Source organism: Delphinapterus leucas, chromosome 3 (assembly GCF_059928025.1).
Source record: "Delphinapterus leucas isolate spDelLeu-1000000601 "Yukka" chromosome 3, BTC_Dleu_Yukka2, whole genome shotgun sequence".
In the NCBI taxonomy this organism is placed as follows: Eukaryota; Metazoa; Chordata; class Mammalia; order Artiodactyla; family Monodontidae; genus Delphinapterus; species Delphinapterus leucas.
This window is the reverse complement of record NC_143131.1, coordinates 161,933,812-162,005,900: the sequence shown is the minus strand read 5'-3', so window position 1 is coordinate 162,005,900 and position 72,089 is coordinate 161,933,812. Positions and strand designations below refer to the sequence as shown.

Genomic DNA, 72,089 nt, shown 5'->3' with positions numbered 1-72,089 from the left:
ACAACATAAATATCTCCAGCTCTTAGAAACTCAATAACACATTTCTAAATAACCCATGGGTCAAAAAACAAGTCTAAAGAGAAATTTTTAAAAAATTGAAATAAAAAAATACAACACATTAAAATTCATGGGACACAGTGAAAGCAGTGGTGAAAATAAAATTTATGGTGCTAAGTTCATTCATTAAAAAAAAGGAAAAGTCTTTAAATAATAATCTAATCTAGCACATCAAGAATCTAGAATAAGAATAGCAAACTAAACACAAAGGAAGCAGAAGGAAGGGAATAATAATAGGAGCAGAAATAAAATTGTAAACAGAATAGAGAAAAGTCAATGAAACAAATAACTGATTCTTTGAAATGATCAAGTAGACAAACCTTGAGCAAGACTAAGAAAAAAGGGACAAGACAAATTATCAATAGCAGGAATGAAAGAAGGGACATGACTACAGGTCCTGTAGATAGCAAAAAGGAAACAATGGAATACTGTGAATGATTGTATACACATAAAACTTGACAACTTAGAGGAAATAGACCAATTCCTAAAAAACACACAGACTACCACAAATCACCTAATATGAAATAGATAATGTAAATACCCCTATACTATTAAAGAAACTGAAAAAACTATTTTAAAATTTCAAAAGATGAAAGAAATCAATCAATCAATCCCCAGGCTCAGATGGTTTCATTGGAGAGTTCTATCAAGCATTTAAAGACTTAACATCAGTTCTACACAATATTTTCTAGAAAATAAAACAGGAGGGAACACTTGCCAATTCATTTTATATAACTAGTATACCTTGATCCCCAAATCAGACAAAGACAGTACAACAAAAGAAAACTCCAAAACAGCATCCCTCTTGAATATTAATGCAGAAATCATAACAAAATATTGTTAAATTAAAATCAGTGATATGTAAAAAGAATTGTATGATGAATAAGTGGTGTATTTCAGGGATGTAAGACTGGTTCAATATTTGAAAATCAAAGATTAAAGTGGAAAGCATCAATTTACAGGATTTCATAACTCATTATACAGCTAAGTAATCAAGACTGTGTGGTATTGACAGAGTGATAGACATGTATATCATTGGAAGAATGTAGAGAACCCTTTAATAGACTCACATAAATATGCCCACCTAATTTTTGACAAAAGTGAAAGAGAAATGACAATCTCTTCAAAAATGGTGCTGGAGGAACTGACATCTATAGCAACACACACAAAAATGAACTTGACCTAACCTCACACCTTAATGAAAATTTAACTCAAATGTATCATAGACTTAAATATAAAACTGTAAAACTTTTTGAAAAATATAGGAGAAAATCCTTGGTCTAGGAAAAGTGTTCTTATGTTTGACACCAAAAGCATCACTCATTAGAAAACTGATAAATTTGACCTAATCAAAATTTAAAACTTTTCATCCTCTCCATATGAGCTTTCACAGAGAAAAAAAAAAAAGTCACAAAGGAGAAAATATTTGCACAAGGCACATCTCATAGTAGACTAGAATAAATAACTCTCAATTCATAGGAGTGAAAACAATCCAATTAGAAAATGGACCAAAAACATGAAGAGACCTATCACTGAAGAGGATATACAGATGACAAATAAGCACATGAAATGATGTTCAATGTCGTTAGTCAATAGGGACTGCAAATTGAGACCACAATGAGATATCACCACTTTGGGATGACATGCAGGGAAACCTATGAGCAGAGGCCAAACCCTTCATTCTAAGCTCTGCTCAGAGTACACTATGATGGGCTGGGTCTGCTGATGCCACTCACTAAAGGACTGTCAGAACTGCTAAAATATAAATTGTGACACCACATAATGGTGAGGAAACAAACAAAATCATTCATACATTGCTGGTGGGAGCATAAAATGATATGGTTATCTGAAAACTGGATGGTCAGTTCCTTTAAAAAATTAAGCACGTGATTATCATACATATCGATGTTGCACCCCATTTATCCCACACAGACTTGTGGTTACAAAGTCTGTACCTGCATGTTTAAAACAGCTTTACTTAAAATAGCTCCAAACTAGAAACAATCCAGATGACCTTCAATGGGTGAACGGTTAAATGGTGGTACAATATCCATCCATCTAGTGGAATACTACACAGCAGTAGAAATCTCCATGAATCCTGAGATTATCATGAGTGAAAAAAGCCAATCCCCAAAGGTTACATACTCTATGATTCCACTTATATAAATTCTTGAAATGTTATATAGATGATAGATAGATAGATAGATAGATAGATAGATAGAAATGGAGCACATCTTTGTGTTTGCCAGGAGTTAATTAAGGAGTGAGTGTGGGAGGGTCATGTGTGTGACCATAAAAGGGCAAAATGAGGACTCTTGTGGTGATTCAGTATTTTGGCTGAATCTGGTCAATATACCAGTTATGTTATTATACTTTAGTTTTCTGAGATGTTACCATGAGGGAAACCTGAGTAAAGGACACAAGGGATCTCTCTGAGACCTCTCTGTATTATCTGTCACAACATGTGAAATTACAGTGATCTCAAAATAAAAAGTTTCCTTTATTAAAAAAAAAAGGAACATCAAGTGATTTTGTCATGTGTGTGTTTATATACTAAAACTATCTTCTGACATAAGAAACACCAGGTTCCATTCTAATGGGAAGAATTTTAGGCTCAGAAACATTAAACAAGTTCTGTTATCACACAGTTAAGAAATGATGAAGGCAGGATTGAGCACAATTATCTCTGAATGTCTAAGTTGTCTCTGATGTTAAAGGATCCTCCATGCAGGAAGCATGATGGAGAGAGTAGAGAGAAAGGTTAACAGGTCCCAAGTCACCTGGAAAGTGAGCACCTCCCTGCCCCTTGGACTCTCTATAATGCTGGGTCCCATCCAAGCATCCAGCACAAGGCAGAAAGGGATGAGGGTCACAGTCATTTATTTTCACATTTTTTTCCCTCATTACATTGGGCTAGGAAAAAAGAAGTCATGAGTGTATAGAATTGTGCTAGTCCATTGTCTGTCCTTCGAATCAAACTGGGATTCAGGGTCCAGCTGTAAGTTCTCACTCTGACTCATTGTCAGAGAGAGTTGACCACTGTTGCTGGGGGCCAGGGTGTAGGGAGAGAAATGCAGGAAATAGGCATGGACTTGACTGTGGAAGGTTCATGTTCCAGGGCTCCCATCTGGGTACCTGAGGATCCTCTATGTAGATCATATGTGGGGGAGCCCACAGCAGCTCCTCAAAGCAATCAGGGATGGCACACGCAGGGGGCTGGTACTCAGGTGGTGGGACATCAGCCACTTCTGCACAGGGAGGACATGAGAGAGAGAGATGACATCACCTACCCTCCTCCTGAATCTATGCCTATTACTTAGTCTGGCCCAGGGGGCCATGTCGACTCTAAACCAGGCCATGAGTAAAGTCCCTCATTGTTTTGGTGACAAAGAGGAGAAATAGAGAGGAGCAGGTAAATGCTGAGAACATCAAGTTCTTTGTGCTGTGTGAAGGCGGTAGCCTGTGGGCAGGGACCAGTCCCATCATGCTGCCCTTCTCAGGAGACAGTGCAATGTCTGGGCCAGCTGATGCCACTTACTAAATAACCATGAATATGAATATAAGAGACAAACCTGAGAAGTCCTTGTTCTCCCCTCTGTGTTCTAGGATCCTGTGAAGGGCCTCTCCATAAGGACATGGCAAGGGTTCACTCCTTGGTCTCTGGTTGGCTTCATGAATAGTCCAATATAAGTCCTGCATGTTTATTAGCATCTGGAGACATTTTCTCCTGCTCTTATTTATGCCCCTCTGCTTGAGATGCCTGGCAATTATTCTTGATGCTACGTGATAATTCTTCTTTAACTCTTCACCTTCAAGGATTTCCCATTCTTGTAGGAAACTCCTAATCTCATGGTTGCTCCAAGGTTTAACACACTGGTCTGGAAAGGAGAGAGGGATGTAGATATGCTCTGGCATATCTCACATGCACACTTGAGGGTTTCTCAGAGACCCTCCCTCTACACTGATAGGTCCAAACGTGACTCTATCCAGTTAGTGGGAGGTGACAAAATTTAACATGAGATGTTGAGGGATTCATCATCAACCTGAGTCCTAATGCCAAGCCATAGTCACTGGAACAGGTCAGGAAAGCATCTGAGAGCCTGATGTTATTCCAGTTGCATAAGCTAATTTCAGAGAATATTGACAGGGCTTTGATGGTTCATTTACTTCCTGGGAGGGCCTCCTGAAGAGGGGTTCACTTCCCACCCCCCAATGGGGCCTTTCACTGCCTCTGGTCACCGGGGCTGGGGGCGGGGACAGAGAGGTCCCAGGACTCTGAGGAAGCCCTGTCCTCCCTGGGGCCTGAGATGAGCAGTTCATACTGGGAAGCTGAAGGAGGTGAGATAGAAAGTTTTCTCTAATTAAACATGACTGAGAACATCTTACCTGAGGGCAGTTCTTCTCCCTGGGTTTCTTTTACCTTCTCTACTTCCTGGAGGTGTCTAGTAATTTCAGGCTGAAATATCACTTTCTAATGAAAAATAAAATAAAAGATGACTATTGACACAGTAGGTAATCTCTTAACAACCTACTTGTGATTGCTTAAATAATTATCCAATCACAGCAATGAAAATAAAAATCAATCTTAAGAACAGATCTAGAAAACATTCTGCAATAACAGAGAATATTAGTTGCAAACTATTAACAAATGAGTTATTTCAAAACAAAGCAGATTTCTTTATTTATGCACCCTGGCACTGAACCAGGAGAAAGCCAGAGGAACTATTGAACCAAAGGTTTTCAGACACAGGACCAACAGGAACACAGGACAGTGGTTTGAAAGAAAAAAAACAAGTGAAGGGGATCCACAAGGGCCACACAGAGTGCCTCAGGGTGTCCAGACCTTAGAGCAAGGAGAGGGATCCAAACAGGGCCTGGGAGTCCAGGCTGAGATCTTGGAGGAGTGAATGCTGCTGGATATCCTGTATCACAATGGCAAGTACAGGACAAGGAAGCTGCACAGGAGACAGACAGACAGACAGGGACAGAGAGATGAAGGGAACTCTGAAGATTACTGGGAGGTCCCCTGTCTAAGGACATATGAGCCCTGTGTGGGCAGGAACTGCCTGGACTGAGTAAGAGCCACTGGAAAAGAGCAGGTTGGGAAATTGCTGGGGTCACTCAGACCAAGAAGAATCTTTGCTCCCAGCAGCCAGAGTGAAACCAAAAACCCTAATCCAAGGTTTTCAGACAGACTGCTCAGAAAGGGTATTGCCTCAGTAGTGCGGCCAAACTATCCAGACAGAAGCCTGTCCTGGTCCCAACTAACGAAGATTCAAAGCAATCCTCAAAAGGCTCAAACTGTTTTGAAGTACCTTCTCTGCACCAGAACAAAGTCCAACATTAGTTCAAGGAACACAGAATATCTAGCACTCCAAAATGCACAATGTGGATCTCCCACTTAGAATTACCTGGAATGCAACAAAACAGGAATACAATTCGTCACTAGCAGAAACTTGATCCATAGACTCAGAAGTGACACCGGTGGCAGAATTAGTAGAGAAAGGCTTTAAAGCAGCCATTAGAAACGGACTCCCTGTGATTAAGTGTGGAGAAGCAGTAGCATAAGGAGATAATAGGAAGATATAAGCAGCCTATATGGAACTTCTAGAGATAAGAAATACTCTACCTAAATGAAATATCAAAGTAGACACATAATCCCATTAAAACCATAAATTTGTGAGAAACATCCATCAAGCACGAGAGTGGCAGCTCAGAACATCTGTGAAGGTCATGAACCCAAGAACCACAGTGCCGGCTTCTCATTCCTAGCTTTGAAGTTACAACTGTGGGTCCCTGTTCAGGGTAGTTGCCATGCAGTGCCTTGGTGCCTTCTCTGTGAGATGAGTATAGTCATAACACCTTCCATCAGGCTTTCTATGAGGATTAAATGAGTGAATATATGCAAAGAACAGAGAAGGTTGTGGGTGTACTTTTAATGACTGCAAAAGTACTTATGAAATAAAATGAAAGACAAATAACCCAACCATATTCCCACAAACACACAGGAATCAGGTTTCCTCCAATTTACCTCCATTTTTATTCTGAGTTTTCTCTGCAGCCTCAGGGCCTAATCCAGGAGCTGAAGAGAGCAGGCACTTACTCTGCTTTGCTGGAATTCAGGAGATTAGGTGATCTCCTGAAATGTGTCTGGTCCTCTCTGCTTCTGGTAGTCTCTGAAGCTCTTGGGAGGTCTAGCAGCTATTAAATACCTTGGGTGTGATTGAATCAGACACACCCAGTATACTCTCTTTGGATTAACCGAGGATAAACCAATTTAGTACTTTTATTACAACTGCAAAATCCCTTTAATGCAGCACCTACAATACAGTTTGATTGGATAACTGGGATAGGATTAACTAGAGATTAATACTGGGTTAACTCCATTATTGATTCCAAGGATCTCTAGGCTCCAGTGTCCTCAAAGGCAAAGTGAGAGTTTGTGACATTCCTACAAATGAACCACCCTCCCCTCCCGTGGGTTAGAGCTAAGGGTCAGGGAAGCCCTTTGGGTTTGGCTCAAGGACTATGTGTGTCATGTAGAGGGTGGTTTCAGTGGAGGGTTAGGGGAAGAGCCCAGGCCTCGGCTGGTGAGGGTGGTCACAAATTCTAGAGATGCATGTGGGACACTTTATGAAGGACTTAATTTGAAAGAAGGGTTTAGGGAGGGGAGGAGAGGGGGAGAACAGAGCTTTTCTTTTTATAAGAGAACATTTTTCAAAGAGAATTGTTTATGCTAAAGGAGGGACACAGAGGGAGAATGTGAGGGGGATTTATAGATGGGACAACTGATGCTGGGAGAGAAGGAAGGTGCTTAGATTGTCACCAAGAAGGTTGGCAACACAGTGCTTAGAATTTTTTGCCCTCAGAATCTCAGATGTAGTCTAGGCTACTATGGACCTTACTCAGAATTAATTTTGAATCTTCAAAACTATCTAAGAATCATCCACAAATCTACCCAATGATTCAGATTTACGGAGTTTATATTATGACAAGACAGGGGAGGGGCATATACAGTGAGTGGTATCATCTTAAATCAGCTCAAACTTAATGTGTAGTGGCTCCAGAGTCATCCTTGATTCTTTTCATGTCACCTAAATATATATATATATTGCAGGTAACTTCTTCCACCTGGTGCGGGTTTCAGCACCTGCAGAACAGCTTAAAGAACATGACTTAGAAATTATCTATAGCCCTTGAGCTGGAACTAAAAGTCCTCGACTTTGTTTAATGGCTGAACCATTATTTTGGCTTATTGACTGTTTTCCTTTCTGCATTCTCTCACTTCTGATTAAATTTATTCTTTGGAACTTGACGAAGGTCTAGGAGGATAAAGTTTTTCTATAGATAATAAGAGGCAGGTGGAGAACATGGGGGCGTTTCTGTCCTGGGAAGGACCCATAGGGCCCTGCTCAGTTACAGTCTCAGGACCTGGAGCTCCTAAGGGCAGAAACTGGTCCCAATGCCCAGGAACTGACCACCACCCACAGTGGGCACTGGGTATGAAGGCTCTGGTTCTCAATGAAAGTACTGAGCCTCAGAACTCCAACTTGCTCTGTGATTTTGTATACATCCTATGTTTTCTTTGAGTCCTTGTATCTTCCCCTGAAAGGAGGGGGTAGGGAGGGGACTTACGTCTTACAAGTGATTGAGTCAGGTTAATCCAGTACATTATCCTTTTGACTCACTGACTACATCTGCCAAATCCCTTCAGCTGTACCTAAACTAGTGTAAGATTGGATAATTTGGAGATGATGTGTTTGATCTCAACTAGAGCAGTGATTCTAAAGGATTCTAGGCCCTGTATCCCACCTGCAAAATAAGCTGTCTCATCTCTACAAATGCACACCCCTGATTCTTGAATTCTTTAACTTCACAAAGAGCTCCAGTCAAAAAGAAAGTGCTGAACCCCAGCCTCTATAAAACTGTGGAATTAGCTAGGTTTTCTTTACTCTGGAATTAAAATAATTCTGGCTTTAAGGGTCTTTCCCATGGACAACAGCAGTAGAATCCTCAGGGGCAACCTTGCTCATACAGTCCTTGATGTTCACACCAAATCTCCTTATAGGGTCTTACTGGACAGAAGAGATTGCCCTGGGGAAGGGCCCCTGGTGAAGGGATGGTGGTGCTACAGTCCCAGGAAGATGTGCCTATGTCCACACCTGTTGGTGACTGATGTGTTGGTGGATTGCCCATGTCAACAGGTCCTGGCTGTGTCCCTCTGCTTGTGAGTTGATATACAAGTAGTGATTCTGAACCAATCCCACCCTCAGCCACAAATGTTCTACTCTACCCAGGGGCAAGATAATGGAGCTCCTCTAGTGATCCATCAGCCAACTGAGCTCTCAGCAAGCCTATCGTCTCCATGGGAAAGCAATATTGTGAAGGACCTGCAGTACTAGTTATTGTGCCTTATTTTAGTCATTGTTAAAAAAAGTGAATTAATAAGGTTACATGTGTGTAAATGACAATAAAAGTTGTTCAAGGGAAAGATTTGTGAAATTTGGACTTACACAAAAGTAAAATAATGTTTATAAATTTGACCCAGGAAATGTGGAGACACAGGTTTTAAAAAAAATTTTTATTAGAGTATAGTTGATTTACAATGTTGTGTTAGTTTCAGGTGTACGGCAAAGTGCATCAGATAATATGTGTATATATATATATATCTCCATCCTTTTTTAGATTCTTTTCCCATATAGGTCATTACAGAGTATTGAGTAGAGTTCCCTGTGCTATACAGGAGGTCCTTGTTATCTATTTTATATATAGAAGAATGTATATGTCAAACCCAATCTCCCAATTTATCCTTCAACCCCCTTTACGCCCTGGTAACCATAAGTTTGTTTTCTACATCTGTAACTCTCTGTTTTGTAGATAAATTCATTCATACCCTTTTTTAAGATCTGTGGAGACACAGGTTTAAGAGACCCAATATAAATCGTATATTCAGATTATCCAAAAAGTGAGTGATAAAGTAAGAAGCATTAGCTGCGACCTCACAAGGAGGCAACTGAGGTCCAGAAACATTAAATAACAGGATTCTGCTCACCCAGCCAGAGAATGCTGATGGAAGGATTCCACCCCATTGATTCTTTATCTACAAGTTTTCCCTGACGCTTAATGACCCTCAAGCAGCAAGAATGTTGGGGAGAGGAGAGTGAGAGGGATGACAGGTCCCAAGTCTCCAGGAAGCTGAGCTCTCTCCGTGCTCCTTTGTCTCTCTACCATTTTGGGGTCCCATCCAAGCCCTGACCACACGGCAGAACTAGGGGATCCTCCAGTTCATTTCACATTTTATTTTCATTCCACTGGGTTTGAGGAAGAGAAAGTCATGTGAAATCCCTTGTCTCTCAAGTGGATTTGAGAATCAGATTCAAATGTTAAGTTCAAGATCTGTATCCAAGTCAGAGGAGGTGACTGCGTGTGTGGGGTCTGCTTGGAGAAGGCAGAAAATGGGCATGGAGATAACATGGAGGGGTGGTATCAGGGATACCAGGGTTCAGGGCTCCCATCCAGGTCCTGAGGATACTCCATACAGATCATATTTGGGGGACAACTGCAGCTCCTCATAAAGACCAATTCATGAATCCTTTTCCTCCCTTACCCACGGCATCCACTTCACTAGAATATCTCATTCCTAGCATCTAAACATATATGAAATGAATTGGTTTTTTCAAATTGGATCTAAAATAGTGAGGCATTAAGGGTTACTCCCACGGACAATGGCCACAGCATTTTAATAGTGTCCCTGCCCTCACTGTACTTGGTATGCAGACCAAACCTCTTTTTATGACTTTTCAGGGCAGACATTTTTCACACCCTGTCAACTGATGGCTTCAAATCAAGACGATTTTTCTCTCGATATCCAGGCTCCAGCCATGCTTACCTTCTCATTCCCTGAATACAGTGGGTGCAATTTTGTTTTGGCGTCTTTGCTCCTTCTGTGTTAGATGCTTCCCTACTGTGATCTCCCAAAGCCATTCATCAAGCTGGTTTGCACTACTTGAGGATGTGTGTTAGTCACCCTGTGCACAGAGGCCTTCTCAGATGGTGCCACCCCGCATAGGTGCCACCCCTTTGCAGTCCTCAAACTCAAGTCACACTCGGTATGGTTCATGCAACTCCTGGGTCAGGTCAAGTCTAGCTCTCCCACTGGTCTCTAAGCTCAGTGAAATCATGGATCCACAGCTTCCCACTCCTGATTCTACAGTCGATCAGCTGGAAGGCATTTCAAAGGCCAACCCCAGTGATTCAGACTTCATTATTCAAGGCTGGGACCCAGGGCTCTGTGTTTGTGACAAGCTCCCTGGGTGATTCTCACAAGCAACCTGGGCCGAGCTCTGCCTTGAGGAAGAGCATAAGCTTTGCCATGAGCTGCACCTGACTTCAGGGGTCTCCTTTGTCCTCCCCCACCTCATGCTGTGCCATGGGGGTGGGGACTCTGGTAACTGTGAGTCACACCCAGGCTGCAGATTAGAACTTCCTGGAGACAGTTTAATATTCTGATGAGGGTCCTTTGCAGAGATTAGTATATAATCCAAGATGGGGCTGAGCATCAGTAATTCTAAAGGTCCCAGATGGTTCTAATGAAAAATAAGCACTGAAAATGTCAGGCTTTAAGAGTGTCCAAATGGCTAGGGTTTTCTTTTTTTTGTTTTGTTTTTGTTTTCCTTGAGAAACTGAAGAGAGTGTTGAGAATCCCTGCAGATTGGGAAGAGGACTAGGGAATAAACCACTCTGGAAGGGTAAGTGGATTTGATAATGCTTTTAAGGTATTGAGGGCTGTGTCTTAGATATATATGTGGAAACACTGTGTTCAGCTTTAGAGCTTAGGGGAAAAATCAATACCAGAGAAACTGTTTCTATATTTCAGTGTAAAAACATTTTCAGTGAAAATATAACAATTCTTTGAATGAAAAACACTTTCTGTGTAAAAATATTGAAGTTTTTCAGCTGAAAATTAGAAATAGGAGGTGTACTGTCAGTATATTACAAGGAAAACTCCTTGAACTTATTGAACTTATTAGGTTTTCCAGTGGAGAAAATTCTGTGCAAGTAAGAACTATGGGTCACTGTGTGAGCCAGTGAATGTTTTTGATGTGCCATGGAAATAACTTGGACGTATTTTATTTGCAGAAAGAAGTTCATTACAGATTCTTGAGTTACATGAGAAAAACTATATTTTAAAGGAGACTAACAGGGAAAAAGAGAGAGAGAGAGAAAGAAGCTGTTTGGGGGAATTGGCAGCTATTTTATTCTAACTATGTGTGATGAGGCTGAGTGTAAGTAACACTCAGCTATGGAGAGAGGGCTCAGAACCACACACAGTGATCACCTGCGTGCTCAGGGAAAGCCCAACCCTGACCTCGCACCTGAGGGAGCCGTGCCTCCTTATAGACACTCCAGCCCTTTGGTCTCACTGGTGCCCCCTTGTGGCATCTGGCACCTTCTGCAGGTCTCTGGGGAAAGAGTGAGGAAGAGGTGCCCCTGACTTATGGATCATCCAGGTCTAAGCCTGGGGCAAAGCAGCATCACTTCAGTCCTGACTCCTCAGATGCTTCATGAAATCTGAAGGCAGCAAGTTGTCGCTGGAGACCTCTGGGTGAATGGGTGCAATGGAAGTGGGTATCCAGCCTCTAGCTTCAGTATGACTTCCCCATCAGCCAAGAGAGGGGAACAAGGACCCTGGTCCCCCTGGAGTTGATTCCTTTCTGTGTCCTGAAGGAGAGTCTTTGAACGGCCAGGCAGGGGTAGGAACCCGTAGCCCAGGCCAAGTCAGCTTCTGACACCAGTGTCTCCACCTGTAGCCAAAAAGAAAAAAAAAAAAAAGCTCCCAGAGGAAGGGCCCTGTGAGCTGGGGTAGCTGTACTGAAGTCTCAGCAATCATGACAGTGCCCACGACTGTCCTGGCTAATCTATTAGTGGATTGCCACTCCATCAGGTTCTAGTGGAGTCCCTCTGCCTGGGCTTGACACTCAAGACAGAGGGTCCAGATCCTCACATATGTTCATTTTTGGATCTGTGGCCATTTCAAGGTGACCTCTAGTGACCAGTAAGCCAACACAGTCCTCACAAAGCTTACATTCTCCATGGAAAAGCAATATTTATCAAAGGACTGCAATCCTTATTTTGACTGATCTATTAAGTATTGGTTAGAGTGATAAATATGGTCAGATGTGTATAATAATGAGAAATTTTTAAAGAGAAAGACTAGGGTAAGTTGGCATCTACGTAGGGGAGAAATATATTCATTTTCATAAACTTCTCCCAGGAAATGTAGAGAAAGAGATGTAAGAGATAATGAGTCTGCCATGTAAAAGATACAAATATATATATGTGTGTGTATAAGGCAAATATTCTTCCAAAATTGACTATTCAAGTCAGAAACCTCATTTCAAATTTAAAACGAGGGTAAAACGTAGTAAAGTTAAATTAAAGGGTGATGATGCCCTGCTAGAAAATGTTGAAGGCAGGACGGAAAACCTATCATCTCTGGATATACAAGTTGCCCCAGGATGGTCAATGACCCTGAGCACTAAGAATGAGTGGGGAGAGATGGATGGCAGAACTCAAGGCACCCAGGAAGCTGAGCCCCTTCTTGGCCCTTGGCCTCTATCATTCTCTCTATACATAATCCTAGGTCCCATCTAAGCTACTGCCACTAGGATGAAAGAGATGAGGGTTGTCTCCTTCAATTTTACATTGTATTTTCATGACATTGGGTTTGGGGAAGGAGAAAAATCTTGAGTGTATGTAATTGTGATGTTCCACGGGGTCTCAAGTGCAAAAGGGATCACATTCAAATTGTCTTTAAGTTCAGGACCTGGTTCAGGCTTGGCAGAGGTTCATCTCTGCTGCTGGGGGTGATGGGGTGATGTCTGCCAGCAGAAGTACAGGAGATAGGCATGGAGATGACCGTGCAGGACCCAAGGTTCATTATACCTGTCCTCAATATACTTCACTTTTGAGGGGGGCACCCAGAGCTCTGACCCTCAGGAACGTGGATGGACCAAGCCTTGAGCTAGTCCTGGGAAGTAGGAGGTGGCCATCATAAGGACCTACACTAGGTAAGATAATGGTCCAACATGGCTGACTGTTGAATAAGAGGTCAAAAATCAGAGAGCAGAGGACACATTGGTAGCAGTGTATTATGCATGCCCAGCTGACCATGACACACAGGATAGCCCAGAGTGTTACGGAAAGAACTCTGGAGAAGAGCAAGATCATCGAGACCTTCATAGGTGGCTGCCAAAATCAAAGTTCAAAGGTACTGCTTTGTAATGAGAGCTACATGTATAAGTGGGGATGAAAGGGTTCAGGAATTACCTGAACCATATGGTGCCGCAAACACTTCAGAGGCAATGTGAACATAATTTTCAAAATGGTCATTGACCCTGGCAATCTTAAGGTGAGATACACGTGCAGCCACCAGGGTATTGCTTTACTCATAGAACCAACAAAGATAAAGACTTGGGGAGTGAAAAACTGATGCCAAGCACGATCAGAAAAACAAACAAGACAACACACAGTCAATCACCTTGTCTCTTGTTTTGAGTTAATTTTCACTCCCAGATTGCATCCAATAAAAAAAATACCAGGTCGGGCTTCCCTGGTGGCGCAGTGGTTGAGAGTCTGGGTTCGTGCCCCGGTCCGGGAGAATCCCACATGCCGCGGAGTGGCTGGGCCCGTGAGCCATGGCCGCTGAGCCTGCACGGAGCCTGTGCTCCGCAACGGGAGAGGCCACAACAGTGAGAGGCCCGCGTACCGCAAAAAAAACCAAAAAAAAACCCAGGTCATCCGGAGAAAGAGCTTTCAATACCACAATGATAACAAGTGGTCACTATATGCCAATCCTTCTCAAAGAAGCTTGCAGATATATACCAGAGTACATTTGTTAGCTTGTACTTTCATATGAAAACCCCGTAGACAGGGTGGATTAAACTACATACATACATATATATACTTTTTTTTTTCCTCACAGTTCTGGATGTTGAGATGTCTAAGATCTATGTGCTGACTAACTTGGTTCCTAGTGAGACTTGTCTTCCCAGTTTACAAAATACTGCCCTTATTTCTATGTCCTTACATGGCCTTTCCTCAGTGCCTGTGAAAAGAGAGAGGGTTTGCTCTGGTCTCTCTTTCTCTTCTTATAAGCACACTAATCCTATAGATCAAGGACCTATCGGCATGATCTAATTTAGCATTAATGAGATCTCTAAAAGACATGTCTCTAAACACCTTCATATTTGGGGTTAGGGTACCCAACAGAAGAATTTGGGTAATGAAATTCAGGCCAGAGCACAGAGCAAGGACACACTAGGGAAAGCAAAATCTTTAGATCTTTTGACAGCTGCTGGTTACAGAGTCTGAATTGACAGTAAAGGGTGCTCTGTTAAAATGATGTGCCCTCTCCTTGCTACTCCCACTCACCCATATGTAAAGTTGGTGCTTTCTAATGTGATTAAGCTATTTGTAGGATAGAGTTCCAGGTTCCAGTTCAGGACTGATGCTTTATCAGAGATATATTAACAGTTCCTCTAAACCAAAAGCGAGGCCTGTCAGAAAATGTTTTGAGCTCCCCATTCCAGCATGATCCTTATGGGCAAATTCCAAACTGCTCTGTAACTTTATACCTTAAGGAAACCATATTTTTATTGAACTAATTATTCTTGCTTGGTATGTTCTTTGTGTTCCATCACGTGAATCACATGGTTTGTGCTACAGAAAGCAAATCTGGGTGAGTGGCAATCAAGGGCCCCCTTCACTTAGACTTCTTATTGCGTATGGCTTATGAAGTGTTCCATACATTATTCTGTGCTCCTATATTACCCTTCCCCTTTCAGGGCTGAAGTACTTGTTCTTCCAGCTACTAGGAGTGCTAGTATCAGACATTCTCAGCTAGTTTCTCTCAGGGCACTTTTCTTACTTGAAAAAAACTGCTTTGCTCAGAGTTATGCTCCCTTCCTGTGGGTAGGCCACGTTCAAGCAGTGCTCCTCCTGTAGGGGCACAAAGGGTGACTTGCCCTATGACATGAAACTCGGTAGGAACATATCTGAACTCCTCCTGGGTTAGCTGAGACCTTGTGACTCTATCAGGGTTCAACACCTCCCTTTGCCCAGTTCTGCTTCCTTCATTGCAAAGGAGTTGATTCTAAACTCATTCCACAATAAACTTCCTGCATGCCTATCTCTTTCTCAGAATCTATGTCCCAAGAATTACCAAGTGTGTTCCCTAACCCCAGTAGTGGAGAGGGCAACAGCAGAGTGATATTTATTTCCTTTACTTCCTGTGTGCTCATGTACGACCTCCTGACTCTGCATTCTAGCCCAGTCTGAGCACCTATTATAGATGGCTTTTTCCAACAGTCTGTCTCTGTGAAGTCTGCAAGGTCTTCCATTTCCACATGTTTCCTGAGAGTAGCATTGACATATATACACTACCAAATGTAAAATAGCTAGCTAGTGGGAAGCAGCTGCATAGCACAGGGAGATCAGCTTTGTGCTTTGCGATGACCTAGAGGGGTGGGATAGGGAGGATGGGAGGGAGGCTCAAGAGGTAGGGGATATGGGGACACATGTATGCATATGGCTGATTCACTGTGGTGTATAACAGAAACTAACACAGTACTGTGAAGCAATTATACTCCAATAAAGATCTATTAAAAAAGTAAAATATAAAATAAAGTAATCAAATAAATGTGAAAAAAATAATAAAATGAGGGTCTGGTACAACCTTTCTTTGGTTTCCTTATATTATGCCCACATATTTATAAATAGTCCTAAAATAATCTCAATTTAGACACCCAGGTTAACTGTAATTTCAGTGTCCTGATGAAATTCTGGTATGTCTATCTTTCACTCTGCTATGGATCTTGTCTTGATGATCATTCTCATGTCCCCTGGGAACTCACAGAACATTTGATCTACATTGCTCAGTGTCTATTTCCCCCACCTAACAGGGGCAACCCTGTGTTACCAGAACATTGTTTGACAGATCTGTGACTGAGACAAAGCAGCATTCAGAACAAGAAAGTTGCAAATTTATTGAAAATGATTGTTATACTCTTGAAACCTGATATACTACCTGTCCATGTTGTACTACTTGTACTTAGCTAGGAGTCAGAGGTTTTGCACAGGAAATAATGCAGCTTGACTTTAAATGTAGATATCACTCAGGTGGTCAATTATGTTCTAAATCAGAGTAAGATGTGACACTTTGAGAAGACTCAACATACAAAGGCAGAAGTATAACTAAAATCTAGGCTGAATTAGTTTAGCTCACCTGGTTTAAGCAACTACAGTATCTCATGTTTTACAGTGGCAGCATTTCCAACCAACTATTCCATGAGATATATATATATGATGTAAATATATATTTATACATGTAAAATTACATTTATATAATTTAAAAAATTTACAGTTGTGGAAGTTGATGCTTATATTTACTCTTAGAAAAGACAAGGTCACAGGAGTAGTAAAAATGGATCCAAGAATCATGCTTTTCCTGGGAACTGAAAATATAAAGTAATATAATAATAAAATCATGAAAATTAGCCCAAGTAGAATCAAATTGCAAAACTCTTGACACCAAAAATATAATCTTCTGTAACTGTCCTTGTTATTATCATGGATTTTATTACTTAGACACAAACAAACATGTAAAATATAAAATAAAATAAAATTGTATCACATAGATACAAACTAATACCATATAGTAATTCTATCAAATGGGGTTCAAAAATGAAAAAAGAAGCTGAATTCTATCATGATCACATTTGAAAAAAATGAGTTTTATCTATTCCTTCAACATGTAAACCTCTCATTTTTCTTTCTTTAAGTCATTTGCCTGGAACTTCATACAGTGTTAAACAGTCCCAATGTTAGTAGGGAACTTTACCTTGTTCTTGATTTTAAAGTTTCCCCATCAAGTATATAGCATTCATTGTATAAGTTTTTACTGAGTTAAGGAAGTTCTCATTTATTCCAAGATTGTGAAGATTTTGTAATCATAAATAGATGCTAAACCTTATCGAATATTTTTCTGCACAATTAAAATATTATATTTTTCTCCTATTTTATATTAGTGTCATGAATTACATTTATAGAGTTTTTCTGTTGTCAAACTATCCTTACATTCCTTGGCAAAACAAAGGTGATCATGATTTATCAGGTTTAATGGACTGTTGCATTCAGTTAGCTACTATTTGTTTGAGGACTTCTGCAGCTATGCATAAGTGAAATGAGCCTATAATTTCCTTTCCTTTCTGCCTTACCTGATTTTGGGATCAGAATTACGATAGCCTTATCAATTTGGTGGACAGGTTTTGTTCTTTTTCTCTTTTCTGAAACAACTTGAATACGATTAAAATTAACTCTTCTTTGGAAATTTGCTCGGATTCACCCATAAAGCCCTCTGGGGTTGGAATTTTTGAAGTGAAAGTCTGTGGTTAGTTACCATTTTGATTTTTAAATCTTTTCTTGAACCAATTTTGGCATTTTATAGTTTCCTTAGGAATTTATCCACTTCATGTAAGATATGAAATTTATTAACATATTGTTACTCATAATACCCTCATATTTTAATCTCTGGTTTACCTTTCTATAGTTATTTCCCATTTTACATTCTGTGTATTGCTTATTTGCATCACCTCTTTTATTCCTTGATCAGTCTTGCTAATCAAAATTTTAAAGTGTTAACCTTTTCAAAGAACAAGACCGTAGTTTTACTTATTTAGTATATTTTTTGTTCTCTATCTGCTTTCTGCCTTTATAGGTTTTATTTCCTTCCTTTTTTTTTAGTGTTTATCAATCTCTCTCAAACTTTTTGAGTTGGTAGCAGAGCTTATTTAATTTTTTTCGTGATTTCCTTACATGGATTTAGTAATATGTTATCTATTTCCATACATGGGAATTTTTAAAATCTAGCTTTGTTAACTTTTAATTTTAGTGGGAAATATAGCCTGAATAATATAGATCACCCTCTGTTTGTTGATTATATATTTCTGTTGATGCCTGATAGTTCATGATTATTAACTGTTCATGTTTTGGGTATGTCTGCTTATTTTTTCCTGCTTGACCCAGCTGTTTCTAAGATTAAAATCTTCAACAAGAGTTGTCAGTGTATTCTGGGAATTCCCTGGTGGTCCAGTGGTTAGGGCTCCTGGGTTTGATCCCCAGTTGGGGAACTAAGATCCCACATGCCGTGTGGTGCAGCCAAAAAAAAAAAAAAAAGACTTGTCAGTGTATTCATTTCCTCCTGCAGTTCCATCTATTGTTGCTTGATATACTGTGATACTGAATTAATAGTTTTATGATGCTAGTGTGCAGTGTCCTTCTTTGTTCGTTATATTTTTGCCTTACATTTTTTTTGATAGATACTAAGATTGATGATCTATTCTGGTCATTATTGTCAGATGGTATATGCTGTCCACTTTGTTGTCTCTCTCTTAGTTATCAGGTGTCTATTTCTTTTAACCTGTGTACTTATGTTATCCCAGGAGTATGAGCTGCTTTGTCTGGTACCGTGCAGGAGGAAAGGACCAAAGACTGGCTCTAGTCTTTGTCAGTCTCCACAAGTTCAAAGACAGATCAGAGGGGACCCAATAAACCCCAAAGCACCACACAAGTCACTGTTGATTGTTCTGGTTGACTCACCAGCAACTCTTCTGGTCCAGGTTTACCTTTAAACCCCTTAGGAAGCAACAGCACTGGGAGAAGTCCACCTCCCTAGATATACTCTACTATTCCTTTGATATTGGAGGCGGAGAGAGTCAAGGAGCCCATACATTGTCCTGTATTTGCCTGTTTTCATCAGGACTCTAGTACTAAGTTGTTGACACCAGTGACCAGGCTGTTATGACTGGTTTCTGTGGGCAAGGAAAAGCAATGATTGTGACAAAGTAACACATGATAGAGGCAAGAGTAAGCTTTCACCTGATGCCTCTCCCGGAAGCCTCCCAATGAAACTGGTATTTCTGACGTATTCAGTCCCACATACTTTCAAAATAAAAGTCAACAGGTAGCTCTTTCATTAGTCCTTTATTCCCTGGGCTCTCCAAGGCATTCCAACTTTCTGTGACCCATCATCTGGGGAATCCCCTCTCATACTCAACAGCTGATCTTGACTCTAACTCAAAATGTAAATTCATCTGCTTTCAATACCCCATTTATATAGTTATATCCATCTATATTCTTATTTCCCTTAACCTCATAGGAAGATTTTATCTCTCCTCTTATTTTGGGAAAAGAGGGAGGCTCAATTTAGTTTAACATATATTTATGAAATGCCTGCTATATGCCAAAATACATGGTCTATGGGCCCTTTGTGGATATTACAATCTATTTTACAGTCTATCCGGATAAAGGAATTTAAAAAAGAAGTTTAAATTCTGTCATGGGGGTTAGAAGAGGAGAAGCACAGCGTGTAAAATGAAGAATGTAATATTCTCTCTTCTTCCCTCCTACTCCTTCTTTGCTGTATCTGAAAGAATGGGTTATGATTTATGCATTGTGTTTAACTTCCAAGGAGGACATATTAGCTACTCTGACCTTGCTCACAGGGTATGAAGATTTCAAAGTTTACATTTTGAGCACTGGAGAATACGGACCTTTTAATCTTTCAATCTCTTCTTTCCCAAGGCTACACTGAAAAGATTTCTGAGGCTGCTCCCAATTATTAGCATCATTTTCCTTCACAAAACTATTTTACCCTCCTCTTAATGTAGCTTAGCCTGGTTTGTGAGGCCTGGGATCTCTTGGAATTGGCATGGACACAAACACTATCTTGATAACTCCTCTCCATGGCTTGAAATACTTGGCTCTTTCAGCTACTCTGATGCCCCGCTTCTTTCATTTTCCCCCTCCCTCACTGGCTGCTCCATTTTAGTCTCTTTTCCTGGAATGACGGAAACATTGGAACTCACTCCCTTGCATAGCTGTGAAAAGCTAAAACTTGACACTTGGTGCTGCCTTATCTGATTTCAGTGAAACACACATATACAGTTGAAAGGGAAAACTTTCCTGTTTTCTCCCTACTCACTGAATGCTTTTGACACAAAATGTGTGATTTTTTTCCCACACTAAGCAATTCTCCCATTCTTTGAAGAAACCAACTTGGTGTCCTATAATTCAAGTCATTTTTGACACTATCTACCTGGAGTTACTGTCAGGTCCCAAAGGTTAAAGGGCTCAGTACCTCAAGACTGCCTCTCATATCACAAGCCAATCAAAAGTCCAAGTTGTCCCTGTGCTATAGATCATTACAATTTTGAAATAGGCAACTATTAAACTGGTGAATCAATAACTATTAAAGGGTATAACTGATTCACTTTGTTATAAAGCAGAAACTAACACACCATTGTAAAGCAATTATACTCCAATAAAGATGTAAAAAAAAATTAATTAAAAAAAAAACTATTAAAGTGAAGCAAAAACATAGAGACTTCCAAAGTGATTTAAATGCAGAATCCTAGATATTTAAAATGAGCTTTCCCCAAATCTTTTACGTCTTTCCCATGTCTAAAAAATACAAATAAAAAGATAGTCCCAAGACCAAAAAAAAAAAAGGATATAAGTTAGAAACAGCCAGATAGAAGAGATGCATAGGACAAGGTATGTGGGAAGGCATGTGGAGCTTCCATGCCCTCTCCAGCACCTCCACATGTTTACCAACCAGGAAGTTCTCCAAACCCCTTTGATTAGGATTGTTATGGAGGCTTTATTACATAGGCATAATTGGTCATTAATGATTAAGTCCATTTCCAGCCCCTCTCCCCTTCCAGAAGGGCTGGAGATTGAAAAAAAAAAAAAAAAAAGATTCCCTTCCCCAAGGTTTTGGCTCCTGCAGGATCTCACTGGGGCCACTGCACTGCCACAGTGGTGTTCCTTGGGTGCACAAAAGAACAAACAAAGGGGGAATTGCTACATTCTCTGAGTGTTAGTTAGGAGTCCCCACCTGTTCTTTGAGCCTGAACTAAAGAGCTCCTCCTGGTGCTCTTTTTTTTTACTGTATCTTGGTACCCAATGCCAGGAGATACCAGAGGAAGAAAATGGTAAACTCATCATCAATTCAGTGTTAGTTTAAATTCTGGTCTTCCTTCCAACACCACCTGCTATTATTTAGTTCTCAAGTCTTCAAATAGCTGCTCTGTGCACTCTATCCAGGTCTCAGAGCTGGACTAAATATAATATGAAGTCCATCTTCCAGTAGTGTGTGTTCACTGATATCTCTGCTCATTTGTTTTTTTATTGTTTTCATTTTTAAGCTTGATTCCCTAGGGGTCACCCCTGTGTCTACTTAGCTCAGTGTTCAGCCATAGGTTGGTCAGAGGTTGTGTCCAACACCTTGAGCAGGTAAGGTTTCCACTTTCCGCCAGTGGATCTGAGTGTGGACAGGGAGCACACCCAAACTTCAGGCTATTTTCAAATCAGTCCCAGCATTGACTTCCACATGTGCAGACGCCATCAGCCACGTGTTTGTGGGTGGCCTGGAATCCCTCTGGTGCCTGCCGTGTATACACACAGCCTCCAGTGAACCCAGGATGTGTGGAGAAATTTTCAGGCCCCCTGTGGCTATCTCACCTCCCAGATCTCTGTGTTAAATCTGCCAGTTCACCTGCCAGTCCATTGTTTGCCCCAAACAGCTCCAGAAGCTCCCTGTTTCTTTGCCACCAAGATCACACTTACCCTGACTACACTCCAAATCAAGTGAGCCGCCCCTGGCAGAGGCAGTAAAACTTAATGTTTTCATGGGGGTAGGGAGAGCAGCACACAGGAGAGGATGGAAACAACCCCAGCTACCCAGTCTTCACAGACATAGAAAACAAACTTATGGTTACCAAAGGGGAAAAGGGGGGGAGGGGGGCGGTGGGATAAATTAGGAATTTGAGGTTAACAGATACACACTACTATATATAAAACAGACAAACAACAAGGGACTACTCTACAGCACAGGGAACTATATTCAATATTTTATAATAACGTATAATGGAAAATAATCTGAAAAAGAATATATATATATGCATAACTGAATCCCTTTGCTGTACACCTGAAACACTGTAAATCAACTATACTTCAATTAAAAAAACAAAGACAAAAAACACCCAGACTCAGCATTCTTATCCAGAGTTCAGGAGTTTTCACCCACCAGTAGATACTTATCAATTTGTCATGTGCCTTTGATTGAATTACAGAGCTTGGAAATGTGTGTGTGTGTGTGTGTGTTTGTGTGTGCACATGCTTTACTTCATCCAGCTCTCATAGAAGCTTTTTGGAGAGAGGATTTGTCAGCCTTTCCATTCCATTATGCCAGAAGCCAGAACTTCTGGTAGCTACAAAGAATTTTTTAAACGGCCTCCAGGATTTCAGACCTTATTCCTGGAACCTGTGAATATGACCAAACAGCACTCCTGTGATTATGATGTTAAGCACAACTGACCTTAAGATAAGTTTATCAAAAAACAAAAAAAGGTTCTGCAGAGCCTATGGGCAGGACAGGAATAAAGACGCAGATGTAGAGAATGGACTTGAGGACATGGGGAGGGGGAAGGGGAAGCTGGGATGAAGTGAGAGAGTGGCATGGACTTATATATACACTACCAACTGTAAAATAGCTAGTGGGAAGCAGCCGCATAGCACAGGGAGATCAGCTCCGGGCTTTGTGACCACCTAGAGGGGTGGGATAGGGAGGGTGGGAGGGAGACACAAGAGGGAGGGGATATGGGGATGTATGTATATGTATAGCTGATTCACTTTGTTGTAAAGCAGAAACTAACACACCATTGTAAAGCAATTATACTCCAATAAAGATGTAAAAATAAAATAAAAATAATAAAACATTTTTTTAAAAGATTAAAGTTTATCAGAGTAAGCCTAATCTAATCACACTAACCCTTTTAAAAGCAGAGTTTTCTTTGGTGGCAGAAAACAAAGTCAGAGATTAGAATCTTGAGAGGACTGGACACACCGTTGCTGGCTTTTGAGGTGGGGGAGGATGTAATGAGAAATGGGGCAGCCTCTATCTAGATGGGAGAGCAGCCAGCCAACGATCAGGAAATGAGGGCTTCTGTTCTATAACACAGGAACTGAATTCTGCCAACAGCCTTGGAAATGGATTCTTCCTCTGATACTCCAAGTAAGAGCCTAGCTGGCCAGCACCTTAATCTCAGCCTTGGGAGACCCTAAGCAGAGAACTCAGCTGAGCCCAGACAGAATCCATCTGCAGAAGCTAACAAATCTATGTTGCTTTACACCACTATGTTGTGATAACTCTTTATGCAGCAATAGAAAACCAATACAGGGATTGGTTGGGGGTCCACTTGGGGGTCCACTTGGGGGTCCAGTGGTTAAGACTTTGCCTTCCAATGCAGGGGGTGAGGGTTTGATCCCTGGTCCGGGAGCTAAGATCCCATATGCCTCGTGGCCAGAAAAACCAAAACATAAAACAGAAGCAATATTGTAACAAATTTAATAAAAATCTTAAAAATGGTCCACATCAAAAACTCTAAAAAAAAAATACATAACTCATAAAAAACAGTTTTCATTACTCATCATACCCACATGGGGTCTTGATCCCCTCTTCAGTACCTTCCTTGACAAGTACAGCCAAAATACCTTACCCAGACTGGTAACAGTAGTCATAAAATCTGATTAAAGTCAGAAGTGTCCTGCCAGGATCTTATCAAAGTTGTACTTTGTTTATAAACTTATCTCTAAAATTATCCTTTGAAGATTAAAGGTAATTATTACAATTATTTTTATTATAAACTCCTCCTTGCTGACCTCCTAGGGGTGGAGAGGAATTACAACAAACATAGTAAGACACAGATTAGGCCAAAAAGTTGGGCAATGAGAAAAGTTAAGAAAACCTATTCAACCAAGACAGGAGCTTGCTCAGCAAGGTTGTGGAAGCCAAGAGGTCAGCTGATCCTGGGAGAGCCCTTGTTTCAGTCTTCTGGACAAAGGAATCTATCCTGACCTGAGGCTGGCCACTGGCGAGATCCCAGCGATAAACCCCAAGGAAGATGCTTCACTCCCAATGTTGCTTCCCTGCTGCTCTGAATGGGACTCTGCCTCGTAATAACTGGCTCTTCTTTACTAAATCTGTAGTCTTGAACCCTGCTGAGAGCAACTTTTAGAAGGACAGGCATTTGTTCACACTAAGTGGGTAGTCTGTTAGCCACTTGCCCCAAACTGAGGTCAGCCTGTTCCCTAAGAGATTCACACAGCGATTTCATCATAGATGCTCGCTCTAATCTTCTCAGCCTTGTGGGAAAATCCTCCCCAATAGGTCATTGTCAGCCCTTATTTGCCTTTCCTCTGCCTCAGATTCTCCAGAGAGGAGCTAGCCATGAATGTCCTGGTGCTCAGGCAGGAGCTCGCCATTGTGCTCACATGAGTCATTCAGGCTGAGCAATTATAAATTAGCAGAGGAGTGAACAGCAGTGTGTCCTGGAAACCCTTCTTCTAACTTGCTTTTAGTAATCTGAGGGATACTAATGTCAGCTAATTATTCGAAGAAAGAAGAACTTCAGGATAACTATTTTAAAACCAAAAACCAAAGGTGTCACTTTGAGTAAATATTCCTCAACTTTCAGTTGTACTATAACTACATTTCCCATACAAACTTAACTTTTAACTCTTGAGATTTTGTTGTTTTATATACAGTTAAAGCCAACGTAAAAGTTTTGGAATAAAAATGAAAAAATTTAGCTTAATTTCACTTAATGCACGGAATTAATATGAAGAAATTCTATCTTCCTTTACCGTCCCTTTTCCTCTACCCCATATCCAGCCCATTAGATAATCTGTTGAATTCATTTTCAGAATATATCTAGAATCCTACCATTTTTACCATCCCCACTGCCACCTTCCTGATGCAAGCCTGCCTCATCTCTCACCTGTAGAATTACAGTAGCTTTAACTGGTCTGGGTTCCCTAGAGCCTGCTCTACTCTGCAGTCAGAGTGATGATGTCATATAACATCCCTCCTGTGTTCAAACTCCTCCAGCGTTACCCCGCCTCACTCGGAGCAAAAGCCAAAGTCTATACAATCTGGACCTTTACTCAAAAGTAACCTCAGTGAAGCCTTCCTTGGTCACCCTACTGACAATGCTTACTCCCTCCCCCACCAGTTGTTCATAATCTCATCCCTACTTTGTGATTTTTTCTGACCTAACATACCACACTTTATATCTGTCAAATTACCACCCACGTAAGCTCCAAGTGGGACATAACCTTCGTGAAGGCGAGGAATTTTGTTCCCTACCCTATCCTGAAGCTCTAGAACATGCTTGCCACATAGCATGTGCTGAAAAATATCAGTTGGATTGGTGGACGAATGCATGCAAGGATGGATGGTTGGAAACGGAAACGAAACAGCTTAATTGGTAGTAACACCAAGCACTGCCACAAGATGGAGACCTTCCTTAATAGAAGTTTATCCCCACTTTTCCCTTCTGTTTCTATTTGCATTTTTTCCCCTCTGTATTTGCATAGGTGCCTCTTTTACCTACAGACTTGCCTGGGTTTCTCTCTAGCTGTTTGTGTGTGTGCGCGTTCATGTGCATCCTCTCTTCTCTTTTGGATTTTGTGTCTTTTCTTGTATATTTGTATACTTTTTCTCTGTATACATAGTCTCCACTTGCAGGATGGGGGAAACAACTTAGAACTGAAACAGATACCTCATTTTTGGAGAGACCTTCAAGATGGCGGAAGAGCAAGACGCGGAGATCACCTTCCTCCCCACAAATAAAACAGAAATACATCTACTTGTGGAACAACTCCTACAGAACACCTACAGAACGCTGGCAGAAGACCTCAGACCTCCCAAAAGGCAAGAAACACCCCCACGTACCTGGGTAGGGTAAAAAAAAAGAATAAACAGAGACAAAAGGATAGGGACGGGACCTGCACCAGTGGGAGGGAGCTGTGAAGGAGGAAAAGTTTCCACACACTAGGAAGCCCGTCCACTGGTGGAGACGGGGGGCGGGAGGGGTGATGGGAGGGAAGCTTCAGAGCCACAGAGGAGAGCACAGCAACAGGGTTGCAGAGGGCAAAGCGGAGAGATTCCTGCACAGAGGAACAGTGCCGACCAGCACTCACCAGCTCGAGAGGCTTGTCTGCTCACCCGCCGGCCGGGATGGGTGGGGGCTGGGAGCTGAGGCTCCAAATTCGGAGGTCAGGTCCCAGGGAGAGCACTGGGGTTGGCTGCATGAACTCAGCCTGAAGGGGCTAGTGTGCCACAGCTAGCTGGGAGGGAGTCCGGGAAAAAGTCTGGACCTGCCTAAGAGGCAAGAGACCATTGTTTCGGGTGTGCGAAGAGAGGTGTCCATCGACAGATGAATGGATAAAGAATATGTGGCACATATATACAGTGGAATATTACTCAGCCATAAAAAGAAACGAAATTGAGTTATCTGTAGTGAGGTGGATGGATCTAGAGTCTGTCATACAGAGTGAAGTAAGTCAGAAAGAGAAAAACAAATACCGTATGCTAACACATATATATGGAATCTAAAAAAAAAAAAAATGGCCATGAAGAACCTAGGGGCAAGACTGGAATAAAGACACAGACCTATTAGAGAATGGACTTGAGGATACGGGGAGGGGGAAGGGTAAGCTGAGACAAAGTGAGAGAGCAGCATGGACGTATATACACTACCAAACGTAAAACAGATAGCTACTGGGAAGCAGCCGCATGGCACAGGGAGATCAGCTCGGTGCTTTGTGACCACCTAGAGGGTTGGAATAGGGAGGGTGGGAGGGAGGGAGACACAAGAGGGAAGAGAAATGGGGACACATGTATATGTATAACTGATTCACTTTGTTATAAAGCAGAAACTAACACACCATTGTAAAGCAATTATACTCCAATAAAGATGTTAAAAAATAATTTAAAAAAAAAACCATTGGAAAAAAAAAAAAGAATCCGCCTGCCAATGCAGGGGACACGGGTTCGAGCCCTGGTCCAGGAAGATTCCACGTTCCGCGGAGCAACGAAGCCCGTGCGCCACAACTACTGAGCCTGCGCTCTAGAGCCCATGAGCCACAGCTACTGAAGCCCGTGTGCCTAGAGCCCGTGCTCTGCAACGAGAAGCCACCGCAGTGAGAAGCCCGTGCACCGCAACTAGAGAAAGCCCGCATGCAGCAACAAAGCCCCAACACAGCCAAAAATAAATAAATAAAATAAAAAAATAATTTTAAAAAAAAGCATTGCTTGGGGGGCAATGGGGAGTTAAGGATTAGGAGTAAAAATTGAGACTGTCAGGAAAGAGGTGTGTTCGGGTGTGTGTGAAGGTTTGGACTGAGTGACATAGGTCAGATCACAGTGATTCTTATAGATGTTATCTCATATCTCATACCTCCTCTGACATGTGCTACTTTGGGTGAAGAAAGAACCCCTTAGAAGAATGAATAGGATTTTTTTCCCCTGAAGTACAAGTAATTACCCACACACTTAAGTATCAGCCCTTTAATTCTGCAATGTCTGGGGAATGTTGGGGAGGGGAGCCGTCCAAGGACTCCAACTTTTTCAGGTTTGTAGGAAAATGGCTTGGTAAGGCCTGAAAAATCAAAGCAAAACTTTGAGTAGAAAGAGACCAGTCAGGATTGATGAGGTGATGGACGTCACCTGGGGTGTCCCATTGCTTTCTACACAATATGTATGGAGTTTTATGTTATTCAATAAATTTGTATTCTTCAAGTTGCAGGCAGTTTCAGTAGCACAGCCCATGGCAAAAACTGCAAGAAAAGGACCAACTGCCAAGAGAAAGATCCAAGAATTAGTCTTCTCTCATCTTTCTCACCTCCTCACCTACATCCTATGCTATCTGCCTTCCTTGAGGAAGAAAATGGTGCTCAGAGTGCCCCGGAATCTGTGGTTTCTGTCCTCTGTGAGAGAAGCAACAACCACAGCTCTAGCTCTGTTCAGGGACCAAGACTTGTTTCCCTCTGACCCCAACATCTTCCCAGTTTAGGAAGGACCCCGAAGGACCCCTGCAGTCTCAGACACACGGCTAAGACTGGAGCCCCTGTGTCCTGACTAGGGGAGAGATGGTTGATCTAGGGAAGAAGGCTGAGGTCAGAACTCATGTATTCAACTAAAATGTCCCTGTGGTGCCTGTTTTCTTCCTTACCTTTGCCTCCTTGAGTAAACAAGAGGGAAGAAATACAGATCCCCCTTGGGATCAGATTCCTTCTCCCCAGGGCTATGAATTTAATGGGATGCTAGCACTGTGGAACCTCATTGCATGTCTATGCTTTCCATGACAAGTTGGAGTAGACAGACTGCCCCATTATCAAAGCCCCAGCCCTCCCTTGTGTCCTTTGTGATATCCCATTTTCCTCACTCATCTCCAATTCATCTGATAGCCCTAGGTCCTCCTTCAAAATCTTCTCAAAAAAAGAAAAGGCATAACTTGCCTCCATTCCCACCACATTCACTCTCCCATCATTTAATCATCTCCTAAAATACCACTAATTTCATGAAACCTTTTGTAAGTTGTTCAGAAAAGACCTGATGGTGCCCCTTCTAGCTGTACAGTCCAATACTATGGTTATTCTCCCAATTCTTATCTGAATGGTACATTTGCTCTTTATCACAAATACATACTTTTATCCTACTCAGGAAAATTACAAATCCTTTTACAGATTTCAGAATGACACCATGTAAAAATTAAGTGTTTGATTATGGTTGTTTGGTAATAGCCATAATGGTAGTGATGTTGAAAAGCCAGAACTGAAGTGTCACCCTCTTCATTGCCAAAGAGTCAAGGCCCAATTCCAGGAGGTCATGATATGACATATTCCCAAGTCTCAGACTCTACTATGGGAAACAGTTGTGTTATCCTCTCCTCTCCTGACAGATGGCTTCCTCCAAACCCTGAAGGGATAACCAGCACTTGCCCCTGTACCAGTCCTTGCTGTCTATGGTATTTAGCCTCTAGGATGGCCCCCAATGTTTTCCATTTCCTGGTATTCACGCCCTTGTGTAGTTTCCTCCATTGCTGTATCAGGGTTAGTCTGTGAAACCAGCAAGATACAGCAGAAGTGATGATAATGTCACTTCTGAGATTAGACTACTTAAAAACTGCACTTTTGCCCACCCTCTCTCCCCTTCTTCCTCCTTTTCCTCCTTCTTCCTCCTCCTCTGCATTCCCCTCCTTTTCCTTCTTCTTTTCCTTTTTCAAACGATTGTTTTGTTTTAGGCTGCCAAGTTTTGGAGTAATTTGTTACACGGCAATAGATATTTAATACAATATAACATTTAAGAAGAGGAACACCAAAACACCTGGCAAAATATCCATACCTTGGCCAATAACGGTGAGACATTTTGTCTCTGCACCAGTACAGGTGAGTAAAACTGGTTCACAGGAAATGTCATTCTCATTGAAGCATGCAGGACATTTAATGCCATTGGGGTTTGGGGATTTGTGAGGCACTGAATGAAGAGAAAATTTTCGTCTTAAAGAATAAGTTTTAAAAAGAGCTGAAAACATTAGCCCCTCTCCTTGAGTCATGGTTATTCAAGGATTCCTCCCCCCCAAAATCAAAATTATTTACAACTCAGATGGCATGGAGGGTGCAGGGGAGGTAGGTATTAAGTGGGAAGATGTAGCCAAAAGGATCTTCTAGTAATTTGATGTTATCTGTTCTTCTCTGCCTTGGCTGGAGAAAAGTGCTCAGATAATGGAGAGAAGATAAGCTATGGTCTAAAAAGTACTGTTAAGGGAGTGAGGAATTAAACAGGTGAGGAAAGACAACTTTTCAGCTGGAATGGGAAAGTAAGTAATTTAACCTCTGATCACACTTAGAGTAAATCCCCAAGACCAGTTCCAGCCACCTAACTGTCATTCAGTCTCCTGTGCAGGAGAAGGGCTTGTATCCATCCCTTCACAGGGAGGAAAGGCAATCAGTGAGCAAAATCACTGAGCAGCTCAGAAGCAGAGAGACATGTCACAGGAAGGTATTTGGAAGGCAGAGACTTAAGTAAGGCAATGAATTGGGAACAGGGTTGGGAAGGGAGAGAGAGTAGAGATGTGTTGGCACTCACCTTGTAATTCCCCTTGGTTACACAGCTCATCTTGGCAGCACTGGCGCTTGTACCCAAATGTTTGATTATCCCCCAGTGATGCTGACAAGACCAGTGGGACACACAAACTTGAAGAACAGCCTTTCTCCTCAAAAAATTGTAAGAGCTGCCCTGTAAAGAACCAATCACAGAGGGAATTTTCCCTCTGAACCATAGAGAGAGTGATGCCCAAATGGGCAGCAAGTATTAAAGAATTCTGTGCCTCCAATCACTTTGTTTTTAGTCTTTTCACTTCTTCAAGGGTCTTTCTGCATTGGTCCATGGAACAAAACGTGGAGGGATGATTTGTTAGTGTAACCGAACAGGACCCTGTGGAGCCTTCCTGGGACAAATCCCTCCCCTATAACCTCTGCTGTAGCTCCTCTTGGAAGTGCCCAGATAATAGTATCTCATACATATTTCCTGAGTTTTTCAGATGCTAAAAAACATTACCAAGTGGAAGAAATTAATTACTTGATGATCATGAGCACATAGCACCCAGACCTTCTGGCACCAAAAGATTGATAACATTAATCACCCTGTTACCTCAACATCAACCAATCAGAGAATTGTGCATGAGCTGATCACATACCTCACGGATGCCCCTCCCTCACTGGGCCTTTAAAAATATTTTGCTGAAACTTTCTTAGAGTTCAAAGTGTTTTGAGCACAAGCCGCCATCCCTCTTGCATAGCCCTGCAATAAACTTTCCTCTGCTCCAAACTCTGACATTTCAGTTTTTGTGACTTCACTGTGTGTCAGGCACATGAACTTGCACGGGGTAACATTAGCATTTGTTAGAATGGGAGTGTCATATCCCAGTGAGGTTCATGATGAACCGGGATGGTCTATCCTTTTTCCTGGAGCCTCCCTCCCTGCCACCTCACACCCGCCCCACACTTCCAGCCCCATCCTGGTAGGGCATGGCATAAGGAAGCAAGGTAAAATAGAAGATTCACAGGAGTAGCAAAGAAAAACAAAGCCTGACTCCATATTGGATCTATTCCTTTAGCTCTAACCTTTGTGCTCTGTTTCCTGTGTTCAGTCATGCTGGCTCTGCACCTTTTGTAAAAGAATGTCACCTATAGCCTGAAATATATATGATAGCCCACTCTGAAGGCCTCCCAGGCTTGACCTTTAAAGGTATAAACACTTTTCCATTCACCTAGAGATAAAAAGTTACAGAACAGAAAATAACATTTGTCTTGTTGGAGGTTTACAGGAGCATGTCACGAGACCTACACGGACAGCTGCAGGAACAAAGGATCATCATATCCACTCCAGAATCTGGCCGGCACCAAGAAGTTTGCAACTACCAGCTACACCCCCTCCCCTTTTAGTATAAAAGAAGCCTGAATTCTAACTTGGGTAAGATGGTTTTGGGGAACACTAGTCCCCATCTTCTGCTGGCTTTCCAAATAAAATCATCATTCCTTGCCCAACACCTAGTCTCCCGATTTATCAGCCTGTCATGTGGTGAGCAGTATGTTTGAACTCTGTTACACAGGGAAGTGAGAAGCTCCATCAAGCTGGGGAACACAGCAACCTCCCTCACTCTAAACACCTTCCTTGTCTGTCCCACATGCCTAGCAGCATGGGCAGGGGCCTGGCACAGCATACCTGATGTCCGCAATTCTTGCTTGTAGCTGAAGCAGCTTTGAGACGTTTCACAAGTTGTCTGTGGGTCGGTACTACATGTATAAATAGAGCAGTTTACACATTGGTAACTCTCTACGAAAAAGAAATTTAAGTTGTTCAGAAAGTAATCCAGGAATGAAAACTGTCAAGAATCATAATTGATGCTTCCAATAGCCAAACATTCCTGAGAGTCAAAGTGCCATGAAACCTGTTCCCTGTGGGGCTGGATGCCTGCCTTCCTTCACTCAGTCCACAGCTCTTCCCCAGGGCCACAAAAGACCCCACTCATACTGAGCCACCACCCTCTGCACAGGCTCAGGCCCTCTCAGCTGCCCATGGCCTGGGATGCTAATTAGGGTCTCCATCTCTGAAGTGTTCATCACTGCACTTGGAGCTGAACCTGGTCTCTCCTAAGTGGGCATTCCTCTCCTGTATTGCCACCTTACCCTTACAGTCTATGAGAGAAAGGGGTCATTTGTTTATTCTTACCTACAGAGCTGAAAACCAAGGTGGTGAGGACACAGGTGGTGAGGAGGCTCTTCAGGGTTGAAGATAGAGGCATGGTGGCACTGCAGAAGGCCCAGGTGAGAGCAGAAGGGTCAGGGCTATGGGGTCCAGGTCTCTTGTCAGACAACCCAAGCACTATACAGGGTGCCCATGTATTCATTCATTTGTTTCACAAGAGAGAATTTGTCAAGCCCTCGCTTTATGCCAGATATGCCTCTTTTGGGGGATGTAAAGGTGAAAAGGATGCTATCTCTGTCATCAAGAGGCCCACAGGAGAAGGACCTTCCTTCCTTAAGAAGAATTCACATGAGGGATTTCTTTCTTGGATGGATATGGAAGGTGCTGGAGCTCCCTCCATAGCTGAAATAGGATTATTTAGCCAAGAAGAAGAAACCACTCTAAGGTCTGAGCCTGTCGTACTCTGAGACATATAGCCCCTTAGCCAAGGACCCCGATTTCTCAATTCCAAAGTCACCTTCCCCCAAAGAGCCAGTTCCCGCTGCATCTGTTACTCACCATCTCTCAAGACACATAGGTTCTCTAACAAAATGACAGAGCCAGGATTTGCTAGACGAATCCGGATATTCTTTCTAACCTTGTGTCATCAATGCTCCTTTCCAAAAGCCCATTTGAATTTTGCCAACTTAGGAAGGAAATTCAGCTTCCATGTCTTGTGGAAATCACAAGCCCCACTTACCTTCAGACTCGTCCTCCCAGGGGTCCGAGAAAAAGTCTGAAACATCACAGTGTAAGGACCAAGGAGTAGTTGGGGCCCCTCCACCTTTTCCTTCCTGAAGGCAAGTTTTCAGGAAATGACAAAACCTATTTCACACTCCGAATTCCAAGTCTCAACTTCCATAATTATCATAAGTTGACCTAAATAGTCTTAGAGACAAAAATATATATATGAAACCTGTTCAAGAATGACCTCTAACCTCATTCTGGTTGACCAGATGCCCAGAAACCCCCAAAGTCTTGGACTCTGGAGCTGTGAGGTGCAACACAGGGTCTTCCCATGCTTGGACAGGAAGAAGGATTGCCTCTTTTTTCACTATCCTCTAACTGAAATTTAGCCTTTCCTTCCATAAATGGAGTCCACAAACCACAGCAAAACCACCCACCCTTAGAAATTTCTGAGGTTTTCCTATCACATGACATCTGCAGACATAAAGTATTCTTTGCCTTCATCGACTACTTCCAGATTATGTCCTTATCAGTCCCCTGCTGGAGCCTGGTGTCTGATACATTAATAAAGAAGCATATTGCCTACTATTCCATACATTAGTAGAGTTATATAACTGTATTTCAATGTACAGTTGACCCTTGAACAGCAGGGGTTTGAACTGCACGGGTCCACCTATATGAGGATTTTTTTCAATAGTACTTGCTACATGATCAGCAGTTGATAGAATCCATGGATATGGAAGAGTGGATACGGAAGAACTAAGGATAGGGAGGAATCGCATATAGAGATGACCAAATATAAATTGTAGGCAAAGTTTTGCACGGAGAGGCAGCACCCTAACCCCTATGTTGTTCAAGGGCCAACTGTAATTATAATCCTATGTGGTTATATATGGAATCTAAAAAATAAAAATAAAAAAGGTTCTGAAGAACCTAGGGGCAGGACGGGAATAAAGACGCAGATGTAGAGAATGGACTTGAGGACATGGGGAAGGGGAAGGGGAAGGGGAAGTTGGGACGAAGTGAGAGAGTGGCATGGACTTATATATACTACGAAATGTAAAATAGATAGCTAGTGGGAAACAGCCGCATAGCACAGGGAGATCAACTCCGTGCTTTGTGACCACCTAGAGGGGTAGGATAGGAAGGGTGGGAGGCAGATGCAAGAGGGAGGAGATATGGGGATGTATGTATATGTATAGCTGATTCACTTTGTTATACAGCAGATACTAACACACCACTGCAAAGCAATTATACTCCAATAAAGACGTTAAAAAAAAAATCCTATGTGGTTTAATTGTTTTCATGAGAAGGGGTCCATAGCCTCCACCAGGCTGCCTGGGCCCCCTGTCACAGACGGTTGCCACCTCACTTCTGGAAGTAGTAAAAGCACTGTCTACCTCCCAAAGCAGAGCTCTGCCCTAATGCCCAAGAAGAAGGTGTAGCTCAAAGCTGTGCATTTTATGATTCTCTTATTTCCTCTGCCCATCAAACTTTTCCCTTTCTCCTAATGCTACTTGCTTATGAATTCCTGACCAACTGAGGTGCTGGAGACAAGGATAATTTCTGGCAGAGAAAGTGTGAGGCTGGGAGACCAAACTTATAGTGTGGTCTGGGATTAGAAGTTCACCAGTTAAATCCAACTACTGCTGTCATTCAATGATGCTGGCTGCCCACTCGGCCTGGCTCACAGTGTGGGCTGGAACTTGAAGCACAGGCCAGGCTCAGGAAAGCAGAGATGGTTGGGTGAAATGAGCCAGTTTTGTCATCACTGATGGAGAACCTTGGCCCCATCTCTCAACTCCAGGAGGACAGAGCAAGGCCTGGGACCACATGACTCTGTGCCAATGTCCTGCTTCTCAGGGTGGGTTCTCAGCAAACCCTTCAGGGCTGTGGTTACTGTGGGAGGGTGCCATAGGGCACACCATTCCTGGGGGGAACTCCTAAAGCATGGGAGTGTCCAGGTGTTCACTATCTTTGAGTTGTGGCCCCCACTCACCCTTGGTTTCAGAATCATCCCGCCAGCCTCCTTGCAGAGAGCCCACTCTCTCAAGTCAGCTGTGCTCATTCTTGTTACCAGAAATGATGTTATGTACCATGTCCCAGATAAAAACCATGTCATGAGAAATTATCCCCCTCCTATCAGCTCAGCTCCTGGGCACAGTTCTGAGAGGGACCCACTCCCTTTTCTCCCTGCCATGTGCTGAGCTAAGCATACACATGTGGGAGCCACTCACCCACCTTTTTGGCCCTCAGTTTCCCCCTCTGGAAAGTGGAGATTAGACCGAACCCCACTTCTTAGGTTAGTTTGGTGTGAGGGTGACATGAGCCCACTGTACTGAGAACAGCTGTTGATACCAGCATCAACTAGTATCTCCTTGTTTGTTCTCTTTACTCTCACAGATCAGTCAGCATTTCTTATGGAGCATTTGCTTCCTGACTAGGTCCCTGGATTGTTCCAGGGGTCAAAGTCTCCAAACCAGACCAGTTGGTTGCATGGCTACAGGGCAGCCTCTCTTACAACGCCAGTGAAGAGAAGGTGGCAGCCCCTTTATCCAGACATGCTGTGGGAGCCTCAGGCTGGAGGGGAGACCCTGGCCCACAGTGAACCCCAAGAAACCCCTTCCTGGGATAAAGTCTTTCTTACCTTGAGAGATTTCTTCTGGTCAGAGGAACTGGGCACCTGAGCCACAAGTCCCCAGTGGTCTGAATCAGAGGGACAGGGGGAGTACCGTGTTCCATCCCAAGAGGCACCTGACTTGTCAGAGCTGAGACCAACAAGGGCTGGGTGGTGAAGTGCTGATGCTCGTTCGGAGCTTGTAGTGGAAGCCTGGATTCCCCACAAGGCTGAGCACTAAGGAAGGGAACAGGGGCAGTGACTATGTCGCATTCCAAATAAAAACTAGACCCTGAAGAAGGGCTGGAGGAGAGGTGGAGGGAGGAACAGAGCATGGGGACCAGCCCAGTCAGTGACTGACCAAGAGGAGTTGACCCTCTATTTTTACTTGGGCTGGATTCTACCCTTTGGGTTCAGTGAGGGACTAGCACCCAGACCCTGGTTAAGCCTTCAAGATTTGAGACAGAAATGCCCAGGGCAGGTGGAGACAGAAGCTACAGAGGAATGGGGCTTCTGACAACACAAGGTGCAGGCAGAGTGAGTGGGCATTGTTCTGGGAGGAGGGACAGCTTCAGCAGGAATCAAACATCCTGTCCACCTTCCTGGTTTCTAGCTCTGTATTGCTCAAGGATGCTCGGTGTGACCAGAGGCTTGGGACACTGGGTGTCAACTCACCTTGTTCTTTCTTGGTATTGTCTTGCTGTGTGGTGTCTTTGCTCCAGTGTGTGACCGTCTGTGAAGAATTATCCCTGGACCCAGCCCTAAGCCCCTTGCTGACCACCGTGTGCAGTCAGGCAGCATGGGGGTGGTGTGGTCACAGTGATGCAAGACAAATGGCCACTGCCCCCAGAGCTTGAGCCTCAGGGCAAATGGCACCCGGGTTTGACCATCACCCCATGCATGAGAAGCCATTGTCATAGTCAAGTGAGATGTAAACACAGTCTCAGCCCTCAGATGCCTCCTCACCAGCCTGCCCTTCTTGCCATTACTGCCCTTGCTCTCATTCTTTATTTTCTGGCTTCTTCTCTTTCTCCAATCTCGGGGGATATCCGAGGTATCATCTGATCCTTTGATGAGGAAAATGCTGAAGTGAACATGTTAAGATCCTAGAGAGGAGGCCATCTGTGTGAGGCAGCTGGAACCTGCCAAAAGATCAGAGTTTCAACATGGCGGAGAACCCAACCAAGCAGTAGGAGATAGATGGATGGAGTTCCAGGGCTGCCACCTGGGACCTGTTTGACTTTATACTTTCTAGAGTCATCCAGGGTGCTTTGTCACTTTTGCTGCTTTTGGTGCCAAGAGATTTGCCCTTAGAAGCCCTGTCTCTATCTGCTGGCCATGAGGCTGGTGCTGAGTGGAATGAGAGTGGGAGGCCCAGGTGTGAATCTTGCTTATCCCTCACCACTCCCCGAGTCCACAGTGTTAAGGAAGATCAGAGACCATCCTACTTCCTGGTCTAAGGACCTCAGAGTCAGACAATCTGGGTTTACATCCTGGCTCTGCTGTGTGACCCTAGTCTAGTGACTCAACCTCTCTGTGCCTCAGTTTCCTCAATTATAAAATAAAGATAATATCGGAGTGATCTCATGGGGTGGTTGTGACGCTTACATGAATTAACATATATACTGCACTTAGAGCAAACGGTGCCTGTTTCACTGAGCAGCTAATGTTATCATTTATTAAGCAACTATTTTGTGTCTGAAATGCTAAGCAACATGAATAGGCACAGACCTTATCTTCAGAGAGGGAGGGTGAGAGGGAAGGAGGAGAGGGAAGCAGGTGAGGAGGTTCCCTGGAGATGAGGGACACCATAGGAGGATGCTCACCCAGCCCGGGCACTGCCCAAGAATAGCTAAGCCTGGTTGTAACAGGAAAGAACAACTCTCATTCCATATTAGATCTGTTTCTTTTACTTTAAACGTTGTATTCTATTGCTTTTGCTTTGAGCTAAGAATGTTGCCTAGGACTTCCCTGGTGGTGCAGTGGTTAAGAATCTGCCTGCCAGTGCAGGGGACATGGGTTCAAGCCCTGGTCTGGGAAGATCCCACATGCTGCAGAGCGACTAAGCCTGTGTGCCACAACTACTGAGCCTGCGCTCTAGAGCCCATGAACCACAACTACTGAGCCCACATGCCACAACTACTGAAGCTTGCACACCTAGAGCCTATGCTCTGTAACAGAGAAGCCACCACAATAAGAGGCCCTCATACTGCAACACATAATAGCCGCCCCTCACCGCAACAACAAAGACCCAACACAGCCAAAAATAAATTAGTTAATTAAAAGAAAAAAAAAAGAATGTTGCCTATAGCCTAAAATATACAGGATAGCTTAGTCTTAAGGCTTTGACCTTTAAGAGTATAACATTTTTCCATTCATATAGAGATAAAAAGTTGCAGAACAGAGAATAACATTTGTCTTGTTAAAGGTTTACAAGAACATTGTGACAAAACCTATGTGGACAGCTTCAAGAACAAAGGATTCCTGCACCAAGAAGTTTGCAACAGCCAACTCCCCCACCCTCTGCCTTCCCCTTTTTAGCATAAAAGAAGCCTGAATTCTAACTGGGGTGGTTCTCTAGGACATTGGTCTGCCATCTTCTCAGTCTGCTGGCTTTCTGAATAAAGTCATTATTCCTTGCCCCAACACAGCTCATCTCCTGATTTATTGACCTGTCATGCGGTGAGCAGAATGAGTTTGGACTCAGTAGCATGGTAGGAGGAGCAGTGGGTCTTTCATGCGGCCCATGAGGCCTGACAAAGCCCTCCCCAAGAAGGAAGCAGGAGGGCACCCAGAGAGAACTGCTGTCTACTGCCCACAAGCCCAGGGATGTCTGGAGGCCAGGATGAGCAGCAGGTAGCACTGGGCTCAGGCCACCTCTGGGGAAGACCAGAGCTGACCCAGGAGGGAATAGTGGCATATTCACTATCCAGGTTTTAAACCTGTGGCTTCATCATCTGGGAAAAGTGATTGGGATGGGGACACTCATGAGTGCAGGTCCCTTGGAGCCAGATGCAGGAGCTGAGAGAGCACAGAAAGCAAAGCCAAACCCAGCTGAGACATCCTAGAAACAGTGGTCTGCAGCAGGCCCCGTCTCCACTATCCTCCTTGTCTGCTGTTCTCACCTCTCTCCTTTTATGACCCAGGCATATGAGGCTTCACCTGTAGGTTCTGAACAATGGCCTATTCTCTTCAGAAACTAAAAGCCAGATATCAGCAAGTCATATGCAGGTCAAGGCAGTGAGCAAGTTCTGTAAGGTTTCACGTTTCTTCAAGCTCTTTGATCATTTATATATTAACACCTTGACATTTTTGCTAAAAGTTTATGACAGTCTACATAAAACATATATATGTATAAAATTCATAAAGATACTGATCTTTATCATATTACGTTTACGTTATGTGGTGCAAAGTCTATTGTTTAACAATACATTTAGGAGAATATTTTCCCATCACGATACCATTTTTGGTTTGTTTTTTTGTTTAAAACAATACACATTTATTATCTTATAGTTCTGAAGGCTAGAAGTCCAAAAGAAGTTTCTTTTTTTAATTAATTTTTTTATTGGAATATAACTGATTTACAATGTTGTGTTAGTTTCTGCTGTACAGCAAAGTGAATCAGCCATACATATACATATATCCACACTCTTCTAGACTCCATTCCCATACAGGTTATTACAGAGCACCAAATAGAGTTCTCTTTGCTATACAGTAGGTTCTAATTAGTTATCTTTTATATTCAGTAGTGTGTATATGTCAATCCCAATCTCCCAATTTAACCCCCGTTTTCCCCTTGGTAACCATAAGTTTGTTTTCTACATCTGTGACTCAATTTCTGTTGTGTAAATAGGTTCCTTTGTATCATTTTTTTATATTTTACATATAAACAGTATCTTATGATATTTGTCTTTCTCAGTCTGACTTACTTCACTCAGTATGACAATATCTAGGTCCAACCATTGGATGCAAATGGCATTATTTCATTCTTTTTTATGGCTGAGTAATATTCCATGTTATATATGTACCACATCTTCCTTATCCATTCCTCCATCAATGGACATTTAGTTTGCTTCCATGTCCTGGTTATTGTGAATAGTGCTGCAATGAACATTGGGGTGAACGTGTCCTTTCAAATTATGGTTTTCTCTGGATATATGCCCAGGAGTGGGATTGCTGGATCTTATGGCAGTTCTATTTTTAGTTTTTTAAGGAACCTCCATACTGTTCTCCATAGTGGCTGTACCAATTTACAGTCCCACCAAAAGTGTAGGAGGGTTCCCTTTTCTCTACACCCTCTCCAGCATTTATTGTTTGTAGATTTTTTGATAATGGCCATTTTAACCAGTGTGAGATGATACCTCATCGTAGTTTTGATTTGCATTTCTCTAATAATTAGTGATGTTGAGCATCTTTTCATGTGCCTCTTGGCCATCTGTATGTCTTCTTTGAAGAAATGTCTATTTAGATCTTCTGCCCATTTTTTGATTGGGTCGTTTGTTTTTCTAATATTGAGCTGCGTGAGCTGTTTTTATAGTTTGGAGATTGATCCCTTGTCAGCCACTTCATTTGCAAATATTTTCTCCCATTCTGTGGGTTTTCTTTCTGTTTTATTGATGGTTTCCTTTACTGTGCATACAATGCCTTTAATTGTTACATAGACAAGTCACATAGCTTCCTTTCTGCAAGCTCCATGTGATGGGATTTCCATCTGCCTTGTTCACTTTTGTATTCTCAGCATCTTTGATGCTAGTGCCTGGTTAGTGCTCAGTAATATTGGTGAATGACTGCTCCTGTTATTCTTGATCTAAGAACACCAATTTTCTATTATTTGATGCTTCCTATTTAATTCTTGAAACATGTGGGAGACGTACTATGATGTGATGATACATTTCAACTTTTCAAATGTAAATAAGGCCACATTTCCTGAATTTAGCCTTTTCTTCCTTTAATAAACATTGATATTTCTCTGAAAGAAATATAAAATAAAATCAGTTTCCTGAATTCCTGAAAGGGATTGCAATTACCTTTTTACAATAAGGTTTTCCTTAAAGGTCCTGACTTTGTAAGTTGAACCCAGGCTGCATCCACTATAGAAGTGGCCCAGGTCTCCTTCTACACTGAGAGAGTCACAAGCACAGAGCTGTTCAGCTCCAGCTGTTCATCTCTACCCAATGACCACCTCCAGCCTGAATTCCCTTAGTAAACACACTCCTACACCCGTGACAGATGGGCCTTTTGTCTGGCAAAGCAAACACACAAATCTAAAATCTCCCCTCTCCTTTCATCAGAGTCTAGAAAATCTAAAAGGGCAGGTGCCATCTTATTCCAGACAGAACCCAAAGGAACTCAGGTACTTCGTGGAAAGACTTCTCTCTATAGAGATATAAGAAAGCAGAGGCAATACACACTCTCACATGCACTCATGCACACTCACATTCACACACTCATACACAGTCAGAAGATGAATTGGAAGGTAGGACTTGAGGAAGTCAGGGAAAACAGACCTTATGAAACAGGAAAACTTCATGAGATGAGAGAAGATCAATAGGAATAATGAGATGTAAAATGAGATGTTAACATATATATATATATGAAAGAGGGTGGGATGGGGTGTGGAAGCAGAGGGAGGGAAAGAGGCATCAGGAGGACCAGCCTTGCCCAACTATTATCCTTGACCACAGTACCAGCAAGGTGACTGGTAAAGAGGAAAATGTCTGACTGAAAAGATAAGTACTATTTCCATCAAGGCCTAGAATTACCCACTGTGCAAGTAGGTCCAATCAGACAATATCCAAATGGTTCAGAAAGCCACCAAGTTGATCTTTGGGTCCTTATAGGTCCTACAGCAAAATGTTCTGAAGCATCTGTGACTACAGTAGCCAAGAGCATGTTATGGATAACAATATCCAGGCTTCCCCTTGGGAAAGTAACTAGCCTGTTTGTAGAGGAGACCCACATGTCACAGTTGGCTTTGAAATGTATGGTCTACACAATCACATGACTTTTCTCAACCTAGACATGTAGTCTCAGAATGCTGACCACCATGGACAAGAAGGAAATGGAAAAAGGAAGTAGGATTTGAATATGAAGCATCATGGATAGGCAACTTCAAGGTGGACAGTCCCATAGTGAATGATTTTAGCAGGAACCACAGACAGCAGCAGCTCAAGTTCCCCAAGGCATTAAGGTTTTTAGAATGTCCAGTCTACCTGGTGCTTCAAATTTGGTACCATATCTTAGATTTTACTCAGGTAGCTAAAGAATCTAGCCTTCCTCAACAAACTCCCAGATTCAATCCCATTATAGTAACTTCAGCCCAAAATATCCCAGCTGACCATAGTGCTCCAACATATTTGCACATAGATGGTATCCTTCCATCTGTGATAAGAGTATGGAGGGAAATTTGATTTTATTAACACAACTGTATAGAACCAGCTGCATTCTGGTTGGTGTCTCAGTTTAATTGCATGCACCCTCAACAAGTCTGTCTACCTTTCCAGCCTGAGGTGTGGACCCTTTGTCCTGCATTTAACCCAACAATCCAACAGCCAGGTCAGCAGGGCCACCAGAATTCTCATCTGTGTCCATCAGCTCACCATTTAGGCTACAACCATGGAGAGTTCATTCATCTGGTAGGTCACAATCATCTATGCATTAGTCAATATAATATTCAGAATATTTCAACAGAACCTTCAAAAAACAGATTGAAATTCAACTTGAACTTTTGTGAAGTTTCAAGTTGAAAATAATAATTGAAAATAAATAATTCTTTGACCTGTTGTATTAAAAAATAAATTTAAAATTAAAAAATAAAGAAAGAATTCTTTGAAATGGCATTTTTCTGGGCTTTGAACCTGCAGCACTTCTTCTTTTGTTGACAGCCAGACTTTACTAGAAATCAGCCAACTATTTACATAGCTGCCAGTCCCCAAAATACTAATGAGGCAATGTCCCATATTAAACATAAAGTCTATATTTCAGCTAAAGACATGAAGAAGATGAACAGGTTATGCAGAATCAGCCCACCCTTCTGATATCTACAAAATGTGGACCATCTGCTGGCTCCAAAAATATGTCTGAGCAAGTGATCACAGACTCTACACTTATTTGTTGCAATACTTCCAAATATCAAATAATGGGCAACCGCTCTACAACTTCTCCTCAAGCAGTGGTCTCCCAACCCAACACAAAGCATCCTTTCAAAATTGCAGTTTCTGACCTGAAGTTTTACCAACTGGTGTCCTCAATCTTTGAACTTTCTGAACTTTCAAGTCTTCTAAACCTTCCTGACTGTTGTATACAGACAGAGTGTATTCAGCAGCTCATAGGCCAAATTTTCACACATGAGGCTAGGCTAATACAAGTATGGAAATTGAATGTTATTAGTTGTTATAGACTGTGTTGTGTCCCATAAAAATTCATACGTTGAAGATCTAATACCCATTACTTCAAAATGTGACTGTATTTGGAGATAGTGCCTTGAAAGAGATAATCAAGTTAAAATGAGGTCATTAGAGTGGCCCCTAATCCAACATGATTGATGTCCTTATAAGAAGAGGAGATGAGCACACAGACACACATAGAGGGACCACCATATGAAGACACAGGGAGAAGATGGCCATCTACAAGCCAAGGAGAGGGGCCTCAGGAGAAACCAACCCTGCAATCAAGAATTTGATCTCACACTTCTAGCCTCCAGAATTGTGCAAAAATAAATTTCTATTGTTTAAGACTCAAGACACAAAATATGGCAAAAGAGATCATTGAATTTGTGCTGTCTCTACTTATTTCGTCACCCAGCCTTAGTCTATTGTGAGCAGTGAGAACGGCTAAGGCATTTCTGAGCCAAAAGGCTCACTATGTTCTCTAAAGCCAAACCCAAATTTCGGAGAAGTGGCATCATTACCATGGCAGAATAAGAGTTTTCTACTGTCTTCTCTCAAAGAACACTAATTTTGACAAATACCTACAGACAAGAGTGCCTTTGTGGAAGTCTGGGAGCCCAGCAGACAAATTCTAGCACAGAGTTGGAGCAAGAAAAATTCATAAAGAAAGAAATGGAGATCCATGATTTGGTCTGTGGTTTTCCCAATAAAGGGCTCAAAATAGTTGTTTTAAGGAAGCTAAGTGTTCTACAGGAAAACACAGAAAGACAAGTCAATGAAATCAAGAAAATTATACACAAACAAAATAAGAACTTTAACAGAGAGATAGGAATTATTAAAAAGAACTAAATAGTAATTCAGGAACTGAAGAATACAAAGATGAAATAAAACCTGCAATAGAAAACATCAGCAAAAGATTGGACTAAGAAGAGAAAAGAATCTATGAGGAAGAATACAGGTCATTTAAAATTATCCATTCAGAGAAGACCAAAGAAAAAAAAGAATGAAAAAGAGTGAAGAAAGTCTAGTGAAAAATGAGATATCACTAAAATAAGAAACCTATGCATACTGGAGTGCCAGAAGGAGAAGACAGGGAGAAAGGGACATAACATTTATTGAAAACAATACTGGCTGAAAATTTCTCAAATCTGGGAACAGGTTTGGACATCAAAATTCATGAAACTCATAGACCCCTCCCACTAAATTTCAACCCAAAATAATCTCCTACAAGACACATTATTTTAAAATTGTCTAAAATCAAAGACAAAAAGTGCATTTTCAAAGCAGCAGGAAAAATAAAGTTCCTCACATACAAGAAAACCCCCATGAGGCTACCAGCAGATTCCTCACCAGAAACTTGCAGATTAGGAGAGAATAAGATGATATATTTAAAGTGCTAAAAGAAAAAACTGCCAATCAAGAATACTTTGCCCAGAAAATTTGTCCTTCAGAAATGAAGATGAAATACTTTCAGAAACAAAATATAGGGAGTTCATAACAACTAGACCAGCCTTTTAAAAATGCTGAAAGTCCTTCAAGTTGAAATAAAAGGAACCTAATAAGTAAGATGAAAACATAAAACACACTGGTAAAAGTATGTGGTCAAATTCATAATACTTTAATACTGTAATATGGTGGTTTGTTAACCACTTAACTATAGGATAAAGGTTAAAGCAAAAAGTACTTTTTTAGTTACAACTATAATAATTTGTTAATTGACACACGATGTAAAATTGCATATATTGTGACATCAAATATAATTGTTGGGGTGGGGAATAAAAGGATAGAGTTTTGTGTGCAATTGAAGTTAAGTTGTTATCAGCATAAAATAGACTGTATATCAATAAAATGTTTTATGAAAGCCTCATGGTAACTACAAAGCAAAAACCTTCATTAGATACACAAAAGATAAAGAAAAGAAAAGAAAAGCACACCACTCTAAAAATCATTAATTTACAAAAGAAGAGAGAAACAAAGGAAGAAGGGAATTACAAAATAGCCAGGAAACAAATTATATGGAATTAGTAGGTCCTGGCCTATCAATAATTACTTTAAATGTATATGGAATAAATTATTCAATCAAAAGGCATACAATGGGCCACCGCTGCTGCTGCCACCCCTGCACAGGAGCCGTCGCCATGCTCATGAAACCACTTCTGCCGCCACCGACTGAATCCAGCCGTGTGGCTGACAGGGGCTAGGTGCTCCAGCCTGGTGTCAGGCCTGAGCCTGAGGTGGGAGAGCCGAGTTCAGGACATTGGACCACCAGAGATCTCCCGACCCCATGTAATATCAATTGGCGAGAGCTCTGCCAGACATCTCCGTCTCAACACTAAGACCCAGCTCCAATCAACGACTATCAAGTTCCAGTGCTGGACACGCTATGCCAAACAACTAGCAAGACAGGAACACAACCCCACCCATTAGCAGAGAGGCTGGCTAAAATCATAATAAGTTCACAGACACTGCAAAACACAACACCAGACACTTTCCAGCCCACTAGAAAGACAAAATCCAGCCTCATCCACCAGAACACAGGCACCAGTCACCTCAATCAGGAAGCCTACAGAACACACTGAAACAACCTTACCCACTAGGGGTTGACAACAAAAACAATAAGAATTATGAAACTTCAGCCTGTGAAAAGGACATGCCAAACACAGTGAGTTAAGCAAAATGAGAAGACAGAGAAATACACAGCAGATGAAGGAGCAACGTAAAAACTCAACAGACCAAAAAAATGAAGAGGAGATAGGCAGTCTACCTGAAAAAGAGTTCAGAGTAATGATAGTAAAGATGATCCAAAATCTTGGAAATAGAATGGAGAAAATATAAGAAACATTTAACAAGGACCTAGAAGAACTAAAGAGCAAACAAACAGTGATGAAGAACAAAATAAATGAAATTAAAAATTCTCTAGAAGGAATCAATAGCAGAATAACTGAGGCAGAAGAATGGATAAGTGACCTGGAAGATAAAATACTGGAAATAATTCCCACAATGCAGAACATAGAAAAAAGAAAAAAAAATTGAGAACAGTCTCAGAGACCTCTAGGACAATATTAAACACACCAACATTCGAATTATAGGGGTCCCAGAAGAGGAAGAGAAAGAGAAAGGGACTGAGAATATATTTGAAGAGATTATAGTTGAAAACTTCCCTAATATGGGAAAGGAAATAGTCAAGTCCAGGAAGGACAGAGAGTCCCATACAGGATAAATCCAAGGAGAAACACGCCAAGACACATATTAATCAAACTATCAAAAATTAAATACAAAGAAAAAATATTGAAAGCAGCAAGGGAAAAGCAACAAATAACATACAAGATAATCCCCATAAGGTTAACTGCTAATCTTTCAGCAGAAATTCTGCAAGCCAGAAGGGAATGGCAGGACATATTTAAAGTGATGAAAGGGAAAAACCTACAACCAAGATTACTCTACCCAGTAAGGATCTCATTTAGAAAGGACAGAGAATATAAATGTTTACAGACAAGCAAAAGTTAGGAGAATTCAGCACCACCAAACTAGCTTTACAAAAAATGCTAAAGGAACTTTTCTAGGCAGGAAACACAGGGAAGGAAAAGACCTATAATAACATATCCAAAACAATTAAGAAAATGGTAATAGGAATATACATATCGATAATTACCTTAAATGTAAATGGATTAAATGCTCCAACCAAAAGACATAGACTGGCTGAATGGATACAAAAACAAGACCTGTATATATGCTGCGTACAAGAGACCCATATCACACCTAGGGACACATAAGACTGAAAGTGAGGGGATGGAAAAAGATATTCCACACAAATGGAAATTAAAAGAAAGCTGGAGTAGCAATTCTCATAACAGACAAAATAGACTTTAAAATAAAGACTATTACAAGAGACAAAGAAGGACACTACATAATGATCAAGGGATCAATCCAAGAAAAAGATATAACAATTGTAAATCTTTATGCACCCAAAATAGGAGCACCTCAATACATAAGGCAAATGCTAACAGTCATAAAAGGGGAAGTGGACAGTAACACAATAACAGTAGGGGATTTTAACACCCTGCTTTCACCAATGGACAGATCAACTAAAATGAAAATAAATAAGGAAACACAGACTGTAAATGACACATTAAACAAGACAGATTTAATTGATATTTATAGGACATTCTATCCAAAAACAACAGAATGCACTATATTCTCAAGTGCTCATGGAACATTCACCAGGGCAGATCATATTTTGGGTCACAGATCAAGCCTTGGTAAATTTAAGAAAATTGAAATCATATCAGGTATCTTTCTCAAAAACAATGTTATGACTCTAGACATCAATTACAGTAAAAAAAAAATGTAAAAAGTACAAACACATGGAGGCTTAACAATACGCTACTAAATAACCAAGAGATCACTGAAGAAATCAAAGAGGAAATTAACAAATACCTAGAAATATGCCACTCTATCACTTTGTCCCAGCTTACCCTTCCCCCTCCCTATGTTCCTTGCTTTGTGACCACCTAGAGGGGTGGGATAGGGAGGATGGGAGGGAGACACAAGAGGGAAGGGATATGGGGATGTATGTATATGTATAGCTGATTCACTTTGTTATAAAGCAGAAACTAACACACCATTTAAAGCAATTATACTCCACAAAAGATGTTAAAAAATAATAACTAGAAACAAATGACAATGAAAACACGATGAACCAAAACCTATGGGATGCAGCAAAAGCAGTTCTAAGAGGGAAGTTTATAGCAATACAATCCTACCTCAAGAAACAAGAAAAATCTCAACCTTACACCTAAAGCAATTAGAGAAAGAAGAACAAAAAATCCTCAAAGTTAGCAGAAGGACAGAAATCATAAGGAGGAGATGAGAAATAATTGAAAAATATATGAAGGAAATGATAGCAAAGGTCAATAAAACTAAAAGATGGTTCTTTGAGAAGATAAACAAAATTAATAAATCATTAGACAGACTCGTCAAGAAAAATGAAGACTCAAATCAACAGAATTAGAAATGAAAAAGGAGAAGTAACAAATGACCCTACAGAAATAACAAGGTTCATGAGAGATTAGTACAAGCAACTATATGCCAATAAAATGAAAAACCTGGAAGAAATAGACAAATTTTTAGAAAAGCACAACCTTCCGAGACTGAACCAGGAAGAAATAGAAAATATAAACAGACCAATCACAAGCACTGAAATTGAAACTGTGATTAAAAATCTTGCAACAAACAAAAGCCCAGGACCAGATGGCTTCACAGGCAAATTCTATTAAACATTTAGAGAAGAGCTAACACCTATCCTTCTCAAACTCTTCCAAAATATAGCAGAGGGAGGAACACTCCCAAACTCATTCTACGAGGCCACCATCATCCTGATACCAAAACCAGATGTCACAAAAAAAGAAAACAAAAGATGTCACCAAAAAAGAAAACTACAGGCCAATATCACTGATGAACATAGATGCAAAAATCCTCAACAAAATACTAGCAAACAGAATCCAACAGCACATTAAAAGGATCATACACCATGATCAAGTGGGGTTTATCCCAGGAATGCAAGGATTCTTCAATATATGCAAATCAATCAATGTGATACAGCATATTAGCAAATTGAAGGAGAAAACCATATGATCATCTCAATAGATGCAGAAAAATCTTTCAACAAAATTCAACACCCATTTATGATAAAAACCCTCCAGAAAGTAGGCATACAGGGAACTTACCTCAACATAATAAAGGTCATATATGACAAACCCACAGCCAACATCATTCTCAATGGTGAAAAACTGAAACCATTTCCACTAAGATCAGGAACAAGACAAGGTTGCCCACTCTCACCACTATTATTCAACATAGTTTTGGAAGTTTTAGCCACAGCAATCAGAGAAGAAAAAGAAATAAAAGGAATCCAAATCAGAAAAGAAGAAGTAAAACTGTCACTGTTTGTAGATGACATGATACTATGCCTAGAGAATCCTAAAGATGCCACCAGAAAACTATTAGAGCTACTCAATGAATCTGGTAAAGTAGCAGGATACAAAATTAGTGCGCAGAAATCTCTTGCATTCCTATTCAGTAACAACAAAAAATCAGAAAGAGAAATTAAAGAAACACTCCCATCTACCATTCCAACAAAAAGAATAAAATACTTAGGAATAAACCTACCTAAGGAGGCAAAAGACCTGTATGCAGAAAACTATAAGATGCTGATAGAAAAGAAATACAAACAGAAATAGAAAATAAATACAAAGAAAATACAAACAGATGGAGAGATATACCATGTTTTTGGATTGGAAGAAGCAACATTGTGAAAATAACTATACTATCCAAACAATCTACAGATTCAATGCAATCCCTATCCAATTACCAATGGCATTTTTCACAGAACTAGAACAAGAAATTTTACAATTTGTGTGGAAACACAAAAGACCCCAAATAGCCAAAGCAATCTTGAGAAAGATAAACAGAGCTAGAGGAATCAGGCTACCTGACTTCATACTATACTATAAAGCAACAGTAATCAAGACAGTATGGTACTGGCACAAAAACAGAAATATAGATCAATGGAACCGGATAGAAAGCCCAGAGATAAACCCACACACATATGGTCACGTTATCTTTGACAGAGGCAAGAATATACAATCGAGAAAAGACAGCCTCTTTGATAAGTTGTGCTGGGAAAACTTTACAGCTACATGTAAAAGAATGAAATTAGAACACTTCCTAACGCCATGCACAAAAATAACCTCAAAACGGATTAAAGACAAAATGGATTAAGGCCAGACATTATAAAACACTAGAGGAAAACATAGGCAGAATAATCTATGACAAAATTCAAGGCAAGATCTTTTTCGACCCACCTCCTAGAGAAATGGAAATAAAATCAAAAACAAGAAAATGGGACCTAATGAAACTTAAAAGCTTTTGCACAGCAAAGGAAACTAAATAAGACAAAAAGACATCCCTCAGAATGGGATAAAGTATTTGCAAACAAAGTAACTGACAAATTAATCTCCATAATATAGAAGCAGCTCATGCAGCTCAATATGAAAAAATCAAATAACCCAATCCAAAAATGTGTGGAAGATCTAAATAGACATTTCTTCAAAGTAGACATACGGATTGCCAACAAACACATGAAAAGATGCTCAACATCATTAATCATTAGAGAAATGCAAATCAAAACTACAATGAGGTATCACCTCACACCAGTCAGAATGGCCATCACCAAAAAATCTACAAACAGAAGTGCTGGAGAGGGTGTGGAGAAAAGGGAACCCTCTTGCACTGTTGGTGGGAATGTAAGTTGATACAGCCACTATGGAGGACAGTACGGAAGTTCCTTAAAAAACTAAAAATAGAACTATCATATGACCCAGCAATCCCACTACTGGGCGTATATCCTGAGAAAACCATAATTCAAAAAGACACATGTACCCCAATGTTCATTGCAACGCTATTTACAATAGCCAGGACATGGAAGCAACATAAGTGTCCATCAACAGATGAATCAATAAAGAAGATGTGGTACATATATGCAATGGAATATTACTCAGCCATTAAAAAGAATGGAATTGAATTATTTGTAGTGAGGTGGATGGACCAAGAGTCTGTCGTAAAGAGTGAAGTAAGTCAGAAAGAGAAAAACAAATACCGTATGTTAACACATATATATGGAATCCTGAAAAATGGTACTGATGTACCTAGTGGCAGAACAGGAATAAAGACACAGACGTAGAGAACAGACTTGAGGACACAGGGAGGGAAGGGTAAGCTGGGACGAAGTGAGAGAATAGCATTGACATATATACTCTACCAAATGTAAAATGGATGGCTAGTGGGAAGCTACTGCATAGCACAGGGAGATCAACTCGATGCTTTGTGACAACTTAGAGGGATGGGATAAGGAGGGTGGGAGGGAGGCTCAAGAGGGAGGGGACATGGGGACATATGCATACATATATCTGATTCACTTTGTTGTGCAGCAGAAACTAACACAACATTGTACAGCAATTATACTCCAATAAAGATGTGAAAAAAATAAAAAGGGAATTCAAAAATATCTCAAAACCAACGAAAATGGAAACACAACATGCCAAAATGTATGGTATGCAACAAAGCAGTAAAAGAGTGAAGTTTATAGCAATAAACACCTACATTTTTAAGAGAAGAAAGATCTCAACCACCTAACTTTCCATCTCAGGGACCTAGGAAAAGAAGGACAAACTAAGCTCAAACTTAACAGATCAAAGGAAGTAACAAGGGTCAGAGCAGAAATAAATGAACTAGAGACTATAGAAACAATACAAAAGATCAATGGAAATGAATTGGGTTTTGAAAAGACAAACAAAATTGAAAACACTTTAGCTGGACTAAGAGAAAAAGAAGAAAGAAGACTCAAATAAATAAAATGAGATAATAAAGAGGAAATATTAGAGCTGATAACCACAGAAATACAAAGGATCATGAGAGACTACTATGAAAGATTATATGCCAACAAAATGAATAACCTATAAGAAACAGATAAATTCGTAGAAACATACAACCTACCTAGAGCTAATCATGAAGAGAAAGAATATATGAACAGACCAATAATAGGTAAGGAGATTTAATTAGTAATCAAAAATCTCCCAAAACAGAAAAATCCAGGACCACATGGTTCACTGGTGAATTCTTCCACACATTTAAAGGAGAATTGACACCAATCTTTCTCAGACTCTTCCAAAAAACTGAAGAGACAGGAACATTTCCAAACTCATTTTATGGATCGGATACCAAATCTAGATAAGGACACTACAAGGAAAGAAAACTGCAAACCAATATCCTTGATGAATATTGATGCAAAACTTCTCAACAAAATACTAACAACCCAAACAGCACATCAAAGGATCACATACCATGATCAAGTGAGATTCATCCCTGAGAAGCAAGGATAGTTCAGCATACACAAATCAATAATGTAACATCATATGATCATCTCAGTACATGCAGAAAAACATTTGACAAAATTTAACCTTTAAAAACAACTCAACAAATTCAGTTTAGAAGGAATGTACTTCAACATAATAAAGATTGTATATGACACATCATATTCAACAGTGAGAAATTGCACGTTTTTCTCTAAGACAAGAAATAAGACTAGTGTGCCCATTATTTCCATTTCTATTCAACATAGTACTGGAAATCTTAGCCAGTAATGGCAATATAAAGAAATAAAAGGTATCCAAATAAGAAAAGAAGAATTAAAATTGTCTTTTTTTGCAGATGATATGATCTCATATATAAAAAAACCCTAAAGACTCAAAAAAAAAAACCCTTAGAACTAATAAATGAATTCAGTAAATTTGCATTATGGAGATTCCTCAAATGATTAAAAATAGAACTACCATCTGATCCAGCCATCCCACTTCTGGGTGTATATCCAAAGGAAATGAAATCACTATCTCAAAGAGATATTTTCACCCCCATGTTCATTGCAGCATTATTCACAATAGCCAAAGATATGGAAGCAACCTATGTGTCCATCAACAGGTGAATGTATAAAGAAGATGTGAGATATATATATACACAATGGAACATTACTCAGCCATGAGAAAGAAAGAAATCTGCTGCTAGTGACAGCATAAATGGAATTTGAGGGCATTATGTTAAGTGAAATCAGTCAGACAGAGAAAGGCAAATATGTACCATTTCACTTATATGTGGAATCTAAAAAAAGTGGAACTCAAAGCAATAGAAAGTAGAATGGTAATTACCAGTGGCTGAGGGATGGGGGTAATTGGGGAGATGTTGTTCAAAGGGTAGAAAATTCAATTATAGGATGAGTAAGTTCTGGGCATACAATTATATACAGCATACTGACTATAGTTAATAATACTCTACTGCATACTTGAAATACAATCGGAGAGTAGGCTTTAATGTTCTCACTACACAAAAAGAAAAGTAATTATATGAGGCGATGGATGTGTTCACTAACCTTATCATGATAATCATTGCACAATATATACATGTATCAAATCATATTTACACCTTAAACTTTAACAGTGTTATATGTCAATTATATCTCTATAAACCTGGGGGGAAGCTTAGGAAACTAGGTGAGAAAATGGATACTAGGATTCTGTCAAGTTGAAAAGATAACAAGACAGTGCTATGCTAGTATGAACTGTCAGCCGCAGGACTGCTAACACTTCAATGTAGTGTTATGGGCAGCTGGTACACACAGTTGATGATCTCTTGAAGGACTTGGCAGGTGGAAGTAAAGGAGAGGAAGATCAAGGTGGCAGAGTAAAAGGACACAGGGCTCACCTCCCCTCATGAACTGCAACTACATATAGAGCAGCTCTTACTGAAATTGACTTGGGGACTAGCAGAACGGCTCTTCTAAAATGGAGGCTGTAAAGAAAGATCCACGCAGAGTCTGGTAGGAAGGGATATGGTCAGGATCTGCACCCCTAGATGGAAATACAAAAGTGGAAGGGGATATCACAGATTTGGGGATCCTTTCTGGAGAGTAAAGGGTTCAAGCCCCATATTAGGCACCCACCACTGAGGTCTGACACTGGAAGGATGAGTTCCCTTAGCTGCTCTGAAACCAGTAGGGCTTACCAGAGAGCTATAAGAAACCATGCTCCACACTTCAAGAGCACACACACAGACTTGCTTACTTCCAGTCACAGAGTGGAGGCAGCAGATTGAAAACTGCCTGGGTCCCTACCCAGCTTGCCAGAATCTCCCAAGCATGCCCCTCAGCCTGAACTGGGCTCCTGCCCTAGCCCTTCTTGCCCTGGCACAGATTCCCACTAAGGCAGAGGCTGCCATTGCCAATGAGAGTGTGTCTACTTGGAGGGAACAGAGCCAGCTTGGACCTTGGCCCTGCCTCTCACTGAGGCAGAGACAGTCATTACCAATGTGCACAGCGGTGCACACACTTGGCAGGGAGTGAAACTAGCTCCAGGGCAGAGACTGCCATTTCCGAAGCTTGTGTGCCCATGCATTCTTGGGAGAAAGTGAAACCAGCTCAGTAGGGTGGCACTAACACCTCCAGCCAGGGAAGCCTCTAACCAGGGCAGTCGCACCAAGGAATATGTGAAAACAGCACAGAAGTGCAGACCCAATCCCTCAGGCACTGGCCGTGCCCCAAAATGAGGCAGAGACTGTTTTCAGACCTGGAAGAAACCCAAAAACTTCAGGTTCCTGCTCCAGCCCCTCAAGCTAAAACCCTTTCCCCAATAGGGTCATGACAGTAATTGAGCATAGAAGACCCAGCTTTCACATGGCTCTGGCTCTAGAACCCTCAACTCCAGCCCTACCTCCCACAAAGGTGGTGGTTGCCAGCACATCCTGGGGAAAGACCCAACCCATGCTCATTTCGGATCCAGTTCTCCCACTGAAGCCACTGGGCACATGCAGACTATATAGGGATGCTCCCAAACAAGGACACACTCTCGACACCAGGATATGGCTCTGATCAGAGGATAGGTTTCACCTAATTTCATAGAGACAGAGGGAGTTAAACAAAATGAGAAGACAGAGGAATCTGTTTCAAATGGAAATTTAGAAAAAACAAGAAAAACAACCTGAAAAAAACAATGAATGAAACAGAGATAAATAATTTACCAGATAGAGTTCAAAGTGTTAATAATAAGAATGCTAACTGAACTTGGGAAAAGAATAGATGAACACAGTGAGAATTTTAATAAGGAACTGGAAAATAGGAAGAAAGGAGCTGAAGAATACAATAAATGAAAAGAAAAATACACTAGAGGGAATTAAGAGCAGATTAGGTGATACAGAAGAATGCATAAGCGATCTGGAAGATAGAATGACAAAAGTCTCCCAATCAGAGCAGCAAAAAGAAAGAACAATTTTTTAATGAGGACAACTTAAGAGACCTCTGGGACTACATCAAGCATACTAACATTCAAATTATAGGGGTTGCAGAAGGAGAAGGAAAGAGAATTTGATGAAATTATGGCTGAAAACTTCCCAAACTTGAAGAAGAAAACAAATGTCCAGGTACAGGAGTCACAGAGAGCCCCAAAGAAGATGAACCCAAAGAGACCCACACCAAGACATATCATAATTAAAATGGAAGAAGTTAAACATAAAGAAATAATTCTAAAGGCAGCAGGAGAAAAACAAAGAGTCACATACAAGGGAACTCCCATAGGCTAACAGCTGATTTTTCAGTAGAAACTTTGCAGACCAGAAGGCAGTGGTATGATATATTCAAAGGGATGAAGGGGAAAAACCTACAATCTAAGATATTCCACTCAGCAAGGTTATCATTCAGAATTGAAGGAGAGATAAAGGGCTACTCAGACAAGCAGAAACTAAAATAATTCATCAATACTAAACTGACATTACAAGAACTGTTAAAGGGTCTTCTTTAAGTGGAAAAGAAAAGGTTATAACAAGAAGTAAGAATTTATAGGAAAAGAAAAACCCCACTAGCAAAGGCAAATAAATAGTAAAGGCTGTGAATCAGCCACTTAAACAACCTAGTACAAAAGTTAAAAGACTAAAAGTGTAAAATCAACTACAAATACAATAAATTTTAAAGGATAAACATAAAAATGTAATATATGACATCAAAAAAAAAAAAACCAACCCAAAATGTGGGGGAAATGTTCGATCTTTTAGAATACATTTGAACTTAAAAGACTATCAGTTTAAAACAAGTAGATATAGTTACAGGTCAACATATATGAACTCCATGGTACCACAAAATAAAAATCTGTAATAAGGCTTCCCTGGTGGCGCACTGGTTGAGAGTCCGCCTGCCGATGCAGGGGACACTGGTTCATGCCCCGGTCCGGGAAGATCCCACATGCCGTGGAGCGGCTGGACCTGTGAGCCATGGCCACTGAGCCTGTGCGTCCGGAGCCTGTGCTCTGCAACGGGAGAGGCCACAACATTGAGAGGCCCGTGTACCGAAAAAAAAAAAAAAATCTGCAATAGACATTCAAAAATTAAATAGAAAGGAACATAGCATAACATATAAAAACTCACCAAACTACAAGGGAAGAGACTAAAAGAAGAAGTAAAGAATAGAGAAACTTCACAAGGGAATTCTATCAAGCTTATAAAGATTTAATACCTGTCCTTCTCAAACTATTTCAAAAAATTGAAGAGGAGAGAACACTCCCAAACGCATTCTAAAAGATCACCATTATCCTGATACCAAAGGCAAAGACACTACAAAAAAAAAAGAGAAAATTACAGATCTATATCTTTGATGAATATAAAGTTAAAAATCTACACCAACATATTAACAAACCAAATTCAACAATATATAAAAAGGGATCATACATAATGATCAAGTGGGATTTATTCCATGAAAGCAAGGATAGCTCATTAGCTGCAAATCAATGTGATACACCACATTAACAAAATGAAAGATGAAAATCACATGATCATTTCAATAGACACAGGAAAAGTACTTGATAAAATTCAATACCAGTTCAAGGTTAAAAAAAAATGTCAACAAAGTTGGTATAGAGGGAACATATCTCAACTTAATAAGGTCATAATGACAAACTCACAGCTAACATTATACTCAATGGTGAAAAATTAAAAGCTTTCCCTCTAAAATCAAGAACAAGACAAGGATGCTCACTCTTGCCATTTCTACTTAACGTAGTATCAGAAGTCTTAGCCCTAGCAATCAGACCAAAAAAAGAAAGAAAGAAAGAAAGAAAAGTCATCCAAATTGGAAGGGAAGAAGTAAAACTGTCACTATTTGTAGATGACTTTATATTATATATAGAAAACCCTAAAGTCTCCACCACAAAAACTATTAGAACTAATAAATGTATTCAGTTAAGTTGTAGAATACAAAATTAATATAAAGAAATTTGTTGTTTTTCTATACACTATTAAAGAACTACCAGAAAGAAAGCAAGAAAACACATTTCTTGTGTTTCTTTTAGATGCAATTGTAAATTCACATTTACAATTGCATCTAAAAGAAATACCTAGGAATAAACTTAACCAAGGAAGTGAAAGACTTACACTATGAAAACTATAAGACATTAATGAAGGAAATTGAAGACGATACGAAGAAATGGAAAGATATTTCATGTTCATAGACTGGAATAATTAATATTGTTAAAATGTCCATACAACGCAAAGCAATCTACAGATTTAATGGAATCCCTATCAAAATACCCATGACATTTTTCACAGAAGTAGAACAAATAATTCTTAAATTTATATTGAATCACAAAAGACCCTGAAGAGCCAAAGTAATCTTGAGAAAAATAATAAAGCTGGAGGTATCATGCTCCCTGACTTCAGACTATATTACTTTACAACTATAAGGCTACAATAATCAAAACAGCATGGTAGGCACAAAAACAGACACATAGATCAGTGGAACAGAATATAAACCTATTCACATATGGTCAATTAACCTATGACAAAGGAGACCAAAATACACTATAGAAAAAGACAGTCTCTTCAATAAGTGATGTTGGGAAAACTGGACAGCTACGTGTAAACGAATGAAATTAGAACATTTTCTCACACCATATACAAAAATAAACTCAAAATGGATTAAAGACCCAAATGTAAGACCAGAAACCATACAACTCCTAGAAGAAAATGTAAGCAGTACACTCTTTGGTATAAGTCTTGGCAATATTTTTTTGGATCTATCCCCTCAGGCAAGGGAAAAACAAGCAAAAACAAACAAATGGTGATTCACTTTGTTATAAAGCAGAAACTAACACACCATTGTAAAGCAATTATACTCCAATAAAGATGTTAAAAAAATCAATAAACCGAAATACAAATTGAAAAAAAATAATAAAAAATAAACAAGTGGGATCTAATTAAAATTAAAAGCTTTCACACAGCAAAGGAAATCATCAACAAAATGAAAAATCAGCCTACTGAATGAGAGAAAATATTTGTAAATCATATGACTGATAAGGGGTTAATATCCAAAATATATAAAGAGCCCATACAACTCAATATAAAAAAACAAAACAACCCAATTGAAGACTGGGCAGAAGACCTGAGTAGAAATCATTTTTCCAAAGAAGACATACAGATGGCCAACCAGCACATGAAAAGATGTTCAACATCACTAGCCATCAGGGAAATGCAAATCAAAACCACAAGATATCACTTCACACCTGTCAGAATGGCTATTGTCAAAAAAGACAACAAATATCCATACACCTGCAGTCAATTAATCTTCAACAAAAGAGCTAAGAATATACAGTGGAGAAAAGACAATCCCTTCAGCAAGTGGTTTTGGGAAAGCTGGACAGAATCATGTAAATCAATGAAATTAGAACACTCCCTCACACCATGTTTTTTAAAAACTCAAAATGGTTTAAAGACCTAAATGTGACAGGTCACCATAAAACTCCTAGAAGAGAACACAGGCAAAACATTCTCTGACATAAGTCATAGCAATATTTTCTTAGATCAGTCTCCCAAGGCAAAATAAATAAAAGCAAAAATAAAGAAATGGGGCCTAATTAAACTTAAAAGCTTTTGCACAGTAAAGGAAACCATCAACAAAATGAAAAGACAATCCACAGAATGGGAGAAAATTGTAAATGATGCAATCAACAAGGGGTTAATTTACAAAACATACAAACAGCTCATACAACTCAATATCAACAAAATAAACAACCCATATCTTGGCTACTACTCTTTACAGTACCCAAGATATGGAAGCAACCTAAGTGTCCATCAACATATGAATGGAAAAGAAAATTATATATATATATATATATATATATATATATATATATATATATACAATCAAATATTACTCAGACATTAAAAAGAGTGAAATTTTGTCATTTGTAACAACATGGATGGAGTGTATTATGCTCAGTGAAGTAAGTCAGACAGAGAAAGACAAACACGGTATGTTATCACTTGTATGTGGAATCCAAAAAATAAAACAAATTCATGAATATCAGAAACCAGAAATAGACTTATGGATGCAGAGAACAAACTAGTGGTTACCAGTGGGGGAAAGTGATGTGGGAAGTGGTAGATAGGGGAAGGTGTTTAAGAGGCACAAACTACTATGTATAAAATAAATAACATACAAAAATGTAGAGAACAGTGAATATAACAAATATTTTATAATAACTTTAATATGGAGTATAGTCTATAAAGATATCGAATTACTATGTTGTACACCTGAAACTAATATAACATTGTAAATCAACTATACTTTGATTTAAAAAAAATTTTTAAGAATGGTAGCTTTTCTATTTGTGAAACTCTATACATATAACAAAAAGGAAAAAGTTCAACTATTTAAACTGCTGCCAAATGTACCAGTCGGCAGGGAGGAACTTCCCAAATCTGTGAGACTCTTGGCCTTGCCTTTGCCTTTCTTATAATGGCCTCCATATTTGATGCCATTATTGAAAGTGTACAGTTGGCAAGAAAGGGGCATGCATCACTTGTGCAGTCTGCAGCACAATGCTCCAGTGCTTCACTTACTGTAAAGTCTGCTTTAGGAGACCTCTTTTCTTCTATATTATTTTCTTATCTCTCTAAAGATATAAAATAATAGTCTTTTTTAAAGAGTTTTATTGAGATGTAATTCATATATCATACAATTCACCCATTTTGAAGTATACAATTCAATGGTTTTTAGTATTTTAGTATAGTCTCAGAGTTGTACAATCATCATTACTATCAGTTTTAGAACATTTTCCCCACCCCAAAAGAACTGTGCACCTTTAGTCATCACCACCCTGTCCCCCTACCCCCCACCACCAGCCCTAGACAAACATTAATCTACTTTCTGTCTCTATATATTTGCCTGTCTGGACATTCCACATAAATTGAATTATACAATATATGGTCTTTGTGTCTAGTTTCTTTCACTTAGCATAAAGTTTTCAAGATTCATTTATGTTTTACCACTTATCAGGACTTCATTTCTTTTTATGACTGAATATTATACCACTCTATGAATAGACCAGATTTTATTTATCCATCAATTGATGGACAGTTGGGTTGTTTCCACTTTTTGACAATTACGAATGTTTTTATGCTGTTATGTTATGAATGTTATATTGTTAGGTTGTTATGAACATTCATGTACAAGTTTTTGTGTAAATATATGTTTTCAAATATCTTGTATATTTGAAAGTATATACGTAGAAAAGGAGTTGCTGGGTCATGTGGTGACTCTATGTTTAACTGTTTATGAAACTGTAGACTGTTTTCCAAAGTAGTTGTATCATTTTCAATTCCCACCAGCAGTGTATGAGGGTTATAATTTCTCTACAACCTCACCAACACTTGTTATTCTTTGTCTTTTTTATTATAGCCATCCAAGTGGGTGTGAAGTGGTATCTCATTGTGGTTTTGATTTGTATTACCCTAATGGCTAATGATGTTGAACATCTTTTCATGGGCTTATTGGCCATTTGTATATCTTTTTTGGAGAATGTAAAAGTATTTTGTTAACTAATTTTCTTTTTGTTTATTTTAATAGTTAAACATAATCATGTTTTTAAAGCCTTATCTGAGAAAAGCAATGCCTTAAAATCACACATCAATAATGAAATGAAACAATGCTCCAAATAACTTTACTGATATTGTTCTTTGCACCCAGAAGTGCCAGTGTTCTGTGAACGTCTACAGACACTACACAGTGAAGTGCAGAAAACACAGGAATAAGGTGTTTAGGTCACATTGTACACTGAGTTTTCTGATGCGTGACAAGAACACAATTTTGTGTCTTATTTGGGGAAGTTTAAAACAAAAGATAAGATCAGCCTACTGACCCAGTGGCAACTTAGTCTTGCTTCATCTGTCAGGTGTCCTGCAGAACTTTCACAATAGATTATAAGGAAATACTTTCAAGACCAGCAACAGCAGCAGTACCCACAGCCTTTTTGGAGGGAATTTTAAAGGCTTTGCTTTTTGGGCAATCAATTTTCAAAACTGAATTGGTGACAATATTATATGCATTTCAAAAAGAAGGCTAGCTACATTTAGGGTAGTGGAAGAAAAGCTGAAAAAAGAAAACAAGCAAACCTGAACAACTGAAGCAATCTCAAGCAACTCTTTATTTTGATGATATATTTTATAAGTAAACAAATATCCAGGGGATCAGAAATGTATATAACTGGGTGAAATCAAGCATGAGAAACAATAGAAATTTTTAGTGTGCGTAGCATTTCAGTTTGAGATGATGAAAAAGCTCCAGAGATGAACAGTGGTGATAGTTGCACAGCGCTGTGAACATACTTTATGTCACTGAATTGTTCACTTTAAAATGGTTAAAATGGTAAGTTCTATGTTATGTGTATTTTACCACAAAAAAATTTAAAGAATTAATAAAATTCATTTTATTTTATTTTTTTAACATCTTTATTGGAGTATAATTGCTTTACAATGGTGTGTTAGTTTCTGCTTTATAACAAAGTGAATCAGTTATACATATACATATGTTTCCATATCTCTTCCCTCTTGCGTCTCCCTCCCTCCCACACGCCCTATCCCACCCCTCTAGGTGGTCACAAACCACCGAGCTGATCTCCCTGTGCTATGCGGCTGCTTCCCACTAGCTAGCTATTTTACGTTTGGTAGTGCATATATGTCACAGACCTACTAGAGAATGGACTTGAGGATATGGGGAGGGGGAAGGGTAAGCTGTGACAAAGTGAGAGAGTGGCATGGACATATAATTCATTTTAAAAGGCAGTGTTAATGCTTAGAATCAAAGCTAAAGGGAGAGCTGAAATACAGCCAAGAATGAGAGAACAGAATGTCCCCTACTGGAAATGCCTGGCATGGACACTAAGCATGAATAAGACAGTCGTAGTCATCTGTGAGTGTCAGATCCTTGACTATAAGCTTTGCATGTTGTAAAAGGGAGGAAACAGCTCAATCTCAGTCAGTTCAACCACAGACCAAAGTCTTTGTTTTAAAAAATAGACCTTGTGTTTCAGCTTCATCTGCCATTCATGTGAAGACATACAAATAAGCTATGACATGTTTTATTAATAAAATCTATTTGGATTTCTTGAATATATATATTTTTATATATAACCAAAACTTAAAGAACTCAAGGAAATTGGAAGACCTGGGATATTAAAAGACCTGGAAGTTTAGAAAATTTGAATCAGAAATCAGCTTATTGGAATTCAAGAGTCTGTGGGTGGAAATAGTACACAGAAAAATAGACAAATAGCAGAGAATGTGAGTATGTGGAGGGACCAAACTGAGAGGAAAACACTAAGACACCAATGGATGGAGGGCCAAGATATGAGCAGAACAAGAAACCCAAGGGTAGGGGTGAGGGTACAGGGGGAAACATTCACATCCAACCCAGTAAAGGCCTGGAGATTTAAAACATGTGCTACTTTCTTCCACCAAATGAGTGAAGCTTGCGAGTGTTACTGTTAAATTGTTACTCTACTAGAAGCCTTACTACTGGTTCAGGAGCTTCCAGACCCTGCTGAGAGCAGAAATTGAACAGACAGCCTATAAATCAAGAACCTTAAAAGGTTTCTACATTCTAATTAAATATTCCTACTTCAGGGAACCTATTCTATGCAGAGAAAGCTTGTGCACAACTGTTTATCCCAGAACTGCATGGTTGTCACCCAAGACTCTGAGGGGTCACAGAAGGAAAACTATGGGCATGGTTGAAGGATGCAAAGTGCCTTTAACAGCAAAGGTGGCAGGACATCTAGGGAAGGTCATGCAAAGCAGGAGCTGAGAGCACCTGAGCTCAGGCAGAGATCCCCATGCCAGGGTCCCTAAATCACCCCAGGAGCTCAGATACTGAACACATGGCCCTTGTCAAGTAAAGATCCCAGCAGAATGAGAGGTCTTGGAAAATGGAGCCATGTGCCGGCCTCCTAGCCAGGTGCAAGTACCTAGTGCCAAACTACCCTGCCAGATGGTTAAGACCTACTTCAGGAAGGGGAAGATGTCTCTCCCCAGCAGTCCACTGTCTGGAACCCACTCTGGGAAGCATCCCTGTCATGACCAGTAATTAAGAGCAACCAATATTCCCAATCAGAAGATAATGAGTAAACTACAAGACACCTATGTGATGGAATTAATACCATCATGAGGAGGTACTAATACGTATGCAGCAAAGCTCATGGGACATTATTAAGATTAGAGATCAGGATACAAAACTCTATTTAAACAATTGAAGTCAACTGATTCAAAAATAAGTAGAAGAGACTACAAAAACATACTGAAATTTCAGGAGTGATTATCTGAGTTTATCGTAGTTATTTTCTTCTTTTAGTTGTCTATTTCATTTTTAAAGTTTAAAAGAATTTTGCAGAACTTACATAAGCTTAATAAAGAAATTTATTTTTAAAATATTTGTAAATAATTCATGTTTTTGAAAGTAAAGGCTATTTCCAAGAAAGCATTCTCGATGGTGACAAATGTTGAGGTGCACTCCAGGATGGGTTGCTGGGGGTGAGACCAGGACTGTCTGTACATACCCAGGGCAGAGCTCCTGGGCACAGGACACCCTCATCATGCATGACTGTTGTGATGACTATTATAGGGGAAAACTGAAGGTCAGTGGAGATTGGAAGATGAGAAGGCTTGGAGGGCTAGCTGGGTGGGGATTGTGTGGTCTATCTGCCCCAAGGTAACAAGGGTTTAGCCATATGCATAGCAAACCAAGGAAGAACATTTGCAAAGGAGGTGGGTGGAGGCTGGGCAGGGCTCACACACCAAAGGAGCCCTGAGGCAAGGAGAGGCGCAGGAGCCAGTGCAGGAACCTGGATCTGGTGCCTATCTCAGAGCATCTGAGGTAGCCCTGAGCAGACCACTCCAATGGTAGCATAGGGAAGTGGCCAGAATGAGTTCAGACATGGGAGCAGATCCAGGTTGGCTGGAGGGACTGAGGGAAATGCACCGGTGGGAAGGACAGAGGAGCAGGGGCCCTCTTCCCTGTCTGGAAGGGCACACTGGCCAGGCTGGAATCAAGTTGGAGGAGAAGAGAAGGGAGAGAAGCAAAAGGGTGACCAAACCAGGCCTCTGCCTAGCATCCTCCCCTCTCCTGCCCCCTTCATCACTCTGGTCAGAAAACTATAGTGCCTATGGATAAAAATACTATATTATACAGTTAACATTTGCAAAGAGCATAGATCTTATGTTGTGTTGTTACCACACATAAAAAATAATAATTTTGAAGGGGGCAGGAAGAAACTTTGGGAGGTGATGTGTATGTTTATGACTTTGATGTTGGTGATGAACCCTAAACTCACAGAGTTGTATATGTTAAATACACATAGCTTTTTACATGTCAATCATACTTCAATGAAATGATTTTCAAAAAAAAAGAGGAAGAAGAAAGAAAGAAAACCAGTTCTTCAAGAATCCACAGGGCACATACAACCTGCTGGAGGCCTGCAGCTCTCCCTGTCCCCTCCCAGGACTCAAGGGACACAGATCCATGCATGCCCACACATGTCCCCACCCAAGCCCTCCCACAACAGGTGGTCTCCACTGCGGAGCTCCCCGACTTGGTGTGTTTCAAACTCTGCCTCCCCACTGCCTGAGCTGCTGCTTTTCTTTCTAGTCTTTCCTCTTCTTTATTCCTGTCTCTCAGCCATCTAGGCCCAGCTGCTCTTGCCCTTTCACCTCCAAAATCACCTGTCTTTACATCTAGGTCTGGGGATGAGCTCAGGAGCTTTCAAACTCCCTGAAATTATACGTGTAAGTGTGTGTATGAGAACAACAGGCACTGAACAAGGTGGCCTTGCCATTCCCCTCAGGTTGACTAAACTTTAGCAGGTTTCCTCTAGACCCTAGGCCCCTGACCTCCCTTTTCTCAGAGCATTTACTTTAGAAAATTTGCCATTTTAAATCATTTCTCTTTACAAGAGATGTACATCTTTTTAAAAGCCTATTGACAATTTTACAACCCAGAAAAGTTTTTCTCAAGGTTTTGGAGCCATCCCTTTGAAACGTCATCATCGATGGAGACAGCACGCCTATTTCCCAGTCTCTCTGGTGAGTGGGTGCCTTGCTCGGAATTGCAAAACTACCTCCTGACACAAAGGCAGAAGTTTATTTTACTTCAGGATAAAGCCAATTAGCAAACACAAATGGCTCTGGCTTCTCTCTAATGTACTCCAGTACTTTTCCACTAAGTCACCCCAGCCCTTAAAAACTCTTCCCCCTCTGCCTCAATGGAGTTGAGTTCAGACTGAGTTCTGGCCTCTCTCCCCTATGGTGATAGCTATGAATAAAGTATTGGTTGCCTGTTTAACCTTCTCTGATGCATTTTTGCTTTGAAAATACATAGATGCCTTCTTCTGAAGAGAAGAGCTTGGCTTCCACCAGACTCTCCCATGGGCAGTGACAATAGCCGGGTTCTCCAGTACCCACTGGCACCACTCCTGGGATAAATAACAAACTCTGTTTCAAGTCCATGCTTTATTCTGTGAGTTTGGGAAGTAAAATGTGCTGTCTTTTCTCTAGGTGTCCATTCATTCAACATTCATTCCTCCCACCTGTTGTGGGCCAGACATACCCCAGGGATAGTGGAGCTCAGGCTATGAACACAGAAGCAAATGCCTGCCTGATACACTGGAGGCTGACCAGTACAGGGGAAGGAAACTGAGTGAGGTAAGTGGGGGGAGGGGGTCCCCTAGACAATCCCCTTTCTGTCCCTGCCTCTCTGAAAGGGACATTAGAGCCAACCTACAGAAATGGAGAGGTGAGCCCTGCAGACACGTGGGGAAGAATGTTCTGGCAGAAGCACTCTGAGGACAGAGGGTCTGAGGAGGAAGCAAGTGTGGTGTGTTCTGGAGATGTCAGGAAGACTGGGGCAGAGTGGGGTGAGGCAAGGTGTGGTCTAAGAGAGACTCATGGGCAGCAGTGCAGGGCCACATGGGCCAAGGAAGGAGCTGTGGATTTTATTTTGAATCCCTGGGAGGTTTTGAGCAAGGGAGTGTTCCTGATGACCAGAGGCTTTAGAAGGATCTGGGTGGTCTATGCAGAATGGATTGCAAGAGGAAAGGCATGTGAGAGGATAGGTGATGATGGCAAATGGAAAGGGCATTGTTTTTTAATGCCCTAACTTGGTGAAACAAAAAGTTGGCAAATTAACAATAATTCTCATAGTTAACCTGTATTGAGCATCTGTTATATGCCAAACACTGTTCCAAACACTTCCATGTATTAACTTCTTTAATCCTCATATTAACACTATTAGGTGGGTTCTACTGTGACTCACATTCTATAAATGAGGCTAGAGAAGTTACAAGGCTATGAAGCTAGTACATGGTAGAGTTTCTAACAGACGGCACAAGCAGACCCTGATATGCGTTCATTGGGAAACTCCAGTGGGAGAAGGCAGGAGTGACACAGGGAAGGGAAAGTCACTGGTAAAGTGTGGGTTACTGAGCCAGCTACTACTCTACAGAGCCCACTTGAGACTTAGGCCTACCGAGGGGCACTTCTCTACCAGCTCTCATCCCACAGTAATGGAGGCTGGTCTCAGTATGAAGTCCCCAGCACTTCCAGCTGGCCCTGACTATGTGTGGAATGGGCCTGCTGAGCTCTCAGGTAGAGAGCCACATGGAGAATCTAGGTGGGTAGTCTTGGAGATCTGGCACCACATTCTCACTCTTTGTTTATTTTTCCCTGCAGCTCTTCCTCAAAGTTCTTTTTACTGGTCTCTAAAACCAAGAATCTGGGAACTTCCTCTCCATCATTGGGTCCCATCTCCTTCTTTCTTGGCCTCTGTCTGCCTCAGCTTTCACCAAGAGTCCAAAGGATGCAAAGGAAGCAAAAGTCCAAGGCATCTCCGCAGAAGGTGATGACTGCATCTTTTTGTGTCTCACTGAACAAATCCCTGAAGAGAGTGGAGGGCAAAGGCACCCAGTGAGGAGCACTTGAGTGTTTGGTGTGTGCTATATAAATGGGCCAAAGATGGCCTCTGTGTATCAGCTCCTAGGTTGTTTATTTCTTCACAGCAGGCTGCTACCCTTAGCTTAGAAGCCTGTGATCACGAAATTCAAATTTTTAATTATTTTTAAAATAGCCCAAACAAGCAAAGTTTTAGACATTCAGAGACTGCCTTTGTATACCTCCTTGAAACCTCATCCAACATCATTTAGATAAGGTCTTGCAGTTATAAGGCCCCAAGCTACTAAGGCACTTCAGAGTTCTCTGACCTAGAGACTCTCCATCGTGTTGCTAAGTGACATCACCAAAACACATAAGTCCCTCCTCTGATCCCCTTCCCCCCAGGAGTTCCTTTGTCTTCCTTCCCTTCTGGATAGGGGCCCCCATGCCATAAGCCTTTGGACAACCTCATACTGGGAGAGATTTCCCCTTGCATGTGGCCCTATTCATCCACTGTCAGTAAAGCCTTTTATGTGTTACTGCTTCCCCTTGGTCACCTTTTTCCTTGATCAGCCCCAAATCCCTTGAATGTTCTGAAGTGTGGGTAGCAGAAAGGATACATATTTTGCTGGAGGAGAAGTGGGAAGGACAGACCCCACTCCTTTCCCTATCTTTCCATCCACCATAGCAAGGGATGGGAGCCCCTCACAAATGGGAAGGGAGGCAGAGTTAGGGCCTGGTCCCTGGCCTCCCTACCAAGAAGGAGAGCAAAGCAAAGAGTTCAGACTCCAGCCATATGTCTGACTGACTTTCGCTGATTGTATGTGATGAGATAAATTACTGTGTGTCCTGGACAATACCCCTGAGTGTGTGTGAAAGGCAGCAACAAGTTTACAAGATGGGTGGCTCAGTAAGTATGGAAATGTAGGGATGCCTGGAGGGAAACAAAATGCTCACATAAGCAGACATTTGATCATAAAATTATCATGTCCAATAATGTTGTTCCAGGGAAATCTGGAGCAGAACACCCCAAAATCCAATTGTGTTGACTACTGATCAAAAGTCAAAAATAATATATCATAAACAAATGATTGTGTGCCCCTGTATAATGAAATGAATGAACCTCTGCTACATGTAGCAACATGGATGAAACTCAAAAACATTATACTGAGGAAAAGAAGCCAGACACAAAACAGTACACAATGTATGATGTCATTTATATAAAGCCCCAAAACAAGCCAATCTATCTAATCCAGTTGTTTTCAATTGGGACAACTGGCCTCCCAGGAGATATGTGACATTGCCTAGAGATATTATGTGTTATTACAACTGGGGGTGCTACTGGCTTCTAGTAGGAAGAGGTCAGGGATACAGCTAAACATACTAAAAGACACTAGACAACAGGACAGCCCCCCACCACAGAGACTCATCTAGCGTCACATATCAATAGTGTGAGGTTGAGACGTCCAATCTAATCCATAGTGTCAAAAAGCAAATCAGGGTTGTGTGGGTTGATGATTGACTGAAAGTACATCAAGATCCCCTCTGGGGTGTTGGATATATTTCACTTCTTGATTGTGGTGGTCATCACACAATTATAAACACATGTCAAAATTCACTGAACTGTGTATCTCATTTCACTGTATGCAAAGTATAACTTAATAAGGTTGATTTTTAAAAATAATATAGACTTCTGTATAACTAAAGACAGTGAGGCCACCTACCTAGGTGTCTCCCAGTATATCTTCCCAAATCAATACAAAAAAAGAAAAAATTAAATCTACACAAAACCATACCATCAGCATAATTTGAAGGCAGAGAATGTCAAAATTTCAAAGGAACTGTAAACTAAAAGAAGAAAATATTAGAGTTGATAAATGAATTCAGCAAAATTGCAGGATACAAGATCAACATACAAAAATCAATTGTATTTCTACACACTAGCAAAAAACAATCCAAAAGAAAAGAAAAGAAATTAAAAGAACCAGTCCATTTACAATAGCATTAAAAAGATTTAAAAACCTATGAATAGCCAAGGCAATCTTGAGAAAGAAAAACTGAGCTGGAGGTATAATGCTCCCTGACTTCAGACTATATTACAAAGCTACAGTAATCAAACAGTAGGATACAGGTACAAAAACAGATACATAGATCAATGGAACAGAATAGAGAGCCCAAAAATAAATGCACACACTTATGGTCAGTTAATCTATGACAAAGGAGGCAAGAATATACAATGGAGAAAAGACAGTCTCTTCAATAAGTGGTGCTGGGAAAACTGGACAGCTACATGACAAAGAATGAAATTAAAACATTTTCTTATACCATATACAAAAAATAAACTCAAAATGGATTAAAGGCCTAAGTGTAAGACAAGAAACTATACAACTCTAGAAGAACACATAGGCAGAACACTCTTTGACATAAACTGTACAAATATTTTCTTAGATTTGTCTCCTAAGGCAAAGAAAAAAAAGCAAAAATAAACAAATGAGACCTAATTAAACTTAAAATATTTGCACAGCAAAAGAAACCATCAACAAAACAAAAAGAAAACCTACCTCATGGGAGAAAATATTTGCAAGTGATATGATCTATAAGGGGTTAATATCCAAAATATATACAGTTCACACAACTCAATATCAAAAGAAAAAAAAACCCAAATAAAAAATGGGCAGAAGACCTGAATACACATTTTTCCACAGAATGCATACAAATGGGCAATAGGCACATAAAAAATGCTCAACATTGCTAATCATCAGAGAAACGCAAATCAAAACATCAATGAGGTATCACCTCAAACCTGTCAGAATGGCTATCATCAAAAAGTCTACAAATAACAAATGTTGGCAAGGCTGTGGAGAAAAGGGAACCCTAGCTCACTGTGGGAATGTAAATTGGTGCAGCCACTATGGAAAACAGTATGGAGGTTTCTCAAAAAACTAAGAATAGAACTACCATATGATCTAGCAGTTCTACCACTGGGTGCATATCCAAAGGAAAGAAAAACATTAATTCGAGAAGATACATGCACCCCAATGTTCATAGCAGCACCTTTTACAATTGCCAGGATATGAAAGCAACCTAAGTGTCCATGAACAGATGAATGGATAAACAGTGAAATACTGCTCAGCCATAAAAAAGAATGAAATTCTGCCATTTGCAACATGGATGGACCTGGAGGATATTATGCTTAGTGAAATAAATCAGACAGAGAAAGACAAATACCATATGTTATCACTTGTATGTGGAATCTAAAGAATAAAACAAACTAGTGAATATAACAAAACAGAAACAGGCCCACAGATATAGAGAACAAACTAGTGGTTACCAGTGGGGAGAAGAAGGGTGAGAGGGGCATGAAAAGGATAGAGGATTAAAAGGTACAAACTACTATGTATAAAATAAATAAGCAACAAGGATATGTATTGTCCAGCACAGGGAATATAACCAATATTTTATAAAAATTTTAAATAGAGTATAATCTATAAAAGTTTTGAATCACTATGTTGTACACATGAAACTAATATAATATTGTAACTCAACTATTTTTCAATATTAATTAATTAATTAATTTGAAAAAAAACCTAGGAATAAATTAGGCAAGGAGGAACAAGACTTGCACACTGAAAACGACAAAATTCACTGAAAGAAATTAAAGAAGGCCTAATAAATGGAAATATATTCCATGTTCATGAACTGGAAAACAATATAAGATAGCAATACTCCCCAAAGTGATGTACACATTCAATGCAATTCTTATCAAAATCTCAACAGCCTTTTTTTTCAAAAATGGAAAATCCAATACTAAAATCCATCTGAAGTAGTAAGAGAGTCAAATAGCCAAAGAAGTCTTGGAAAAAAAAAAAAGTTGGAGGCTCATACACCATCTAATTTCAAAACTTTCTACAAAGCTATTACTTATTGCCACTTACTACAAAACTTACTACACATCAAAACAATATGGTACTGGCATAAGGATAGACATATAGATCAATGGATTAGAATTGAGAGTCCAGAAATATGCTCATAAACTATAGTCACTTGGTTTTTGACAAGACTATTTAATGAGGAAAGAATAGTCTCTTCAACAAATGGTTCTGGGATCACTGTATATCCCAAACAAAAGAATGAAGTTGGACCCCTACCTCACACCTTATACACAAATTAACTCAAAATAGATCAGAAACCTAAATATAAGACCTAAAACTATTAAACTCTTAGATGAAAACATAGGGGTAAATTTTCATGACCTTGGCAATGGTTTCTTAAATATGACAAAAAGGCACTAACAACAAAAGGAAAAGGTGATGAATTGGACTTCATCAAAATTAAACACTTTTGTGCATCAATGGACAGTATCAAGAGAGTGAAAAGACAACCCACAGAATGGCAGAAAATATTTGTAAATCACATATCTGGTTAAGGATCTAATAGCTAGAATAAATAAAGAACTTTTACAACTGAACAACAAAAAGACAACACAATTTAAAAATGAGCAAAAGACTTGAATAGACATTTCTCTGAAGAAGATATATAAATAACAAACAAGCACATGAAAAAATGTTCAACAACACTAATCATTAGGTAAATGCAAATCAAAACAACAGGGAGACACTACTACATACCTAATACTTAGAATGACCATAATTTAAAAAAAAAAGTGTTGGCAAGAATGTTGAAACATCATGTTTCAAGTGGGAATGTAAAATGGTGCAGTCACTGTGGAAAACAGTTTGGTGGTTCCTCAATAAGTTAAAAATAGAATTGCCATATGACCCAGAAATTCCCCGTGTTGGTATATACCGTAAAGAATTAAAAACAGGGGTTTGAACTTGTGCCTGATGTGTGCATAATAACACTGCCATGATAGTCATAAGTGTTACTGAACCAAACTTGGGTCCACTCATCTACACATAGTTAAGCCAATCTACTGACAACGGCTTATGGTGAAGGAAAGTGCAGCATTAATTGTAAGGCACCAAACAAGTAGTCTGCACAGCTGATTCTCAAAAGACCTGAACTCCCCAATGGGTTTCAGGGAAGTTTTTTTTTTTTTTTGGCTGCATTGGGTCCTAACTGCTGTGTGAGAGCCCTCCTCAGCTGTGGCAATTGGGGACCACTCTTCATTACAGAGTTCAGGCTTCTCACCGTGGTGGCTTCTCTTGCTGTGGAGCATGGGCTTCAGTAGTTGCAGGCTTCTGTAGTTGTGGCTCACAGGCTCTAGAGCACAGGCTCAGCAGTTGTGGCGCACAGGCCTAGTTGCTCCGTGGCATGTGGGATCTTCCCG

The 72,089-nt window shown here is 40.5% G+C and overlaps 2 protein-coding genes and 1 pseudogene across 2 annotated transcripts; 1 reads left to right on the top strand and 2 right to left on the bottom strand.

Annotated features, from left to right (window-relative positions):
- Window positions 1-2,942: 2,942 nt before the first annotated feature.
- LOC149749899 (uncharacterized protein MSANTD5-like) lies at window positions 2,943-8,253 on the bottom strand. Its single transcript, XM_089908616.1, has 4 exons — window positions 8,134-8,253; window positions 4,430-4,528; window positions 3,630-3,930; window positions 2,943-3,305 (listed from the first exon to the last, which is right to left on the bottom strand). The coding sequence occupies exons 1-4, from the start codon at window positions 8,251-8,253 to the stop codon at window positions 3,064-3,066; spliced, it is 762 nt and encodes a 253-aa protein (XP_089764742.1). The 3' UTR covers window positions 2,943-3,063.
- Window positions 8,254-27,530: 19,277 nt separating this feature from the next.
- Window positions 27,531-32,327, bottom strand: LOC111169277 (protein RoBo-1-like). The gene is made up of 5 exons (XM_089909869.1): window positions 32,255-32,327; window positions 31,748-31,858; window positions 30,110-30,259; window positions 29,366-29,497; window positions 27,531-27,816 (listed from the first exon to the last, which is right to left on the bottom strand). Exons 1-5 carry the CDS (start codon window positions 32,325-32,327, stop codon window positions 27,629-27,631), a joined length of 654 nt encoding a protein of 217 aa, XP_089765995.1. The 3' UTR covers window positions 27,531-27,628.
- Window positions 32,328-41,081: 8,754 nt separating this feature from the next.
- On the top strand, window positions 41,082-42,823 carry LOC111169297 (TGF-beta-activated kinase 1 and MAP3K7-binding protein 2 pseudogene; annotated as a pseudogene).
- Window positions 42,824-72,089: the final 29,266 nt, after the last annotated feature.

What these genes read in the sequence shown, in the direction of transcription:
- LOC149749899 (XM_089908616.1), bottom strand. Translation starts at nt 8,253, where the DNA reads ATGGGCAATCCACCAACACATCAGTCACCAACAGGTGTGGACATAGGC. An exon ending in CCTCAGGTAAGATGTTCTCA is followed by an intron (nt 3,931 to 4,429) that starts GTCATGTTTAAT and finishes TTTCCAGACCAG; the next exon opens with TGTGTTAAACCTTGGAGCAA. An exon ending in GGAGAACAAGGACTTCTCAG is followed by an intron (nt 3,306 to 3,629) that starts GTTTGTCTCTTA and finishes CTCCCTGTGCAG; the next exon opens with AAGTGGCTGATGTCCCACCA.
- LOC111169277 (XM_089909869.1), bottom strand. Translation starts at nt 32,327, where the DNA reads ATGCCTCTATCTTCAACCCTGAAGAGCCTCCTCACCACCTGTGTCCTC. An exon ending in TAACCAAGGGGAATTACAAG is followed by an intron (nt 29,498 to 30,109) that starts GTGAGTGCCAAC and finishes CTCTTCATTCAG; the next exon opens with TGCCTCACAAATCCCCAAAC. An exon ending in TCTCACCGTTATTGGCCAAG is followed by an intron (nt 27,817 to 29,365) that starts GTATGGATATTT and finishes TTCTCTTGGCAG; the next exon opens with TTGGTCCTTTTCTTGCAGTT.